This window comes from Cryptomeria japonica, chromosome 3 (genome assembly GCF_030272615.1).
Source record: "Cryptomeria japonica chromosome 3, Sugi_1.0, whole genome shotgun sequence".
NCBI classification, from domain to species: Eukaryota; Viridiplantae; Streptophyta; class Pinopsida; order Cupressales; family Cupressaceae; genus Cryptomeria; species Cryptomeria japonica.
Window position 1 is genome coordinate 700,050,565 of NC_081407.1, and position 72,089 is coordinate 700,122,653.

At 38.0% G+C, this 72,089-nt stretch overlaps 1 protein-coding gene across 1 annotated transcript; it reads right to left on the reverse strand.

Moving 5' to 3' along the window:
• Window positions 1–6,974: 6,974 nt before the first annotated feature.
• LOC131066995 (uncharacterized) lies at window positions 6,975–51,752 on the reverse strand. The gene is made up of 3 exons (XM_058001905.2): window positions 51,382–51,752; window positions 50,853–51,151; window positions 6,975–7,541 (listed from the first exon to the last, which is right to left on the reverse strand). Exons 1-3 carry the CDS (start codon window positions 51,590–51,592, stop codon window positions 7,359–7,361), a joined length of 693 nt encoding a protein of 230 aa, XP_057857888.1. The 5' UTR covers window positions 51,593–51,752; the 3' UTR covers window positions 6,975–7,358.
• Between the last annotated feature and the right edge of the window lie 20,337 nt (window positions 51,753–72,089).

Below are 72,089 nucleotides of genomic sequence, written 5' to 3' on the forward strand. Positions count from 1 at the left end.
CTCCAAAAATGGAGAGTGGGTGATTATCCACTAAGTCCCTAATCCTTCCCTAAAAAGGCCTCCGTGAGAGTTCTCATTGGTTTTTTTTTTCTTCCCAACCACTCATAGGTTACTAAAATTGAAAAAGGAAAAAGTAAGAGAAAGTGGGGAAAAGAGTCTCACATCAAAAAGGAAGGTTATCTAACCTAGATGGAACCTTCTAAATTGAATTTTCGCTCACCTTAGGAATACCACTTTTTGAGGTGACTAAATAGTCACATGGGAGTAGTCACATGCCTAAAAATACTCCTAACCCATAGGTATACCTTATGGACCTTAAGAAAAACCTTTAAACTACCCCTAGGAGTCCATTTGACCCCTTAGAAACCTATATGAAGTTAACCTTCGGGTCAAACCTAAGTTGACCACTCCAAAGACTCTCTACCCAAGGAAAATTTGGGAACACACTCAAATGTTTAAAAAGGGCTTTGGTTGAAACAAACTCCCTCCAAGAGACAAGTCAAAATCAAGACACTAATCAGCACATGTGTCAAGTGACACAATAAAATACATTACAAAATTACACATGGAATTTGTCTCTTTTTGGATTTACACAAATTAATAAATTCAATTTAACACACATGCAACATTTACTTTCACAAATAAAATACGATACATACGGGGTGTTGTCTCTCCAAATAGACAACCCCTGGGTTTACGAATGTACACAGGTCTAGGTTTGGTTCTCCATAGTATTTCCATGGTCACATGGATAATTTTCCTGCGCAACTCAATTACACATTAGTAATTCGAAATAACCTCCTAAAATATTAAACACATGAATAAGAATACACATCAAACACTCTGCATACAATTGACATTAAACAAATCAATATATCTTATATCCAAATAAATCCACATAAGTAATTATCATAATCCTCATAATTTTGATCCATACATAAGACATACATTCTATTTCTATCATCATAGTAAAGTCCTGCAAATCCAATAATCACATACATCATCTCAAAGTTATCCTATTCTAGAATCATATAGAGTTCTATATCTATAATGCATAGAAATGAAGCATCAATATACATCAATGTTATCCAAATCATGGAATCATATAAGTTATAAATCCATAATGCATAAAAATAAAGCATCCATAATAGTCTCAACATAAAAATAAAACATCCATAATAGAATTGATTATTTGTTGCATTGATGTTTTGTCATTGATGTCAACACTAGCTGTTTTGGTTGCTTTACTGGTATCCTTTTGGTCCCGGTAAGCTGTTTGGTTTTTGGTTGGATTAGATCATGATGATCCGGTATGCTCCTATATGTTTGGGTTATGGAATTGGCTTATTCATACTACTCAGATTCATGTTCAGTCAATTGGTTTTGATTTGGTGATTGGATGCTATCATGTATGCTAGCAAGCTTGGTTTGTTGTTCCGGCGAGGGTTTCACGACAGAGCGTTATTGAAGATCCTTGATGATATGCATAAGTGGTGTTGGTGTGGCTTCTAGTAGAGATTCAGGATGCTGATGGTGATCATGTTCGAGACTTGGTTGATTGGGATCATTTTTTTAGCGCGTGTGGACCGGTTTATCTAGGTTATGGACCGACATAATGTAACATGCGGATTGGACTTCTTGATGTGTTTTTGGGATCTCTTATGGGTTGGATATTATTTGTTTGGTCTCAAGATGACATGTTTTATAATTATGTAATTATTTTATTGTCTGCTGGCCAACCTTATTGTTTGTGGTCGAGGGTTTGTATATATATGATGTAAGATCTCATTGTAGATCATGTATGAGGGATATGTGTAAGAAATATGGATATGTAAGGAGTGAATAATGTAATAGTCATCCAGGCAGAGGATTTGGTCGATCATAGGTGATTGAGTTGGGTTTATGTAAGAGGATTTAGTCCTCTGGTATTGAGCTTAACCGGAACTGTACTCGGGCATAGAAGATGCTATCATTGCAATTCATTCTTTCTTCCGGATTGTAGTCTAGATTTCTATGTAGTCAGTGAGACTCCTTTTATGATGAGTAGTGTGTTCTAGGTTGTTGGCCTTCCTGCAAGTGCAGGCCCCTCATTTGTAATCACATACTTACTACAAAAGTATTATCTGACTGTGGGTAGGCTTCCCATCGTGGTTTTTCCCTTTACCGGGTTTTCCACGTACAAATCTTGGTGTCATGTGGATGGTATTTATTCTCTAATTGTTGCTTGTACTTAATTAATATATCTGCTATCTCGGTAATTGGTTTATGCATTCCGGTATTGATCTTTTGGGTTCCGGTATTTTAGTTTTAATTGCTTAAGGTTCCGGTAATCTGGTGACAACTGATTCACCCCCCTTCTCAGTTGTCTTCCGATTATTTGAATTGTCTAACAATTACAAGATCTTTTACTCGGGGAGAGAGGAGAAAGTGAGATAGAGAGAGGTAGAGAGCAAGGAGAAAGAGAGAGATAGGAAAATAGATAGGTCTAGAGCTTGGGGGAGACAAAGAGCGTGAGATAGAGAGATAGAAAGAGAATGATGATAGAAGCCCACTGATTACTAAAATTCGGCAGTCTAAAATTTTATAAGATCTCCTAAAATCTAGAATCTGCATTATGACTCCTAGAGATCTAACCATTCTCAAACATCTTGCCAATATATACATAAAATATAACTTAACTTGTATCTTTGTTATACTTAAATGTTATGATTTATGTATATATCCTGATGAAAAAAACTAAGAGAAGGCCAAATGAATTAGCATCTAAGGACATGTTCCTTTTCTTGCTTAATGTTAGCAAAATGCGTATGTGTTTTGCTTGTTTACCATAACCCATACGCATTATAACGCGTGCGTGTTTTTTTCTCATAAAAGCTCATGCGTGTTTTTATTTTAAATAATGCGTACACATTTTTAATTCAAAGAACATGCAATTGTTTTGGATCAGGTTTTCTAAGCCTTAACACGTACATGGTTTTTGAGTTTATCAAAATCACGAACATGTTTCGTCTGTTTTAGGCATTTTTTTGCCAGTGGCCATTTTTTCGTTTACCATCTTCATGCACATGCCCTTTTGTCTCAGTCAGTAGTGATGTTTCAAGATACATGTCGTTATATTTTATGAGGCATAAATTTGAAGTTTTCACTAAGTTTAAATAATTCAAGGCATTAGTCGAAAAGAAAATAGATTGCAAAGTTAAGGTTTTGAGAATCGATAATGGAGAGGAATATTGTTCTAAGGAATTTGATGAGTTTTGTAAACATGCAAGAATTGTTAGACATAAAACTACTTTGTATACTCCTCAACAGAATGGAGTGGCAAAAAGGATGAAATGAACAATAACGGAAAGAGCCAAAAGTATGCTAGTTCACAATTCGATAGATGCTTTTAGCTATAACTACTTTTTACTTGTTCAATAGATGTCTTTGTAAGACTCTTGAAACAACACCTTATGAAGTATGGACAAGTAAGAAACCTTTTATTTCAAATTTAAGGGTATTTGATTGTGAGTCTTATGTGCGTGTTCCTAAATAAAAACAAACTAAGTTGGATCCAAAAAAATAAAAAGTGATTTTTCATTAGATATGATGATAATGTAAAGGGTTATAATCTAACCAAGAAAATGATCTTTTCTAGAGATGTTTTTTAAGGGAACAATATTATTTCTAATCTTGAATAGCCAAAATAAAAAAAGATAAGGAGAAGAGAGTGCATTTTAAAATTAAGCAAGAAACTATACCTTGGGAAGAATAGAGAGAGAGAGAGAGAGAGAGAGAGAGAGAGAGAGAGAGAGAGAGAGAGAGAGAGAGAGAGAGACATGATGATGAGGAATAAGAAGATTAGGGTCTAGATGAAGTTACCAATCAAACTAATGAACATGAAAATCAGGCGGAGATTGAGAAATATCAAGAACAACAAGAACCCTATACTGAATTCTTAGAAGGTACAAAAGACAATAGAATCCAATTGATAGGTATAGCCCACCATATTTTCATTGTATATTTGTTTTCTTAAGTATTGATGATGAAACTAGATCCTATAGGGGAGTTATTCTTTCATATGATAGTGATTCTTGGAAACAAGCCATGTTGGAGAGATGATGGCTTTAGAATTGTGTGACACAAGGGATCTTGTTCATTTTCCCTATGGAAGAAAATCCATTGGTTGTAAGTGGGTCTACAAAAAGAAATTTGGAGTAGATGGTTCGTTGGAGAAGTACAAACCTATATTCCTAGCTAAGGGTTACTCCCAAAGAGAGGGAGTTGATTTTGGTGATGTTTTATTTCTTGTTACTAAATTTCCCTCTATTATCTATTTATTGTATCCATTGTTGCAGTTGATGACTGTGAGATTGAAAAAATGGATATTAAAACTGTATTTTTTCATGGAGACGTGGAAGAGGAAATATACGTGCAACAACCTAAAATATTTGAGGTAAAAGGGAAGGATCACTTGGTTTGCAAATTGAAACCGTATGTTTATAGTTTAAAATAGTCCCCTCAGATGTGGAATCAAAAATTTGATTCATTTTTCGTGAAATTGGGTTTTGTTAGAAGTATGGAAGATCATTATGTATACATTAAATATATTGATGATCATCATGTATACATTAAATATATTGATGATCATATCATCTCTCTCTCTCTCTCTCTCTCTCTCTCTCTCTCTCTCTCTCTCTCTCTCTCTCTCTCTCTCTCTCTCTCTCTCTCTCTCTCTCTCCAATCCTTTATATCTATATCTCTTTGCCTCTCTATCTATCCATGTTTATTCTTTCATATCTATGGCTCTCTATCTGTATCTCGTTATCTCTCCATCTCTCTCTACCTCTTTTCCATCTCTATTTATCCCTTTCTCCTCTCTTTATCTCTCACTCCTTTCCAAACCCATCTCCTTCTCCATCTTCATCTATGTCTATCTCTATTGCCTTACCCCTCTCTCTCTCACTCTTCCCCATCTATCTCTCCCACTTTCTATGCCTATTTCTCCATCTCTCTCTATTGCAACCATAACATGAGCATGTTAGTAATGGAGATTAATTATCTTCTTGATTTAGAGGTTATGTTTCACTCATGTTTGGATCTCTATAAGCACATGTATAGTTTATTTGAAGCTCTTACTCCTCCATTAAGATTATTGCACTAACAACATCATTACTAAATGGCCTACCAATTGACCTCATATACTACACAAATATATGCAAAAAAAAATAGACCAACATTTTCCCTAATTGGCCTTCCACTGCTCTTTGGCATACCCATTGCACACCAGTTTAAAACATCTATAAAAATTAAAAATATAAATAAAATAAAATAATTATCAATTAAAAATTAAAATTTATTTGTGTTATATTATGTAATAAATCAAATATTTTTTTAAGTAATAAGCAAGTTAAATTTTGGTAGGGTTTTTAGGAGCAATCAAAGCGTCTTTGGGTCTAGTTGTATTATGAGAGACCATAAAGAGCATGTAATTGGTGTACCTTTTGATGGGTATTAGATAGGGAAAAAATACCAAAGTAGAAGCCATGACACTCCTTTTAGCCTACAAAGTTGTTCATACCTAAGCATAAAGAAAGTGCAAATAGAAGGTGACTCTCATAATATTATAAATGTAATAAATAAAAGGGGACTGAAAATTAGAAAATCAACAAAATTGAAAATCAATTTTGACCCTAACTTAACAAACTAAAGGCTTTTACAATCAAACAATGTTTATAGAGAAAGGAATTATCATCCACACACTAGCAACTTTAGTATTGATCATGGCACATGACTTTTAGATAACTTAAGACTTTGGATGTTGCAATCCCCATCTTTATTTCATAATGATTCATAACCACTAATAAAGCTAATAAATCTCTACAATGACACAAAATGATTATATTGCAAGAGAATATTATCTCAATCCTTTCAAGGACATGGGGCTAGAGATTATGAATTTGTGGTGTCCATTGAATCAACTTCTGTATGGCTGGTTTTCAAGAGGAGATTTCATTGTAATGTAATTAAGCCGATCTTGTTTTGTGGGCTGTATAAACGGTAACTATCAACGTATATTACCTAAACTACCAATATCTAGATGTATGACTGAAGCTTGCAAACATGGAAATCATCTAAGCTTGCAAACATGGAAATCATCTGTCAATCATTTCACTATTTCTCAGTTTGATTTAAAAAAATAAAAAAAAAACTATCCGCATTTTGATGCGCATGCAACTGCCAGTTTATTTTGTTTTTGTGGTGGTTAAGCATTTTTATCTCTAGTAGGGAGCTCTCAATTATAACATAAATATCGTTGAGAGTAGGCCTTAATATTTTTCCGTTCGTGAAAAGTGAGTTATGTTTGAATACCAGGTTCATTTTAGTTTGATGTCTTGAGAGTTGAAATGCAAGCTTTTTCATTAAGGAGTGATTTCACGCTGAGCTCGTTAAATTACAAATCAATTCTTTAATTATTTACTTCTTTTGGTGGATGTAACCTAGTTTTGTTTATATCGAATGTTACTGAGATAGTCATATTCTACAAGGTTATGACATAATTATATTGCATCCTCTGAAGCAATCAATTGGGTGGTGTTCAAAACATGTTTGTTTCCAGCTGTGGCCTGGCTATTGAAAATTAGTTTTTAATGGATTGCTGCTTTGAGTTTCTAAATAACTATTTGTATTTGCAATTTTATATATTTGATCATTGAATTATAAGAATTGTATTTAACAACAAAGAGTTACATTACCTCCACCATTTAAATATTATAGGATTGATTTGTTTGTGGCTGCGATCTGATGCATAAACAAATATACCAAATGGCACTATTTTTCATTTTTGAAAATAATCGTGTGTTGAAATTAAAAACATTTCTGCAGATGATAGGGAGGAGACATATATAGATGTGTACAGGCATTATAATCAACTAAACGTGGACCCATCTTAGCAACATTTGAGAGCCATTTTACTTAACATCTAGACAAGTCAATTCAGTAAACGACTCAAAATGAGAGTCATCTTCTCTTTGCATAATTCTTCTGCAGTTGATGGAGAAGAAACATTTTAAGATGTAATCGTTATAATCATCTAAACATTGATTCGTCTTAGCAGTATAAGTCATTTTACTTGACATCTAGACACAAAATGGGGGAGTCATGTTTTCTTTGCATAATCATTTTTGTGCACTAGCAACAGTTAAGCAGTTGAAAGTAACTCAAGTTGCCAACTGCCAAGAATTGCCTCTGCCAGAAGCAAACTATATAAACAGTATTTAAATGATATTTCCTTCATCACAGACAATAATCCCCTGATCGAACAAATAAACTTTTCCACGGTGCTAATTTTTCTGAAGTACAACATGAGAGTAGGAAAACTAAAGCTCTGCATGAGAAGATTCTCGTTCTGCTGAAGAAGGTGCCAAAAACCTGGATATCATGTCCTTAGCGATCTGTAATAGACCCTTGACATCAGCTGCTCCAAGTTGTAATAGGTCTCCTATCAAGTCTCCTTCGATAATTTCTTTCTGAATGGCTAGGATACTTTCTCGAAGAGGACCCTGTCAATTCATACAAGGAATTATGCATGAAAAAACAAAATAATATAATGAAATGATAAGGAAATCACTGCATTCTAACTTAGCACATTGCTACAGAAACTCAAACACAAAAATAAGGCTTGAATACAACGAAGATCTTCTGTCTCATTTCTTTTGCCAGTAGACTCTAGATCTATCAACATAAAGCTGCGTAATGTCAACTTTCATACAAAGTTTGTACGTTTAAAGGCTGGGAAGTCTCCAGGATTAAGTGAGGTCACGCAATTATAATATTTGTCTTACAGAACCAATTTGTTACATTTTATATTTCACATCTACAAGATTCAAAATAGCTTAAATGTAGTTCGATGTGTTTCCCACTACTGCTCTTAATGCACTTTTACATGAACTCTGCATATTGTCCGACCAAACTTAGGCAACTAATATAAGCTATATTAGTATTTTGCTAAGTATATAGTTTAATTAACCCATCATACATCAACCTTCCATATTGATTTCTTCTTTCTGTGCAGTTTGTACTTCATGTATCATCAGGATTATATACTGAATGGAAAGTTGTGTGCAAGTCCTATATCAGTGTATCACTAATTTTATAAGATTAATTTGCTTTTCAGTTTATATTTTTATAGTAGCATTAGGTTCCTTTCATCCCAAGATAACATTTTATATGACCCGTATTATTTTTATAGCTTTGTCAAATTTTGTAAAAGTGAACATATACGCAGAGCATTAATTAGTGTCATTTTGAAGGGCTAGAACCTTCCCAAGTTCCAAATTCCTGAATCTGTTAGTTTCCAAGATTGTAAATGGCAGGTATATTTCGGTTGTGCAGTTTGTCATGCTTGTTAATAACTTTTATGAGGTTATTATGCATAAGAAGCAAATCTCAGTCTGTTCCAAAATCAGGCATATCAAGCATATCATACTCATCCAATTATCCATGGAGTTACCTACCTATTTAATACACTCTTCTAACGCTCTTCGTAACAAATTATCACCAGTTCCTTGTTCTAGCATATAGAATCAATGACAGCACGACTTTCAATTTTAATGTACTGCCAAACTTGAAACAGAGTGCTTTCTATGTCAAAAATTCTTTTTAAGTATACAGTCATGCAGCCCTGACCTAATTTTAAGGCTTAAATATGCTGCTTTATCGGAAATGCTGTCCTCTTTTTTAAAATGAGATACATCATGTTGGTGTAAATAAATATTCATTATGGATATTATTACACTTCACTTAAGTTAACTTAGAATAATGCATTTCTTCGTAGTTTGGATTTGAGACACTTAGGGAAGTGTGCACATAGGGATAGAGCTTGTAGGAGAAATTCCACCTTTTGTGGTTTTGTTTTGTTGTTACACTCCACATTCAGTGGGTCAACCACCTCTTGTGGAATATAATATTATTTCTCCTACCTACCCCTAATATTTCTTACCTACCCTTATTTCTCATTGAGCCACATGCCATGATTGTGTGCTCATACATCCATATGGCCTTGCCTATACAAGCAAGCCTATATTCATTGTATTAGTAAATCCAGTTGATCATTTTCATATTGATGAGAATACAGTTTGTTCTTGTCATTCTTTTGTCTCTATTTTAATACTTTTCATTGTGCCCTTGATCTTGGCAAAATCTCACATGGTATCAGAGCTATTGGAGCTTCATTGATTGGTTTTTGGAGACATCGTGGAAGGCTTCTATTTTCAGATCTGAGGAACTGCGTTTTTTGGAGGCATCTTAGAGCGTTTTCAACCTCACCATTGTGTCCGGGAGGCCGTATCCATAAAAATTGAGTATAAATTCGACCTATTTTGGTGAAAATCGATTTTTGGGTGTGGAGGAAATTTTCTGCCCAATTCGGGCGGTACGGTACGGAATTTTCGGATTTTTTTCAAAAGAAAATTTGAAAATTATTTTTGGGATCCATACCTTCTGCCCAGTCAGTAGCGCCCAGTCAACATTTTCTTTGGAAATTTTTAGACCCCTCTCCGTTGAGCAGTTTGGATTTTTGGGTCAACTTTGGAGGCCCATAACTTGCTCAATTTTGCTCCTTTTTGGGTGCAATTTTTTTTTGATTTGGGCTAATTTTTCGTGCTCTTCGTAGTGGTGTGGTTATTTTTTAGTTTTGGTGCACAGAGTTTTCAGAATTTTCAGATTCTCTCAGTTGTACCTGTCCAATCCTCAATTCTGCAACTTCAAAGGCCTCGTTTGAGCTCACACGACCTCCTTTTCAAGTGCCGTTTTTTTTTAAAGTGCATGTTTTTTCATCTACTTTCATAATCTATGATCATATTTCAAAAATTTTAAGTAGAAATTGTACTTTCAGATATTGGTCTTATTTGGCCTATTTGGTACTTGTAAATTGCTTGGATCTTAGTTTAGATCTCTTGCATTATTAGTTTGAGTCTCTTTTGGCCTTATTGAGGCAGTTGTAAAATTGAAATTAGAAGTCCACTTTGCCATTTTTTGCAAGTGGCCCATTGTACATGCACTAAGTATAAAGTGCCAAAACATCATTTTTGGGGGGGTTCTTTGATTGAGTGAATTTGGGGGGGTGTCTTGTGTGATTGTGCCTCTCTTTCCTTGTGCTCTTTCATTTTTGTTGCAATGAGTCCTCATAAATTTCCACCTTTAACTCCACATAATTATGCATCATGGAAAATTAAAGTATGGAGCAAATTAATGGAAAAAGGTCTCACGCATTATGTAGATGGAACAATAGTAGCACCACTTGATCCTAAGGCTGATCCTAATGCTCAATTAGAATGGCTCACTAAGAATTGCATGGCTCTTGGAACTTTGCGCAAGTATGTATCAGATGACCTCATCTTTCATATTGAAAAGTGTACTACAATCAAAGATGCTTGGGATATGTTTTAGAAATTGTATGGTCAAGTTGATGAAATCAGAGGTTATAAGATTGACAATGAGCTCACCAACTTGGATCCCAAGAGTTTTGATACAATCCAAGATTATGTCACCAAAGCAAATGAGCTAAGAGCAAAGCTCAAGGATTGTGGAATTGACAAAAAGGATGCTCAGTTGATATTCAACTTGTTGGACAAGCTTGCACCAGAATATGCAGCATTTGTGTCTAGCTTCCAAACTCATCATCTGACAGTGGGGAGTTCCTATGTTATGCCTTCATTTGATGCTTTCACAGAAATGTTGATATTGGAACAATCTAAGTTGTTGAACATGGGGCTTCTCAAGTCTTCAAAGTCCCAGGCTTTGGTGGCTAATCAAGGGAATCAAAGAAGTCAAGGCAAAGATTCCAACAAGAACAAGAAGCACTCCAAGTCTAAGCCACAACAGGAAAAAGGACAATCATCCTCTCCATCACAAGGCGATTTTTCATCCTCTTCCAAGAAGGGGACACCACCTAAGAAGGATAAGCCAACTTGTGCATATTGCAAGAAGTATGGTCATGATGAGCATCGATGCCACACAAAGCAAGTTGATGAGTTAACTAATCTTCTTAAGAAAAACAACATCAACTTGCCATCTGCCTACACAAAGAAGGATTCATCTCCTTCCTCTTCCTCACAATCTAAGGGAAAAGGACAAGCATTTGTGGCTACAACAGGTTCTTCACATCAATGGATACTTGACTCAGGTGCCTCATATCACATGGGTTCTACAAAAGAGCAGTTTTCTTCATTGGAGCCATCTAAGGTACCTCACATTTACATAAATGATGATACACAAGTAGAGGTTAAAGGGAAAGGTTCAGTTGACATGGATGATGGAACATTTGAGAATGTTCCCTATGTTCCTAACTTGTCTACCAACCTTCTCTCTATCTACCAAATCACTCACTATGGGAATGGGAAAAAGGTTGAGTTTACACCAGATTCAGTTGTGGTAAAGGAACTTGATGATGATGCCTTGGTAGCAGTGGGACAAGTCAATGACAACTCAAGGCTTTATTCATTCTCCCACTTTGTGCCAAGTTCACCTTCTAGGGCCTTGCTTACTCATTCAAATTCAGAAAGCAAGCTATGGCATGAGCGGTTTGGTCACCTCAACTACCACTATCTTCAGCAACTCAGGACTAAAGACATGGTCACGGGTCTACCTTGAATCAGTTTTTCAGAGGGTGTATGTTCAGGTTGTTCCATGGGCAAGCATCCTGAGGAAAAGTTTGATAAAGGGAAAGCTTGGAGAGCTTTGGAAATTCTTCAACTTGTTCACAACGATGTAGCAGGTCCATTTCCAGCACCTTCATTTAGTAAGGCCCGCTATGTCCTCACCTTCATTGATGACTACTCCCACTTCACTTGGGTCTACTTTCTTATTCATAAGAGTGAAGTATTTGATAGATTTCAAGACTTCAAGACTCATGTGGAGAAGCAATCCAGGAAAGTGGTGAAGATTCTTCGCACAGATAATGGAAGGGAATATGTGAACAAAAGACTTGAGGATTTTTGTACATTTGAGGGGATTTATCTTCAGTATTCTGTCGCATACACTCCACAGCAGAACGGAGTTGCAGAACGCAAGAATAGAACTCTCAAAGAAATGGCTAGCTATATGATTCATGCACGTTCTCTTGATCCTGCTTTTTGGGCAGAGGCTATCAGTTGTGCCACACACATCCAGAATCGGGTTCCTCACAAAGCTTTGCAAGGTATTACTCCTTTTGAGGCTTGGGTTGGTAGGAAACTAATTGTGAGACATTTCAGAGTCTTTGGGTGTCCAGCATGGGCTCGCATACCTCCACAGAAACGCAAGGCATTGGAACCTCAAAGTCGGCCTTGCATATTTGTTGGATATCCTGAGGGTGTTAAGGCATATAGATTGATAGATCCTGAGACACATGAGGTGTTCATTGAGAGGAGTGTTCACTTTGAGGAAAGCTCTCCTAGCTTAGCCTCTCTACCTCCTCCACCTTCCTCCATTGTGGATAGTGATGCTAGTGATTCAGACAATGAGACTCCTTCAACTCCGACTCGCAGGGTTACACCTCCGCAGGGTCCACTTGCAGTTGAGGAGCCTTGTTCTCCACCTCCACCTAGACCTTGTTGGGCTCGACAGACACTTGAGTCCGCAGGTTCTCTTGTTTGGGATCCTTCAGATATATGGAGAACTCGATCACAACATCACGATCTTCCACATGCATTCATTGCTACTGCTTCCGATCCACAGACATTTCGGGAAGCATCAGGGGTTCCTAAGTGAGACCAAGCTATGGAGGAAGAGTATAGTTCCTTGATGAGGAACAACACATGGGATTTAGTCCATCTCCCTAAGGGGAGAAAGATGGTTCGACGTAAGTGGATCTATCGAACCAAGTATGCTGCGGATGGTAGTGTGGATAAGTATAAGGCTCGGATTGTTGCGAAAGGTTTCTTTCAGGTAGCAGGTGTTGACTATACTGAGAACTTTGCGCCCGTAGCTAAGATGAACTCCATTCATTTGACACTTGCTATTGCTGCAGCTCATGGTTGGGTTGTACATCAGATGGATGTGAAGATTGCTTTTCTCCATGGTGACCTTGATGAGGAGATTTATATGGAGCAGCTGTAGGGTTTCATCCAGGATACTTCCTTGGTTTGCAGACTAAGGAAATCTCTCTATGGCCTTAAGCAGGCCCCCAGGGCTTGGTATGCCAAGATGGATTCCTTTCTTCTCTCAGCAGGGTTCACCAGATGTCATTCTGATCCGAATGTCTATATTTTGCGACAGGATGACTCTCACTTGATACTTGTGCTCTATGTTGATGATTTGATCATTACAGGGAGTACCGCATCCATCATTAGCAGGGTCAAATCTGCTTTGCATGACAGATTTGCTATGACTGACTTGGGTCTTTTGCACTACTTTCTCGGGATAGAGAATTCACAGTCACCTTCTGGGATTACACTATCGCAGCCCAAGTATGCTCTTGATCTACTTGCACGCTTTCATATGGCTGATTGTAAGCCTACATCGACTCCCTTTCTTTCCGGAGTCAAGCTTGAGGCTCGGTGTTCTTCTCCACCAGTTGATGCCACTTTGTATCTTCAGCTTGTGGGTAGTCTCATCTACTTGACCCATACACGCCCTGATATTTCATTTGCAGTTGGCATGGTTTCCCACTTCATGCAGGAACCACATGAGCTTCATTGGAAAGCTGACAAACGCATCCTTCATTACATCCAGGGTACACATCACTATGGGATTCACTATGCAGCAGGCACAGGACTTCGCCTAGTTGGTTACACAGACTCCGATTGGGCTGGCAATCTTGATGATCGTAAGTCTACTTCCGGTTACAGTTTTCACCTTGGTTCAGGCCCCATTTGTTGGCAGAGCAAGAAGCAGCATGCTATTGCTCTTTCTTCGACTGAGGTTGAGTATCGAGGCACTATTAATGCAGCGACTGAGACCATTTGGCTTCAACGGATTCTCACAGAGTTTGGGTTCACCACTCCACGACCGATAGTTCTACATTGCGACAATCAGAGTGCTATTGCTATCTCGAAGAACCCGGTCCAGCATCAACGGACCAAACACATCGAGATCCATATGCACTATATCCGAGAGTTGATTCAGGAGCAGGTCATTGATTTGCAATATTGTCCTACAGCAGAGCAGGTTGCAGAAATATTCACCAAACCTTTCACCGAGAGTAAGTTCCAGCAGTTGCGAGCTCTCTTGGGGGTGCGGGATGTGTCATTAGGGGGGGTTAGCTAACTTCTCCTTCCTCTCTTATGGGGGGGACTTTTTCCTCTTTGAGGTTTTGTCCTTCTTCTTTGAGAGTCTTTTCGGGGGGAGTTTTTTCCCACTGGGTTTTCTCCTTTTCTCCGTTTGTGAGAGATTGCATTGCATGGTTTTGCTTGCATTTGCATATTGTACATGGGTACCTATCATTGCCTAGTAGTCGGGACCCATCTTGCATTGTTGACTTGAGTCTTCATTCCCCTAAGTTGCACTTAAGGGGGGGTGTTGGTGTAAATAAATATTCATTATGGATATTATTACACTTAAGTTAACTTAGGATAATGCATTTCTTCGTAGTTTGGATTTGAGACACTTAGGGATGTAAAGTTATTTCAATTTTAATTAAAGAACAAGTTATGAACTATGAATGCTATATATGGATATGAGGAATTATGTCAATGTCTAATAATTCTGATTTTTATCTGCAGGTCTGAAGGAGAGAGATCATTTAATATTTTCTATGTCTTCTCCAAATGAATTCAATTGGCATATATATCATTTAGGCAACCGGTCAATTGGTGTATTGACCGGTCATGCCTTTTCGGCATGACCGATCAATGCACCCATTGATCGGTGCCTTTACAATTATACCATTAACACAATGCTGATTATCGGTTCAAAAACCCCCGATAGCATATTGTAATATCATAATATAATGATTGATCAATTTAATGAATCGGTTCATATAAACACCGATGATTCAAAGTGCACGATGAATATAATCCAACCGGTGCATTTGTTAACCAATGTTAATGCCAAATGAAGCGGTGTATTCATTAAACCTGATAACAAATATGCTCGATATAATTAAGCCCGATAATCATATGCAATATAAATCAGATATGAAGCATGTAGATAAATAACAGAACAAGGAAGGTTAGGAAGATCTTATCTTGCATAAGCTACCATGCATTAACAAGGGAAGTGTGCACATAGGGATAGAGCTTGTAGGAGAAATTCCACCTTTTGTGGTCTTGTTTTGTTGTTACACTCCAAATTCGGTGGGTCATCCACCTCTGGTGGAATATAATATTATTTCTCCTACCTACCCCTAATATTTCTTACCTACCCTTATTTATCATTGAGCCACATGTCATGATTGTGTGCTCGTACATCCATATGGCTTTGCCTATATAAGCGGGCCTATATTCATTGTATTATTAAATCCAGTTGATCATTTTCATATTGATGAGAATACAGTTTGTTCTTGTCATTCTTTTGTCTCTATTTTAATACTTTTCATTGTGCCCTTGATCTTGGCAAAATCTCACACGTCTATAAAATATTGGCTGTAAATGTTCACATACATTCGCCCACATGCACAAAAGGTCCAAGTCAAATTGGGGTATAAAACGTTCCTCTCAACACAAGTTTAATTATTTAAGTCTTTGCATAAATGAAGATTTAACTTTGGAACAGTTAAAATACTTGTCAAATTCATGAAATTCAATTTATATTCCTTATAGCAGAGTTACAAATACATATAAACTTTTTAAAGGTGCTAGTTCACTCAGATTGTATTCTTGATCTTGGGTATTTTGTATATATATTTTAGATGCCTAAAGTTTTGGAGAGTTAGACCATTCACTATATTTTATATTCCAGGTCATCCAAATGAGACCAGAAAGGCTATAAATAGCAAAATCATAGGTTGACAGGCACCAGATATGTTCCTTGAATCTTGATAAGTGTGTTGGGCAAGATAGTTGCAGGTTTAACCATTGTGGAACAAATCACACAAATTTAATCTGCTAATGTCACTCCAGCTACAACTGAGGGAATTAAGGTTTGACAGACCTATGGCTACTGCCTTTATAAGCTTACCACGTTGAGCTTTGAATGAAGAAATTTGTTTACCCAGGTGTGAAAGAACTTATAAGTAATCGGTTCATTAAATGTTCAAAGTTCAAACCCATTTCTAGAGGTCTTCTACATATTATTAATGGTATTGCCTTTGGCATATAATAATAACAGCCACAAGAAACATCATCTCGTAAGTATTAGCAATGCATTATAATATAAAATGCTGAACACTCATTTGAAAAATTATAAGTGCCAGGTCACAGCAGTAAAAAGAATCTAACAGCCTGTTTTGGGGAAACGAAGATTCATTCTTGGATTTAACGATCAATAAGGTTGGATTCTAACGTACTGATGCTAAAACAAATTCTGCAAAGGATCAGATGTTGTGAGCAAGAAAGTGAGTAGATGAAGATAGAATATTTGGCATTTGCAGATCTCAATAGATCATAGCCTGTGGCTGGATAATTTGACTGCATAAAGGGCAATTAACTGCATGGAGATTTATGAGACCTACCAGTTTTGAATGAATTGCAGAATTATTCAGGTAAAATAGGATAGATAAGTTACAAAGAAAATCAATGGTTGATAGAAAATGGTGGATAGGAGTTCAACGAAAATCATTCATAAAATGATGTTCTCCAGCTTCTTGGTCGAGATTTAGGTAGGGCAAGGTGGATAGGTCAATGGTATTCAAAGGTACAGCCAGCAACAGTAGTAGAAAAGAAAAAAGTACCTAAAGCATCTTCCACGGTAGCAAAACTAAGAAAATTGAAATAATTTGCTTACCAAGAATATGCAGACCCAAAAGCCCTAGAAAATTACAAAAGTTCATGGAATATGTATTATCCCTATATAATGAAACAAAGTGAAAGCTGTTGTACACCATCCACAGGAGCTGGAGGGCATGCAGTGCTATAGGCACCATAAAGACTTATACAGAATCTAATAGCATCCTGAGGAAAGCAGCCAGGGACAAGACGAACCTAACAATAAAATCCTTAGAGGTAATAGAGTACAATGATTCTCCTAACATTCAGAGTTGATGATATGGGACGGGCAACAAAATCTAGATGAATTCAGGGAGGGTCACCTGTCACCATATGCTGATCACAAGAAGGAGCACATTGCAAAATGGATAGGAAAATTCACATGCAACAGACTTGCAAGTACTAATTACTAAATTAGCAACCAGATCCTGCAGGACTACAAAATGGAAGAAAACAACCTGCCAAAAATCAGATAGATATGAAAGGACTAAATTTGCTACAAGTCTTGGATATATTCAATGTGAATATAAATGCACTTAAGGACATTTCTACATTTCTTAACAGTACAGTATATCTCCACTGCACCACATAAAAAGGCCAACGAGGCAAAAGCATCTTCCATTTATGCAAATGAAAAGAGCAAAGAGTGTCAAGCCGAAGACCCAAGAGGAACATCCAAAGGATGGAAAGAAGTTAATGAAGAGGCAAGCCTGTTATCAAAGATTGAAAATAAGAAGATAATTTAAAACAATATATAACATGAGAGCCAGAATCTAAACAAGGAATCAGTTTCAAAACAGAAGGCAAATGGCTCCACCAGAAAGGCAAAGCCATCAACAAGTCCAAAAGAATTTGCGTAAGGTACCATCTAAAGCTCATAATCAAATTCTGACACAGGTCTTACACGTTTCTCCTACTCATGATTGCAAACAAAAGGAATATGCATAGAGTTCATAAAATCTTGCGGATGAAATGTATTTACCCCCAAGTCCCATAAGCTGCAAACAAAATGGAAAAAGCAAGTCCATAAAATTTTCTGGAAGAAAGTAGCAGATATGAACAAGAAAAGCCACAGTTACAATATTACACTCGGCAAATATAAGCTGACAAGGGAAAAACAGATGAAGCAATGGATTTAGAACCCCAATCATGGCAGAGCATCACCGATAAGTAAAAGTCATTTGTGTGAAGGAACATAAAAGTAGGTGTAAGGAGATATTTGATCAGATGGAGATGAGAATAAATGAGATTCACAATGTACATACACATCAATAGCGCTCTGTTAAGGGTAAGATGATACATTGCAGAAGAAAGTAACTATCAAAAAATGGAAGGTTGGTGGACATCGCAAGTGATGTAGCACATCTACACAGGGTTAAGCAGTCAACATAATAAATAGATCAAACCCAGGACCTGGAAAACATATTGTGAATAGCATGGAGATCTTCTAAGCCAAACAATTTTGAGCAAAGGCAGGAAGTTTTTATGAGCAGAGTAATAAAGAATAATATCAATTGGACAATGGATACATATGATATTATCAGGATAGCATGAAATGAAAGTAACCTATAATGCACTGGGATTGAGCCTATAAATATTCCCAAGGATGCAGACAGCCAGATAAGCCTCGACCAAGAAACTGGAGAACATTGTGTGAATAGCATGGAGATCTGCTAAGCCAAACAATTTTGAGCAAAGGCCAGAAGTGTTTATGAGCTAAGTAAAATATAACATGTCAATTAGACAATGAGTAAAATATAATATAACGAGGACAGCATGTTATTAAAGTAAATTAAAGTAAACTATAATGCATTGTGATTGAACCTATAATATTCCCAAGAATGCAGACAGCCAGATAAAGGAGGAGCATGAAATAATTGATGAAACTCTAGGTGCCGATTGAGGAGCAATTAAGTTAACTTCGAGCAAAGCACAGATGATGCAATCAGATGATGTGGTTGGGAATCTGTTGTAAGTTTGTAGTTTGACTTTTAAATTTTGTACAATGATATATGGACCATTCCACAGCAAACCAAACTTGCTATTACATCCTGGTTTTTCTTTGTCCTCGTCATTTTTTTAGATAACCTCCAACTTCAAATGATTGTACTCTTGCCCACTTATTAAACCATCATTTGACAATCTTTTGCTGCTCATTCAATTTTGCACCATTTCTCTTTGTTCCTTGAATTGCAACAACTCAACTAATATAGCCATCATTGCGCCATTTTCATCAATATATCACTGGTGGGTGATCTCAAGCACTAGTAGATAACTAATCTATCTACCATAGAGCTTTTTTCAAGTGCAAATGTCATTGCATTTTGAATTTTAAGCTAACTAATTTGATAATTCTTAACAAGTTTTTGTTCATTGACTTTGTATGTCCATTTTGTTGTAAGTAGCCTTTAAATATGTCATGTATTTCAAGGAAAATTTGATAATTCTTGCTCCAACAAACGCATTGGCATTGTCAATAGTAATTGCCTTAGTTGATTCCTTCAATGCTATAGCTTCAATCCACATGATGAAGTAATCAGCCATTAGTATGAATCTATGACTAGCACTTAGGTGGGTTGAGCTCTACTGAGCAAAGGGCTTATCTACAGAGATGGGCTTCATAGGGAGCAGCACTTTCTTCTTCCTACTAGTATAAAAATTGATGATCTTAGCAGGCTTTGGTCCACTTGTGGGCATCCAGGAATATTTGGGATCAATAATATCCAAACCTCGTAATCTTGGTTGTGGTTTGAGCTGAATAATGTCCACTTGAAAGAACTTGGTGGAACTCTTTGAGAAGTAATCGATTTTTTTCTTCTTCTACACATCTTAGCTGCACTCCATCAAAGTTTCTTCTAAAAAGGATGTCATAAGTAACTTAAGCGGTGTTGCTTGCAATCTATATGCCCTTTTAAAACCAAGTTTAGATTAACACGGTACTACCCTAATTCTAAAAATTTGATTCTATCATCTATCCAGCTTGTTCCGTGCTCATACTCATTCATTAAACAATTTCTTTCTTCCTTTTGTTGCATCTCCTCCAATTCTTTTCGAATAAAGATATAATCTGCCAAGTGCTACCATAGTGTCATTCCTTTCACTATCTTTGTAGGCTTTACATCAATGTCATATTCAAGGATCTTGGTTTATCCAACTGGTGTTTTCTTCATCAAAAATCTCACCACTTAGGATATACTCTTATTCTTAAATGGATAGCTTTGTAAGTGTTTTACATCAATGTCACATTTAAGGATCTTGATTTATCCAATCAGCTCTTTTTTCAGTATCTCACCACTTAGGATATACTCTTATGATTGGATGGACAACATGGCGATGATCCTATTTGAAGTGACTAAATGCCCGAATTTCTCCATCCTTTTACTAAGGAATATGTTTATTTTTTCCACAAAATTATACTCTGTCTTTTACAATCTGACTAAACAATGCAATAAATTGTTCATTTGTGCTAATTTCTCCTTCCTTTTGAGTGAGCACTACAGCTATCCTATTTTTCCCACCATACATGTACATGAGAAAATTCTTAAAAAATAGGATTTAAAAACATTGGGGCCTTAGAAATAGCCTATTAGAACATAATGTTATTAGGGACAATACCCTTATAAAATTTATATTGTCCTAATATAGGGTTATAAAACCTTGTGCATATTATATGCTTTATAAAGCACATACTATATAAATAATTAAGAAACTAATAAACTAATAGATAGTTAATTATTTATAAATGGTAGTTTTGAATAGGTGTGACTAATACCTCTTTAGATGTTTTGCCACCCCTTCTACTATATTCAAGGTAATGTTATAAGACTCACTAAGACTCACCTAGAATTGACAAGTCCCAAGATGAGCAAGTTGATGGAAAAAATGAAACAAACTTGGATAAGGGATGGCTTCTCCATTATCATGGATAGGTGGACCGATATCAAACATCGACCACTCATCAATATCATTACACGTGTTCAAATAGATCTTATTTACATAGAACTCTTAATTGTTTAGGGAAGAGAAAGGGTGCAAACTTCCAATTTAAGATTTTCAGGAATGCCACAGAAGAGGTTGGAACCTCTTATGTTGTACAAGTGATGGCCAATGTAGCCTATGTATGTAAGTTAGTTGGCTTAATGGTGAAGGGCGCTTACAAGCACATTTTTTGGACCCCATGTTTTCATGCATTTAACAACCCATTGAAGGACATTGAAAAGATAGATTGGCTAAAGGCAGTTGGAGATACAAATATTCATTTGCAACCATCACAATTCACTTGCTTTGTTCAAAACTTTTTTAATAAATGAATTCCTAAAGTCTATGGATACTAGATATGCCAACTTCTTCATTTTGTTGGAGAGAATGGTTGAGGTGTAGGAGCCTGTACAATCAATGGTGTTTAATTCAGAGTGGGGTAGATGGCTAGAGGCAAGCACACCTGAAGGAAGAAATCTGAAACAAGAGATCCTTGATGATGATTGGTGGTCCAAATGAGGCAAGAAATCACTGGTTTTATTATTAAATTTTTAAAAAGTAAATTTATATATGTTTCTAACTCAGATTATTTTCATTCTTTGTAATAGCAATCACTCTGTCATTTGAATCTTAAATTCTTAATCCTTTTTGAAATTTTAGTATTGTAACTTGTTTGCACTTACAAATATGTTTGCTCCTTCATCGAACTTTTTGTGAAAGTCACAAGATATGTTGATACAGACTCTACTAGCCTTTGACATATTTTTGAGACATTTGATAGTATGCTTGAATAGATGAAGCAAGCCATTCATAATAGAGAACCTACTTTGGGATTTTATGAGGAGCATATTGGGCCCTAGAACACTATGAACGCACTACTTCATATGGCAGTATGTAGCTAGGCCTAGATGGGTGTCTCCATCTCATGATGAAGAGGAGAAAGAAGGGCTCATATAGGCCCTTTGAAAAATGTATACTGATGAAGAGTCTTCTTTAGTTCACACATAGTCACTAGCTTTCGTCAATCTCTGTGGTCCAACCTTCAACAAACCAAAGGCAAGAACAAATCAAGCTACGTTGGTTCAAACAAATCGAACGACATTAAAATATTGTGTTCTATTATTTTTTGCAATAACTGAAGACTCCACTATGAAACTTAGTCAAGGTGAGAGAATGTAGGCATGCTAGAATTGTTGATGGCCTTTATATCTGTTCACAATGAATGCACCATGCAGGGCCATCATGCATGGGAAGCCTCACAAATGTGGGGCATATTTGTGATTCGATCTCCAGAATTGACAAGGAAGTTGCTATCTATCCTCACTTAACCTTAATAGTTAATTGCTAGGGAGAAAAGGGAATAAGATGTAGGAAGAAAATAACATTAAAAAGGAAAAGGTTCACACTAAATAGATTTCCTCTTATAACCAAACTAGTGCTTTGCAACTCACAATGCAATAGAGAGCATAAAAGATAGTAACGTAACATAATATGCATTAGACAAATTCATACACATGACCAAAAGTCAGAACCTCACAAATAACAACCTATTATACCAATGCTTTTGACTGTATTGCATAGCCACATATGATGTAATATCACTAACTCTAGAAACATGCATAGAGTTTCCTCTTACTTGATTTTAAAAGAAGTAAGAAAATGTATTGCATATAAGGCTCAAAAGCTCATCTACATAAAATAGAATCTGAATTTTATAGAAAGGCACACACCCTCTATCTATAGAAAATATCCAACCCGGAATAGAGATCTCCCGATGTTTGAAAAGTTGAAATCTAGAACTAGTGGGAGGACAAACCTAGTTGTAGGCCACATGGCAAGAGAGGACAGAATTGAGCATGATCTTAGACTTGAATGCCCTTTTTAGTGCCTAGATTACCCGGGAAATTACTGGAGGGTACTTGGCTCGATGAATTCTAATACTCACTCTGTACACACCAACCTTGGGTAGGTGAATGGTCATGTTTTGGATGGTACAGAGAAAGAGTTTGTTGGTGGTGAATGTTGCACGATACCCATAGTTTGAAATTAAAAATGAATGAGCCTGAAATCCTACTCGAGGTGTACTCGACAAGTGGAACTACTTTGAAATATTCAAGAGAGGTCACAAACATCAAAATTTAGCTACCACACTATTGATGAAAATTGCCGAGGAATAGCCTCACTACTCATGGACCATCAAATGAGATATATTGTGGCAAGATCAAATGGCTGCTCCCAAGAAAACATATTCTGCCTTTTCCTCTTAACTCCAAGGAACATGCCACATAGCACCTATCAAAGAGCCCCATAAATGAAAAAAAAAGGAACAACATTGGGCCCCAGTGCTAATAAAAGATGCTTAGCACAAAAGAGGAAATGTGAAACACCAAAACACGGATGGACCAATGGCAAGGCTTGGAGTTAACTAATTTATATGGTGCATGCCACATCCCTGTGCATCGTCGGATGGGGGATGACATGGTGCAATCAGATTACACACGCTCACAAAACCTTGAAAAACATATGAAACTGCCCTACACACACCACAAAACTACACAATTACAAAGGGAACACAATCTGCTGAAGCTGCAAGCCATCTGAAGCAAGAATTTGGATAAGGCAAAAGAAATCTCTCCCCTGTAGTGAAGAATTCACTACACCTACCATTTCCATAGTTAGTACACATACATATTTGCCACAGAATATCAATGTTCTGATTGACTCCATGAAATGTGTACTCTGTTGTATTGTAGATGATCATACACATGACAAAGATCATTAACATATCTTTCCCATAATTTGAGATTAAACCCACTCTAACTGTACCCTTGGTATGACTTCAATTTACCCCTCTTTGGACATCATCTGCATTGTACATGTATAAAGTGTTGTTGAAGAAGGGCTTTGGCCCAAAAATGGTTCTAGAAACTAAAAACTGCAAAAAAGTGCACTATGGTCCTAATGTAACTGAAAATTCCCTTGACTGACCTTTCTCTGCATCAATTTTTGCTGCAATTCATGATTTTCTGATTTGGGCTATTTTGTTCTGCCTCTTTCAGACTTGTCAGAAAGTGGGGTTGTGGTGTTATGTGGGGGCTGTAGTTTTCTTCTTTATATAAAAAGATAAGGCTTTGTTTTTAAGCGAGGGAGAGGCATGAAGGGCCTGTGAGAAAGAGACGAGTAGCTTCACCATGATTTTTGTAGTCAGTTTTTATTTTCTGTTAAGTGAAATGCAGTGCAGAATTTTGTAATTTGTTTGTATGTTTTCTCAGACAACATGGGAGCATTTTCTTCATTATTTGTCTCTATATATATAAAATTAGCTCTTTAGTTCTTTGTTAGAGTTGACTTGCAGGCGCAGAGGTGTTTATCTGCATCAGGTCCCTAACTGGCTCTGGGTTCAGCATACTTAGCTCTTGTGAAAAGCTAGTGTAAATTTGCAAACACGTATAAAACTGTAATTTTATACCCTAGGTATGTTAATCAGATTTATATAATTGATTATGCCCTAGATTGTAATCAGATTTGCAGTATTTTAATAAGCCAACATTCAGTAAAATCAGAAATAAAAACAGTAGACAAACAAGCATACCCTGGGAAAACCTCCAAGGAGGAAAAACCCAGCATGAAAGACCCACAGGTCAGATTATATATTCTCCTCTAAATCATAAGTACAATACTTAGCTTGAATCTGATCTTCACATATCAGATCTGTCCCTTTGCATGCTTCAAAACTGCATCAAAATACACTATGTCCTCTTGGACAATTTCGCACAAGTCTGGATAAGTTCGCACCCTTCCTTGAAAATTCGCACCTTAGCAGCAGAGCTAAATTCACTTTTGCTTGAGATTGAATTGATGATTTTGACTTGAGAAATGTCCTTTATTTATATGCGCTTTTAACCTTTATTTCAAGTCGGCCTCCTTTAGATTTTGGCGCCAAATTTATTATGGCACGAGTGTTTTAGGATAGCGTGAGAGATAGGGTTGGGCCTAGACTTGGGGTCATGTTACCCTTTAGGGCCCAGACCTAAAAGGGTTCGGAACCGAACCCTATAAAGCCCTAGTTATAAACAACACTCCCTCTTAACTAGGGAAGAGGAGAATACATAATCTGAACCTTTAGAGTTCCATCTAGCACACAAGCATAGCATGGATCTAGCACACAAGCATAGAATTACATCTTCCACCTAGCACACAAGCATAGGATGGTTCTAGCACACAAGCATAGAAAGTGTAGTACACAAGTGGGTCTTTACATAATTACAATCATCCATCTAGCACACAAGCATAGATTGGACATAATTCATTCTTGCACACAAGCAAAGGATGATTCATAGTGCTGCAGATAGAGTCACTGAGATTGCAGCTCCCTCTCAATCAGGGTCCCGTTTTCCACAACACCAAGCCTGTCTCTGAAGTATTTGAACTTCACTCTGGATAAAGGTTTGGTAAGGATGTCTACAATCTTTTCATCTGTGCTAATGTACTTTAGATGAATGGCACCTCTTTGCACCATGTCCCGAATAAAATGATAGTGTGTTTCCACATGTTTGGACCGATCATGGAATACAAGATTTACTGACATCTTTATACAGCTTTGATTATCACAATGAATGGTGGTAGGATTACTAGCTTGACCAAATAATCCAACAAGGAGCTTACGAAGCCACACTGCTTCTCTAGATGCAACAGATGCGGCAATGTACTCAGCTTCTGCAGTGCTTAATGCTACCAAAGATTGCTTTCTACATGCCCAAGAGATCATTGCAGAGCCCAAGTTGAAGCAGATACCTGAAGTACTTTTCCTGTCCTTGACACTTCCTGCCCAATTTGAATCTGAGTAGCCTTCCAAGAGGATTGAGGTATTAAGTGAATACTTCAGCCCATAACCAATTGTGCCATGCAGGTATCTTAGAATATGCTTGGCAGCAACCAGGTGAACAAGTTTAGGTAAGCTCATGAACTGACTGAGAGCATGGAGCCAATCAACTGCCTGTACTCAGAAGGATTTGAAAAATCAGAGTTAGCTACAGAAACACTTAACTTCTTTAAGTTAGATTCCATAGGGGTATGCATAGGTTTACAATCTAACATTCTAAATCTTTTCAAAATATCAATAGTATATTTTCCTTGACTTAGAAAAATTTCATTAACTCTTTGCCATACTTCTAACCCTAGGAAGTAATGCATTAGACCTAAGTCCTTCATTTCAAATTCTGAGGCTAATTCCTTTTTACATCTTATGATTAATTTACTTTCACCAGTGAGAAATAAATCACCCACATACAAAACTAAAATAAGCATCTCATCATTATAAACTTTCAAGTAAATGTTAGCATCAACATCATTCTTGGAAAATCCTAAACTTAGTACGTACCTATGATACCGGTTCTTGCCAAAAATGGCTGGGTCCTGGTCCTGGTCCGTGCTCGGTCCTGGTCCCAGCCTGTGTTCGACCTGGGTCCCACCCGGGTCCTACCCAGGCGGCTGGGTGCCATAGGGAACCCAGCCGCCTGGGCAGGACCCGGGTGGGACCCAGGTCGAACACAGGAGGACCCGGGTGAACCCAAGCCCGTGGGTTCCCAAAAACGGGGCCCATAGGTTAGAAAGCAATTAAAAACAATTAAAAAACAATTTTTTTCATCTTATTTTTACATCTAAATTTTAATCCGCCCCTCTATGATGCATTTCATGCATCAAAACATGCATTCAACCTATTCTACTTGCATTTTTGAAGATTTTTTCTCTACAATCAGGCTTCTTAGTTTTTGTATTTTTCTTCGAAGGTGACGACTACAAAGGTGTGAGACACGCATCAAAGGCATAGGAATCACTGGAGAAGAAAGATTTAGCCATTAAAGGTAAATGAATCTGAATTTTTTTGAAGTTTTCAAGAATTTTTCCAAGTTTTTTTCAAATTTTTAAATTTTTTTTAAAAGTTTTTTTAATTTTTTTTAAAGAAGTCTTGTATATTTTTTTACACTTTGTATGCATAGTATGGTGTTATAATACTGAAATTTTAATAATTTTTTTCAATAATGTTGTGCGTTCTCTTTTCATTTTAGGTGCATTATTCATATAATCATACATAATGGCTAGAACTGGAAGTGCAAGTGCAAGCTCTAGTTCAGTTGCAAATGTCCGAACTGAAAATACCCCCTTTAAAATTGATCAAGATTCACCACTTTGGCATTATACAACAATGATCAAGCCAGTGTCTGGTGGTGGGGGTTTTGTTTGGCAATGCAACCATTGTGGCACTGAGTATACCAACTCATACTTTCGAGTGGAAGGCCACCTTTGTTTCATCCCTGGGCGTGGAATAAAATTTTGTAAGGGATCAGATGGCAAGGGGCTATCAAAAGCTCTAGTTTTGGGATATATTAGAGAACAAGAGGAAGCTGATAGGAGAAGTAGCAAAGCAAAGACTGATCATCCTCTTGTCCATCCAAGCTATATGTCTAAGAGGCCTTCTAGTAGCATTGGCTCCACAAGACCAGTTGGTTCACATCCTTTCATGCAAAACCCACCAGTTGATGCAGTAGAGAATCAGAATGTTGTGGCTTCACGGAAAAGAGGCCCATTGGATTTTGCCTTCAAAAATGAACTGAGAGAGATTGCAGATTCCAAAATTGGACGTTGCCTTTATTGCAATGGGCTTCCTTTCAACCTTGTTAGATCACCTTACTTTCGGGACATGGTGCATACTCTTTGCAATACACCTTCTGATTATGTTTGTCCAGGGTATGAAAAGGTGAGAACCACCTTATTGGCAAAGGAGAAAGCATCCGTAGATTCACAGTTGAAGGTCATCAAAGATACATGGCAGGAAACAGGTGTGACCAATGTTTATGATGGATGGAAAGATTGTAAAAATAGGCCATTGATCAATGTTATAGTAGTGTGTCCTAAAGGGGCAATGTTTTTTAAAGCAGTGGATTGTGAGGGGCAAGTGAAAGATGCAAGTTTCATTGCCAATATTTTGATAGAATGCATTGACATGGTGGGGCCTCAAAATGTTGTCCAAGTTGTAACTGACAATGCTAAAAATTGTAGGGCAGCAGGGACTATAGTGGAGGCTACATATGGTCACATCTTTTGGACACCATGCGCAGTACGCTCACTCAATTTAATCATGCAAAGGCTTGGCACACAAATTGATTGGGTGAAAAAACTGTATGCGGAGAGCGAGGAGATTCAAATGTTTGTGACTAATCATCATATGTCACAAGCCATTTTCAGGACCTTCTCCAAGTTGGAGTTGTTGAAGGTAATTTATAATTACTAATTTTAAATTTTATTTTTTAATTTTTTAGTTTTAAATTTGTATTTTTTATAGACTTGCATTTGATATATGTTGCGTATTTTGTTATGTCATGTTAGGTTGCTGAAACACGATTTGCATCTCACACGCTCGTCGTAAGACGATTTCTGAAGGTGCGAGACGCCTTGAGTTCTATGGTCATCAATAGCTTGTGGAGTGTATGGAAGCAGTCCCACACAGAAAGAGCTCTAAAAGTAAGAGCATTGATCCTTAGTGAGAAATGGTGGGATGATGTGGAATATGTTTTGAATTTCACTGAGCCCATCATGAGCATGATCAAGTATGCTGATACTGATCGCCCATGTTTGGGCGAGATTTATGATGGCATGGATTGCATGGTGGAAAAAATAAAAGAAGTAATAAATAGAAAAGAAAATGACCCAACGGAAACATTTTTCAAAGTTGTGCAGAAAATTGTTGTTGACCGTTGGAACAAGATGACCACCCCCTTACATCTCTTAGCATTTGCTTTGACGCCAAAATTTTATAGTGCAGAGATGCTTGCAACACCAAGGAGGGTGCCACCATATAGAGATGCAGAGGTTGCTTCTGGCTACAGGGCTGCCTTTAAAAAGATATATCAAGATGAGGAGACAAGAAATATTGTCATGAGGGAGTTTGGCCAATTTGTATCTGCAAAAAATCATGATGTTGTAGCTCTTAATGCTAGATATGGGATGGATGCTGATGAGTAGTGGTATGTACATGGTCAAGGCTCCGTTTACTTGCAGCCTCTTGCAATTAAACTTAACTCCCAAGTATGTATCTTTTTATTTTTTATTTTTATAGTTTTCCAATTCCATTTGATGCTATCATATTTTTATTTTATAATTTTAATTTATAAATTTCTAATTATGTTTTAACTTTTAACAGGTTGCAAGTTCTTCTTCAGCTGAGCGGAATTGGAGTACATACTCCTTCATCCATTCAATCAAACGTAATCGTTTGGGTGCAAAGAAAGCTGAGGATTTGGTCTACGTACACTCCAACCTTCGTTTGTTGTCACATAAGGACCCTAAATATAGTGAGGGTGTAACAAGGAATTGGGATCTAGCCCCTGAGTGTGCTGATTTAGATGCTACAGTTGCACAACTTTGCCAAGTCTCTATAGACGAGGCGGTTATGGAATTTGAGAGAGACATAGCTAGTGGGAGTGGCATTCCATTTGATATTGGTTCAATTGATGCTGAATTTGAACCACTTGATGACTGTGGGCTTGGGTTGGATGCTTCAGATGAAGATGAATATGGAATTTGAATCCCATAGATGGCTTGTAATTTGAATGTTTAACTTTATACTTTATTGTGTCATGACATTTTCACATTTTGAAACTTGAAACTTGAATATTATCTTTTTTGCAAATTATGAATATGATATTACATTTATGATTTATGATATATATATCAATATCAAAATATTTATTGGCATTGGCAATTATGGATTTATGATTTATGATTTATCTATTATCATTTATGTATCATTGTATGGGAAAGTTACATTGTATGTTTCATATTTGTATGTTTGAACTGTGAACATATATAATCTGGTAACTTAGGTAAGTACTTATCAATTCTTTCATACCAAGCATGAGGAGCTTGTTTGAACACATATATATATATATAAAAAATTTAAAAATATATATATATATGTATGGACGAACCCGTAACCATACCCAAAAAAAAAAAAAAAATTTGTCGAATCCACGAATCCGTACCCGAATCCGAACCTGAATCCGAACCGGAACCGGTAACTTAGGTAAGTACTTATCAATTCTTTCATACCAAGCATGAGGAGCTTGTTTGAGCCCATATAAGGCTTTCTTCAACCTGCAAACATGAGAATCTCTTTTATGGATTACATAACCTTCTAGTTGCTCAATATAGACTTCCTCCTCAATGACACCATTAAGGAAGGCTGTCTTAACGTCCATTTGATGCAGCTCCCAACCTTTGGCTGCAGCAATAGCTATTATAGACCTAATAGAAGTATATCTAGCAACAGGGGCAAAGATTTCTTCATAATCTATTCCTTCCTTTTGAGAAAAACCACGTGCTACAAACCTAGCTTTATATTTTTCAATACTACCATCAGCATTTTGTTTAATTTTAAACAACCATTTAAAGGAAACAACAGACTTACCTTTGGGTCTGGGTACAATGTCCCAGACATCATTCTTGATGATAGACCCATTCTCTTCATCCATGGCTAATTTCCAAGCATGATGGGACATAGATTCTTCGATATTGTGAGGTTTAGACTCAATTATATTGCACATCACATAAATGTAGTTGGCGTGATTTTGGAAACTCTTGCTATTTCCAAAGGTTCCTCTGGGAGCAGCAAACCCTTCAGCATCTTGAATCGTGTTTCTAACCCAAAGTGGTCTCTTCTTGCAGACCACAATATCCTGAGGTATATCGGTAGAGTGCATGGGTTCTGATGGGTCATTCTGAACTTCCTGATCTGGAAGGTCAGTAGACTCCTCCTGTAACTCAGGGTTAGCATCAACTATTGAATCTTGATTTTCAATCACCATATCATTATCGTTGGTTAATGAACCTTTAGATCTTTTGAAAGCAATATCTTCTTCAAAAGTTACAACTCTACTTACCTCAACATACCTTTGACCTGGAATGTAGATCCTGAAGGCTTTGGAAGATTCGTTGTATCCTACTAGGATGCCTTTCTTTCCAAATGGATCCAACTTGGTTCGTTTTTCTTTAGGCACATGAACATACACAGGGCTTCCGAATATCCTTAGGTGACTGATGTTAGGTTTGATTCCTGAAAAGGCTTCTTCAGGTGTCACATCCTTTAGGACGCGATGAGGACATCTATTCTGAATATAAACTGCGGTTTTGGATGCTTCTGCCCATAGAAAAGGTTGCAAGTCTTGATCATGGATCATGGCTCTTGCAGCTTCAACAATGGTCCTATTCTTTCTTTCAGCAACTCCATTTTGCTGAGGATTGTAGGGAACACAGAACTCCCTCTTAATTCCTGCGTTAACACAAAAGTCATAGAAACTACCTGAGGTGTATTCACCTCCATTGTCAGACCTCAAACATTTAATTCGATTTCCTGTAGTATTTTCAACTAAGGCTTTGAATTCTTTAAATCTGTTTAGGACTTCTTCAGACTCTTTAGATTTAAGAAAATAGATCCATGTTTTCCTAGAGAAATCATCTATGAAGATAACATAATATAGAAAACCGCTAGGAGATGCTACAGACATAGGACCACTGTTGCCCGGAATAATCATTATGTTATGTTGTTATATTATGTTTATGTTGTCGTCGGTAATAATGAGTTATAGCGGTCAGTTAGTTAGCCGACGGGTAGGTAGTTGGAGTCGCGACGGTTGTGTCGCACCCCTTCGAGTATTATATATTGTGTACCTTTTCTTCGAAGTAGGATCATGATAGTCGTGTCAAATGTAATGTTATAAGCACTTGATGTACATGGACTGTTGAATTAATATAGAGACTGGTTATTTAATGTATTTCCATTATGTTCTGTGCATTTAATTTCTGCATTTAACCGTTTACCCGAGAGGGCAAACATTTGGCGCCGTTGCCTAGACGAACTCGGGACCGGAAGACACGGATGGCGCACAAACACAATGGGCCTACCCGTTGGTGAAGTAAACCCGGAGGCCGACGACGCGTGGACAGAACTTTACACAGGAGAAGACACGGCAACGCGAGAATTTTCAATTTTGCTCCAGGTAGCCATTCAGACATACGTTCGACGAGAAGCGGCGGAGGCAGAAATCCCACCAAGTGCCGTGTGGACAGCGCTAGAGGTTAGCCCAGCAATAAACCGGTTAATGAACCACCTCCCCCGACTGCTTGCACAAGCATTGTTGGCACAACAGGCCCACCTAGAGGAGATTGCCCAGGAAGAGCGACGACAACAAATCCTGCAACGCTACGAAGAGAACAACTGACGGGAAACGGAACGAGATGGCGCCAGCCCAGAAGGAAATTGAACCTTGTAATAATCCCGACAGACTATTGATATAAATTGTGGCCGAAAGGCAAAATAAAAATAAAAATAATAAAAGTTTTTTTGTGTACATGGCGTGTGTTTGTTGTGTATGGAAGTGACTTATGCCCAATAGACTAAATAAGGACAAAAATAAAAAGATACAGAGTGATGAATGGGAAGTGGCACAAACCGCGTTGAATCTCAGACAACAGATAGAACGAAGGCGTAGGCTAAGGCAGCTTGCCGAGGAACGACCGGCCGAGGGGTTGCCCAAAGGGAACCCAGGAGGTGTCACAGAGGTTGCAGAGGCAAAGATAGACGGAGAGAACTACACTGTCTACACTGTTGTAGGGCTGCCAGAAGGAGTCACGGAGGGTGCCGAAGGAGAACTCTACAGTTCGCCAGAATACCACCGTAGGGTAAGAAGCCACGAAGAGTTGGTGGAACAAACAAGGCGAAGTCTAAACCTGATCGACGCTACCAGAGACTTGCTAAAGAATTTGTCCATTTCAGAGGACAACCGGAGGGAGACAACGGAAGGTGACGGTACGACCAAAGGTGCTGAGGGAGCACAAGGGTACCGTACGGGAGGCAATTTGTTTGGTTCGGTGTCAGCAACTTTTTCCGAAGGACCCACGAGTGGAGGTTCAGTTGCAGGAGGCGGAGGATCGCCAGGTACAAGCACACAAGGTATTAGAGGAGCGAGACCCAGCGGTGGGATGGCGAGTAAACAAAAATTGCCAAAGTTCACAGGGGAGGGCAAGGAAGACCCCTTACGGCACTGCCGTACATGTGAAACCATTTGGTCCGCCAACGGAGTAACAGACCAGGATGACTGGGTATAGCAGTTCCCAGCCACGTTACGAGGAGTTGCCATAGATTGGTACTTCGATGTGGACAAGCAAAAAGTGGCCACGTGGGCCAATCTACAGAAGGAATTCACGGGGGAGTTTTGGTTGCTCCGTGATGACAATGAAATTGTAACAGAGATATACAGTACCAAACAAGGTACCAGGGAGACAGTACGGGCATACAGTCGGAGGCTGAAAGAACTCTTGGGTAAAATGGAAAGCCAACCCGCAGATGGATTGAAGAAACGATGGTTCATTGAAGGGTTGAAATCCTCCCTACGGAGGAAGATGAAAATTGTACCCCCGACGTCATATGACGACGCTTATAATAGAGCGATGGACCTGGAGAGCGAACACAAAACATCAAAGAAGAAGAAAAGTAATAAATCCTCATCCGAGGATGATGACTCTTCATAGGCAAGCAGCAGCGATGACGAGGCTGGCAAACGGGTGCAAGCGCTCCAGAAAGACATGGAGCGAATGAGAAAAGAATTCAAAATAATGAGAAGCACTGGTCAGAACGAAGGGGACATATGGTGCACTGAGTGCAAAGAGGAAGGGCACACAAAGGGTACTTGCCAAAAGAAGGCATTCTGCGAGATTTGCCAAGTGATGGGACACTCCACCAAGGAGTGCCCATACAACATGAAAACCCGAAGTACGCAAATGAACCAAGTGCTGTTCACGGAGCAGGCCACAACATCCACACCAACGGGTACCGGCCAACATACTAACACAACGGCATCATCTGGAGGATACCGGGAAAACAGACGCGGCGGCGGAAGGAATAGCAACAATAACAATAACAGAAGCCGTATCCAGTATGACGCCAAGGGCCGGCCAATTATCCAATGTAGGGCCTGTAATCAGTGGGGGCACTTCGCCCGTGATTGCACGAAGGAAGCCACCCCTCAGCACCTCTGTTGTTGGTGTGGGCCAGGCGACCATGAGGATGCAAATTGCCCGCAGGCAGGGGTTAATCTCCTCAACATTGAGAAGGCTGAGAAGACTAGTGAGAAAGAAGTACTAGCGATCACCCGTGCCCAGACGAAAAAGCCACTTATCCCAACCCCCATACGGAGAAGGAGAGATTACGGGAGGCAAAGACCAATATTGAACGTGAGATGACGACTGAACGACGGGACAACGAGGTGGCGAGTACATCATCCCGTATGGAAGCGGAAAATAACATCATTGGGCAAATCTTGCAGATGGAGGTGTCGATAAAGGTAAAAGACCTTCTAGACTCTATGCCACAATTGAGGACTGCCATCCTCACCAATGTGCAAAGCACCGCAGCGTCGAGTGCACCATAGGTACGGGTTCCCGCCACCGCATCGTCGAGTGCACCACAAGTACGGGTTCCCGCCATCGCATCGTCGAGTGCACCACAGGTAGGGGTTCCCGCCACCGCTTCGAAGAGTGCACCACAGGTGGAGGTTTCCGTTAGCCCTTCGACTAACCCGATGTTACTAGCCTTGAGTAGTGGTAGACACCCAGCTGTGGTAGAAATGGGTATCCGTGGGACCATTCTGAAGGACACCATTGTGGACGGGGGATCTGGGGTGAATGTACTACCAAAAGAAACATGGAAGCGGCTGGGGAAGCCCACCCTGTGGCCACCCACATTCAACCTGGTGGGAGCGGACCAACACGGCATTAAGCCACTCGACCTGTTGATGGCCCAGCAAGTGACAATTGGTACGCAACCATTCTTGTTAGATTTCGTGGTTATTCCCTCGAAGAAGAAAGGCTATGATGCCATCCTGAGGAGAGCGTGGTTGATCAATGCGAGGGTAAACCACAACTGGAAGAAAAATACACTTTCCATGGAGAAGGGAGGGCGGAAATATACCATTGACCTACACACCCAAGATGTTGGCGAAGAGCTCGCCTCTTCCGACTTGGACTCAGAGGGCTCTAATAAAGGGGAAGGGGGTCCCGATGAAAGCAAGGGCAAGAACGCAATGGAGCCAAACAGTGAAGGGGTGCTCGAATTGGAGGGATGTTTTGAAGATGAGGTATGCTCACTTAACGGGCTCTTCCACTAGCAAATGGAGGATTATGAAATGTTCCAAAGCTACAGGCTCGAAGTAGAGGAACCAGAGCAACCAACAGAGGTGTACTTGCCGGAATACAAAGAATATTGGAAGGGAGACGCCCCAAACCCTGGCGACGTAGATAATCCGAAGAGTGTTGGCAACGATTGGAACCCTGTGTGGAAGACCGCAGTCTTCAAAATCTTTATTCTTCTTCTTCTTCTTATGTATGGGAAGGAGGTCGTGGTCCCTGTAGAATTTGTGGTTCCAGGTCTTCCGATGGCCATTGAAAATAGATTGGCCACCAACGGGTACAAATTGAAACCCTACCACGTGAAGCGCGAAGGGGACTCTAGAGGCCGGACAGACACCCGAGAGCCTGGAGGGGGACCCGAGAGGATGGAGGGGGACTCGAGAGGCCAGGCAGGCGACTCGAGAGGCATAGGACCACAGCAGGCGACTCTCGAGCGAGGAAAACCGAGAAGGATGAAGGGCAATCCCAAAGACAGGGGACCCGATCGTATGACAGGCGGCCGTACGGTCAAAATATAAAAACGAAAAAACCGTATGTTCGTACGACAGCGACCGTACGGACAAAAATTTTTTAAAAAAAAAATTAAAAAAAAAGGGAATGGACCACCATGTGGTGGTAACACCGACGGCAACCACCGTGCGGTGGGCCACCGGCGGTGGTAACACCGACGGCGACCACCGTGCGGTGGGCCACCGGCGATGGTAACACCGTACGGTGGACACCAGCGGTGGTAACCACCGTCGTGCGGTGGCACCTGCAACTACAAAGCCCGCACAACCTCACACAGCGCCGAAAACGCACGCAAAGATTAAGACGCACAACCACGCAGCCGCTCCGTCGTCAGTGGTCCGCCGTACAGTGGAGGGATGTTGACGGCACGGGAAGGTGGCCGCACGATCGAAGGTGACAGTGTTGTTGTTGACCGTACAGGGAGGTTGTATGGCTGGGGTGCCATCGAGGACATTATAGTGCCAAAAAAAAAAAAAAAAACGACGACGACCAGATTTAAAATGATTTGCTGGAGTTTGAAGCCAAGACACTGGAAATTCAGAGTGGAAAAGAAGGGTTTTTGGCATCTTAAAATATCACAGAAATGCAGTGCGCCATGGACTTTCGTATGGTTCTGAGGGTTGTAAATTGGTGTTGGCGGCGGGGACGTTGCCCCAGGACCCCGCGAGGGGCGCTGCCCCTCGACCCCGCTAGGGGCGTTGCCTCCAAACCCCCAGTTTATTTTGAGCTACAGAAAACCATGAGAAGTGTTGTGGTTTTCCGTATTGTGAGAAAGAAGCCTGCAACTGAGCATTGGCGGGGAAGCCATAAGCCGTAGAGGGAGACGGATTTGGAGGTTGGGAACAAACAGAGTTTGAGAGAATGCATTGCAGGTCCGCGCAGTTGTATGACACCAGGGAGTTATTCAGTTTAGTTTTTGGCCTTTGGGGAGTGTGATGGAGGATTTGAGGTGTCTCCTAGCATTTGTGCCAACGGATTGTGGCCACCTCCAGGCATGACGGGTACGCTTTGAGGAACTCGGAGTATGTCTCGGCTAGACGTGAGGTTGCCTTGGTGGATGCACAGAGGGCTCAGGAGGAGCTGACCACCAGGTTGGAGGCAATACTCGCGTGAGACTTAGTTCAGCGTACCCAGGAGTTGGATGTCGGGAGAGCAGCACGGGTGGCTATTGAGGACAAATTGGCTAGGGAGACGGTATCATTTGAGTAGCAGTTGGTGGAAGTTGAGACTGCAAAACGTGTTTTGCAGCCAAGTTTGGGTTAGGCACAGGAGGACTGTGATGGCAAAGGAAGCAATATTGGTGAAATCCGCACTTGAGCATCGGATGGTAGCAAAAAAGGGTTTTCAGGCGAGGACGCAGCAAGTGTATAAGATCCGGGCCCGACTGGCGTCAGTAGTTCCTGCCGTTCATCTCTATTTTGTATTAAGTCATCGGAGTCAACTTCTTTTCTTGGGGGGGATGATGTTGTGGGGAATAATCATAATGTTATGTTGTTATATTATGTTTATGTTGTTGTCGGTAATAATGAGTTACAGTGGTCAGTTAGTTAGCTGACGGGTAGGTAGTTGGAGTCGCGACGGTTGTGTCGCACCCCTTCGGGTATTATATATTGTGTACCTTTTCTTCGAAGTAGGATCATGATAGTCGTGTCAAATGTAATGTTATAAGCACTTGATGTACATGGACTGTTGAATTAATATAGAGACTGGTTATTTAATGTATTTCCATTATGTTCTATGCATTTACTTTCTGCATTTAACCGTTTACCCGAGAGGGCAAACAACCACATAAATCTAAATGAATAAGCTCTAACCTTTCTTTAGCCCTACTATCGCTTTTATTGTTGTTTGTAATTAGGGCTGGCAGATTCCAATTGCCTTGGGCAACATTGGAATCCGCCTCCATCATATAGGGCCAGGCCCAATACACCTCGGCTCCCACCTAAAAAGGCTCCCACGCTACACTTAAACACATCACGCCTCCTTGATAGGGCCGACCCTATCCAATTCAATTAAAAGGAATTAATATAATTAATATAATTAATAATGTTTAAATACAAGAAGGCCGACATGTTAAAAGGAAATAAGTCTCCTATAAATGTGACATTTGCTTCTCATTATTATCACTCAACCCAAGCAGATGAAAATTATATTCAGTGAAAAGCGAACTCTATATTAAGGCATCTGGCAAACAGCGAACTACTCTAGATAGCAGCAGTAGACAGCGAACTCCATTAGTTAGCAGCAGATCCTCAATAGGAGACAGCGAACTCCATCAGACATCTGCAGATCCCTAATTAAAGGCAGCGAACTTCAGATCCTCAATAGGAGACAGCGAACTCCATCAGACATCTGCAAATCCCAAATTAAAGGCAGCAAACTTCATAAGAAGCAGGAGACCATACAGCGAACTTCATAAGAGGCTGTAGACCATATGTAATGTTCAGTTGAATTCAAAATCATAATCAGATCTGAGGATCCTTTGGCTGGGTTTTTCCTCCTAGGAGGTTTTCCCAGGGTAACTGTGTTTAGTCTTTTGCATTTCATTTCCTTTATTATGCTTAAGTCTGGAAAACAATAAGTTAATTAACCTTATTCTAACTTTCTGAGTTTTATTCAATCTGAAAGTACTAAAAAAAACATTTATAAAAAGGATTCTTTACATTCTTACCCATTGCACAACCTTTACAAGCATCATCATGAGATAAACTGAGTTTAGGCATACCTTTGACCATTTTACCGAGAGTGGGAAGAGCTTGAAAGTGAAGATGACCCAATCTTCTATGCCATAGCTCGCATGATTCAGGGGTCTCATGAATGAGAGCTTGAATTGGATTAGCTGCAAGCTTATATAAACTATCACATCTATTTCCAATAATACGAGCAGATTTGAAATTAGATTTCTTAGGCCAAGCGAGTGCTTTCCCTTCAGAAAATGTTATTTGCAAACCCTTATCTTCTAAGGCAGAAATGGAAATAAGATTTCTTTTAATACCAGGTACAAAGAGAATATCACAGAGTTGCAAGGAAATACCAGAATCTAGTTTTAAAGAGGTAGTGCCAGAACCTTTTACCGAGTATCAAGCATCATCACCGATTACTACATGAAGATTGGTGTCTTTTTCAATCAGATCTAAGAGATGCTCACGAAATCCTGAGATGTGTCTGGAGGCACCACTGTCAAGTATCCACGTATTGCTGTCTGTAGGAACATTGCTAGATAGAGCAGAGATAAGAAGGTAATCTTCACTTTGTTCGGCAACTTCATTTAAATTGGCTTCCCTTTCCTTTGTGTCATTCTGACAATCTCTGGCATAGTGACCATACTTATCACATCTGAAGCAACGAATGTGAGAGGAATCTCTTGACTTTTTCCTTGGATCATAGGAGGAGGATCTGAAATCTTTGCTTCTCTTCTCTTTCTTCCAATGACCACCTTTCCTAGATTTAGTTAAGAGAACATGATTATCTTTGAGAGAGTTCTTGAGTTTTCCTCTTACCTCAATTCAAGATTCCTCTTCGATGCAATCAGATTGAAGACGCTCAAAGTTGGGACGATCGGCTCTTCCACCAATGCTACGAATGAATGGTTCCCATTCATCAGGTAGACAATTTAATGCAATCATAACAAGATCTTTATCTGAGATTTGGCAATCAAGAGTGCTTAGCTTGTCCTATAGTTCATTGATCTTCATGAAGTAGGCTATGATTGAGTCTTCTTCTTTCATTTTCATGTGAAGAAGTTGTTGTCTTAGAGCAAGGGCCCTGCCGAGATTGTTGACTTCATACATCCCTTCCAAGTGTTTGATCATTTCTCTGGCAGATACAAACTTTGATATGACAGTGACAAGATGATTCTTGACGGACTCAATTATGATCCTTCTAGCCTTGAGGGAATCTTTCTTGAACAGTTTCAGCTCTTCAGCATCTTCTGGAGGAGATAGCCTTTCTTCTTCTACAAATTTCAGTAGATCATTCTCTTCAAGGATCAATAGAATACGAACTTTCCAAGCAGCAAAATCAATGGCTCCCTCAAGTCTATCTTCAGCCTTCAAACCTAACATTTTTTAATCTGAAAACAAACAACAGCTATATGCAACAATTGATTTGCTAAAATCTGAAGTTAGTGACACCTTAGCTCTGATACCATGTAATTTTATACCCTAGGTATCTGTTGTGACCATTTCACACATCGCCCCATTGCAAATAGGGACCCCTGCTTTTTTTTGCTTTCTAGGGTTTGTTTTTAGGTCTTTTAGGGTTTTGTCTGTTAGCCTTTGCACTTTCGAGTGTTGCCAAGGGGATCACCTGGATAGCAGGTTCTGCTTGAGTTAGGTCGAGTTGGTAAGTGATGAAGTTTGAAAGTCCTGATCCTGAAATTTGGCTAAGTCTGGAATGTCCTAATCCTGAAATTTGACTAAGTCTGGAAAACTGAAAAATCCTCCAAAAACTAGATTTTGCAATATAGCTCCTGGAGGTCCGAAACCACTCTCAAACATCCTAAAAGTATATATGGAATACTTAAATGTTATATTCCATAAAATGGTCCTGACGGAGAGTTCAAAAAATCAAATTTTGCTCCTGACCCTTCCAGAGGGTCCAGGACGAAAATCAATCTAGGACTCATTTCTTGCCTTATTTGACCAAATTTTGACTTGCAAAGCATTTTGAAGGGAAAGTTGGAAATGTTTGAAAACCTTAAAAAAATGATGGATTTTGGCCAAGATTAGGAATTTCACTCCTGACCCTTGCTGAGGGTCCAGAGCGAAAATTTTGTATGAGCCTATTTTTCACTAATTTTGGCTAACTTGTTTTGTGCAGGGTCTCCCAGAAGGAAGATTGGACGTCACTTGATGCAATTGAGGGTTTGAAAGCATGAAAAATGGTGAATTTTGGGCAACTAAGGAACGAACCAAGCTTGGATGGAGTGGAAGAAGAAGACCTTTGCCTAGCCTTGAAGGGTGGATTCAAGAAAAGTTGATGAAGGAGTAAGCACAAATTTGAAAAATCGCACAAATTTGAAAAATCACTCCTGACCCTTGTTGAGGGTCCAGGGCGAAAAAATCCTAAATGCACTTTTCTTCCAAAATTCAAGTGAAATCAAGCCCGAACTCCAGTAAAAGATGCCATTTGGAGTGCCTTGGTGATATTTTGGATTTGCAAAAATTGGATATTCAAGGCCTAATTTGGAAAATCGCTCCTGACCCTTGCTGAGGGTCCAGGGCGAAATTATTGTCAATCTTCATTGTGGCCTTAATCAAACTTTGATATTCCTCAAATCCCCCAAAATTGCTAACTTCGAAGCATTTGAAAAGATTAAATTCGCATTAAATTAAAGGCATTGGCAATTTAATAAATTAATTTTTGACCTTGAAATAATCAAAAGGGACATCTTGGAGGCATCTAAAATTAATTTTTTGAATTAAAATTTGTTAGTGAGCTCAAAGGCATTATTTTGCCTTTATAGGCAAGTTGGCCACCTTTTTAAAGAGTTTTTATTTATTTTTTTATCCCTTTTGCCAAGTCGGCCTTGGAGGAAAGAAGGTGAGCGCTCTATGTAATAGGGGGGCATTGTTTCAAGTTCAAATCATTCATTCATCTCTTCTAAAGTGCGAAATTGAGGAGCAATTTGAGGAGCGAAATCCAGAAGATTGAAGGCGAAATTTTGCTAAGTGTGGAGACTAAGGAGGGTGAAATTCATTTTGAAGACTAATGGAGGCGTAATTCATCTAAGGGAAGACTACAATCTAAACCTTGTCTAGCAAAATCCAGTCTTCTTTCATCATTTTCGAAGGTCTTAGAGTTAAGTACTCAAGAGAAGGTATGGAAATCATTTTGATATTCTTCGTCAAGGCTTGTTTTAATTTCATAGCAATTTTTGAAAAGAAGTCTAAGACTTGAGAGTTTGATTTTGTTGATTAATTAATTAGGAAATGAAGAATTCTAGATTTATCTTGAAATTTCCTAATCAATATCTTGAATTTTCCCTTTGGAGAGTCTTGATTTCTACACTTTAAGATATAGAGACTAATTTTTAAAATTGTGTGTAGGTATCAAGTGGCGACCCCTAAAGCCGGAGGATCAACTACTTGGCGGACCCTCATCAAAGAAGATCACGTCAAGAAAAGGACGACTTCCTCTAGTCTAGCATCGACAAGGACGGCCTTCTTCGGTCAAACATCATCAAGAATAACCTCTTCCAATCTAGCAGTCCAAAGCGAGGTACATCATCATCCTGCACATCAAAGACAAAAGAAGTTAGAGCAAGGGTTCGTTGAAGAAGCAGACAGTTTCAGATGAATTAATTAAAGCTAGCTTCTCGGCATCACCGAATTGGATATCTACCATTGCAAGTATCAGACAAGGTGTCATCCCAGTTATCACTTCTCCAGTCGGATTGGTCCACCTCAACATGTCCAGATTCAATGTACCTTACTCATTAAGGGTGGCACAAACTTCGATGTACCTACCCCAGCTATCCATTGGTCGAATTTTCCAGAGAAAACATGTGTCCAATTAATACAATTATTTCATTGGTCAGAATTGAGTTTGTTGTAACAAACCCTAATTAGGGTTTTCATTGTAGAATCTTGGCCATTGATCTCAGATTGATCTTAGCCATTGAATTGTATTAAGGGCACTATATAAGCCCCGACTCTTCATTTGTAAAGGATAATAGAAAGTAGGGAGTGAATAGTTAGAATAGTGGATAGTCAGTTGAAAGAATAGCAATTAGAGTAGAATAGAGAGACAAGGCAAAGATTGTTACCAAGATGTTGTTGTAAAAGACTTGTAAATTTCATTGAAGAAATGGTGAAATTTATGGGTCGATTCAACAATTTGCATGGTCTCTATACTTCTCATATTTGATTTCATGTTATTAGATGAGTGGAAGAAATGTGTTTGATTGATGATGAAATTCGTATATCCACACTACTAGCAGTTTGTTGATTGCAGACTTGCCTTGTGTAGTCAACTGGAATCATTCAGCTCGAGCTTAACTTCAATTGTTGCTTCTTCATTGACATGCATCAGCCTGATGGTGTCTATGCCTGTAGTAATGATTTGAACATCATAAAGTTTTCCTCCGAAGATCGCACTAACCTTGTGGAGATGGTCCTAGGATGTCAAAACAAGACTTAGTTAGAATTTCATCAAAGATCAATTATTGCTCCTACATTCCTTAGTATCAGAATTAGATCCTTTCCTTGCCGTCATCCTTTTTTTTCTTTTTTCAAAATCTAAGCCAGTAAAATCTTGTGTTCCAGCAATATTCAAAGCAAATCAGACGTTTAGGTCGACAAGTGTAAGTCCCCTTGTGATTCTAGCAAATCACATCATACCACAGAGAGCTTATCCACACGTAGAGATCCTACAGCAAAGAACCTTGAAGTCATCCCGATTGATCTTTTTCGCGACATCTTCAGCATTCAGAGACTTTATTCAAGAGAGGATAAGGTACCTTTAGGTATTTTATTCTATGTTTGCATGTGCATAAAAAACACATCAACAGTATGTTAATCAAATTTATATAATTGATTATGCCCTAGATTGTAATCAGATTTGCAGTATTTTAATAAGCCAACATTCAATAAAATCAGAAATAAAAACAGTAGACAAACAAGCATACCCTGGGAAAACCTCCAAGGAGGAAAAACCCAGCATGAGAAAGACCCAGAGGTCGGATCATAGATGACACACTCGCCGAAAACTTGGCAAGTGACAAAAACTCGCCGAGCTTTTGGGCCTGGCGAGTAGTAACGACTTCTACTCGCCAGGAAAACTCGCCGAGTTTTTGGCGAGTTTTTGCCAAAAACTCGCCGAGTTTTTGGCGAGTTTTTGCCAAAAACTCGCCCGCGTTTCCTTATCAGCCGAAAACGGCTTAAAAATGCTTTTATTTTTTGTTTTCCAATATTGTTTTGGGCTGAGAAGGGGGAAACTCATTTGGAAGGCTTGGAAGGTGATTTGGGGTGGTTATTGAGTGATTCCAAGTGGATTTGAAGGGAAAATCAGATTCCAGGTAAGTTTTTTAATTTTTTTTCTATGTTTTTTTAAAACAATTTGTTTATTTTTTGTTGCATTTAGATTGATTACAAATGATTCCTAGGTAGTCTAAATCATTTCCAAGTTATTTACACAAGATTTAACACAAGTTTTGTTGAATTTTCACAATTTTTTTGAAGAATCTAATCTTCAAAAAAAAATTCAAACCCTACTTTTTTTTAAAAAAAACTTTGAATGATGTCTAAATTTATTTAAACTAATGTAGATAGTTTGCTTAGTGCTAAATTGTTTAACTAAAATGTTAATTTTTTTTTCACTTTGTATGTGTAGGTTAAGTAAGCATTAATCATGGCAAGGGAGCAATGGCCATTAGATCCATGCCCATCTGGATTTATAGGCACCCGTCCTAGAGGTGCTAGAGATGGGGCATGGAGGTATGCCTATGAGGGACCCGATCCTGGGTCAATTATATGCATAAAGTGTGAGAGAATACTTCATGGAGGCATCAACCGCCTCAAATACCACCTTGCAGGAATAGATAGGCATGATGCTAGAGCATGCCTTGGGACCAGTAAAGTAATAAAAAGACAAATGAATGCCCTACTTGCAGCTGGGGAAGAGAAGAAATTGCAAAGGGAGAGGGCAAAGCTAGCCATGAGATCAGCCATTGCTGAATCTCAAGGTGTTTCTATTGACCTTGAAGAGGAAGAAGAAGCACTTGAGGGCATAGTGGGCTCTCGGCGTGGCCCATGTATCCGCAAACCCACCATCAACTCACCCATTGCTTCTGCTTCCTCTAGTAGAGTACCTAGCCCTGTTCCACTTCCATCACAACAATCAGGGTTGATAGGTGATTATTTTGTGCCCAGAAACACACCTGGAATTTTTGGTACTTCAACAACATTGCATTCAATGTGGTGGAGAATGCTTATTGGCTGAATTTGGTGACTGCTATGATAGTTTCAGGAAAGGGGTACAAGGCCCCTTCTCGCAGGGATTTGAGTGGGAGGTTAGTAAATTACTACATAGTCCACTTGATTTCATTTTTAATTATTTTTTAGATTTCTTGTTTATTAAATCAAAATTGTGTACTAATACCTAATTTCACTTTGCACTTATAGGTTGCTCACAAATGCAGTTGCTAGGGCAAGAGAAATGGTGGAGGATCAAAAAATTGATTGGGCAAATTATGGCTGCACCATTCTTTCTGATGGGTGGACAGATGGCAAGAACCGCACCATCATCAATTTTTTGGTCGCTTGCAAGGACAATGTAGTGTTCTTGAAATCTGTTGATGCCTCCAACAAGGTGAAAAATGCAAAAACATTGGCTGGAATGTTGGCGCATGTCATCATGGAGGTGGGGGTAGAGAATGTGGTGCAAATCATCACAGATAATGCAGCAGCATATGTGTCAGCAGGTAGAATCCTTTTGAATTATCACCTTTAGGCATTAGCAATATTCTCATTTGTTGTGGGCTTTGTTTTACTTGGTTGCATATTTCTTAAGAATAAATTCTTCTTTTGCAGGAAGAATCCTCCAAGAGAGGCACCCCACTCTTTTTTGGACACCTTGTGCAGCACATGTCCTTGACCTTCTTTTGGAGGACATAGGAAAACTTGAGTGGGTGACTCCAGTTGTGGAAGATGCAAGGAGGATCACCAAATATATCTACAATCACCCTTGGGTCCTAAATTTGATGAGACAACACACGCAAGGGAAAGATTTGGTGAGAGCTGGTGTCACAAGGTTTGCAACGATTTTCTTGACGTTGCAAAGCATTCTTGCTGCATCGACTTCTTTGAAACAAATGTTTGTGAGTGGAGAATGGCTTAACTCACCTTATTCAAAGAAGCCTGAAGGAGAGGCTGTCGCATGCATAGTCTTCAACAACCAATTTGCACAAAGGGCTGCAGAGATTGTGAAGGTTGTTACTTCAAAACTTTAATTTTTAAATTTTAGTTATTCTTGATTCAAGTCTCTCATTACTAATTTGTAACTTCATTATTTAAATTTTGATCTTTTTGTAATTTGTATTTTTCAATTGTAGGTGTCAGTGCCCTTGGTTCGAGTTCTTTGCTTGGTGGATAGGGATAAAACCCCAATGGGATATCTTTATGAGGCCATGGATAGGGCCAAGGAGTCTATCAAAAATTACTACAAGGGGGATAGGCTCAAATTTGATCCCATTTGGGAAATTGTTGATAGGAGGTGGAACAATCAACTCCACCAACCCATTCATGCAGCAGGGTACTTCCTCAACCCTCGTTTTAGGTTCGAGGGTTCTTACTCAGATTTGAATGGAGAAGTCATGGAGGGCCTCAGTACATGCATTGAGAGGATGGTACCTGATGTTGAGGAGAGAGACCTCATTGTGAGTGAGCTCCAAAATTATGAGGGAGGAAGGGGTAAGCTATTCTCTTCGGAGCTGGCTAGGAAGGAAGAACCACTCAAACCCCAGGTATAACATTTGCCATTTGGATTTTGGGATCTAAAGACTAAAATGATTGATAAATTATGTTTTCTCTTTTCTCTTTGCTTTCTAACTTTTCCATTTTATTTATTTTGCAGATGCTTGGTGGCAAAATTGGGGTGGAAACACCCCACATCTCAAAAAAATTGCCCTCAAAGTCTTATGTCAGCCTTGCAGTTCATCCAATTGTGAGCGCAATTGGAGCTTGTTTGAAGCAATCCACACGAAGAAGAGGAGCAAGTTAGCGCAGAAACGGCTCAATGACCTTGTCTACGTGCAATATAATCTTCGATTGAGCGTAAAGAAGGTAGAGGAACTAGAAGGTGGTCCAATTGACTTGGATGATATAGATCCTTACAGTGATTGGACATCACAGGAGCAGCCTCCATTGTTTTCCGACACTGCCATCACTGATTTGGAGAGGCAGGCTATGGAGGAGGGGGGTGGATTTGGTTTCAGGCTGGATGACAATGAGGAGGATGAGGATGAGGATGAGGATGAGGATGAGGATGAGGATCCATTGCCAGTGCTAGAGACAGGTGGAGACATAGCTTCATCCAGGATGCAGGATGAGTCTCAATCAGCCATACCGAGCGAGGAAGCATAGTCACGCCTAGTCCCACAGCAGACTTATACGACTAGACAGTCTAGACCCTCTAGTTCTACCTCTCCCCATGTTTTTGCTAGAGCTGGGAAGAGGAAGTTGTAATTGTAATTTGTAATGATGTATTTACTTTTGTTTTTACAAAAACTATTTAGTAATTTATTATTTTGCTTCAGGCTTCCAGCCATCAGCATTCCTCATGAGGATGCGATTTTGTAGACACTTTGCATTTAAATATATCTAGAATTAGCTTGTTTCTTTTGTGTTATCATTTATTGACTTATTGGATGCATCTTCTCATTAAAAATTGCAAAAAAATGCGTTTTTTACTAGGTTTAAGCGTGTTTTTAAGTTGCCAAGTTTTTCCCGAGTTTTCGCCTAGTTTTTTTCCCAAGGGCTTAGCGAGTCGAGCCGAGTCGCGAGTAGTTCAACTATGGGTCAGATTATATATTCTCCTCTAAATCATAAGTACAATACTTAGCTTGAATCTGATCTTCACATATCAGATCTGTCCCTTTGCATGCTTCAAAACTGCATCAAAATACACTATGTCCTCTTGGACAATTTCGCACAAGTCTGGATAAGTTCGCACCCTTCCTTGAAAATTCGCACCTTAGCAGCAGAGCTAAATTCGCTTTTGCTTGAGATTGAATTGATGATTTTGACTTGAGAAATGTCCTTTATTTATATGCGCTTTTAACCTTTATTTCAAGTCGGCCTCCTTTAGGTTTTGGCGCCAAATTTATTATGGCGTGAGTGTTTTAGGATAGCGTGAGAGATAGGGCTGGGCCTAGACTTGGGGTCACGTTACCCTTTAGGGCCCAGACCTAAAAGGGTTCAGATGTTGCCTTAAGGCAATCCGAACCCTATAAAGCCCTAGTTATAAACAACAAAAACTAGGTCTGATATACACTGATAAGGCAACTTTCAATTTTTGAACCAATGGTCAAGGGTTTTGTGGGGACCTTATATCAGATATGTGTAAAAATACTTAGTACATGAGCTGTGATCTGCATTTTCTACACACATTTTTACTTCTTTGGGCATCATCTGCATTGAAGCTTTACAGTTCATTTTAAGAAAAGATCTGACTCGAAGACTGCCTCATGCTCAAACTACAAACTTTACAAAAAGTTCTCATTGCTGCCACGGTAAGACACGGTGTACAGGTAGTGAGGAATTAAATAGGTCTTGAAATGAATTGAAACCAGATTTCCAGCATTTGCCAAATGAGAATGAAAATCCATAACATGTTACAGATATTAATAAGTTTGGGAAGAAGATAGGTCTATTAGACACAGGCACTTACTTGACTTTTCCACTCTGCCATTCTTACTCACTTTTCTACTTCTTTGGACATTGTTTGTGTTGGGCACATAGCAAATGTCATTTTAAGAAGGGACCTTGACCAGAATGCTGTACCCAGAACCACATATTGGCAAAAAGGAAAAAACGCATTCACTAACAAGAAGCTATGGTCTCGGTGTCTTTCACCCTTGCTAAAAATTAGTGCAAGACTATAAAAACCCAGGTCTGGTAAGTACCAATAGACTACTTCCAAATTTTTACACCAATGTGGTCATGGTCTTTCCTAGGCTCCCCAGTCAGGGAAGTCTGCAACCACTTAATATGAGCGATTGCAATCTATGTTTCTCATGCACAGTTTTACTTTTTGGAAATCATCTACATTAGATATCAATATAGTCCAATAGAAGGGATTTGACCCAAAACTGGAAACTGGAAAAAGCTCTAAAAGCACTCACCAGCCAGTTATGTGTCATGCCCCCACCATGAAAGAAGATTAAAAAGTGTCAATGCTCAGAAAATCATCTTATTTATAAGACTTCATGATTTTCTGTGATCTTGGATGAAAGGAATTAATGTATCAGTTGGTAATCATCTTCATAAAGCAGAGATGGGAAAGCAATGATTATATTACATTGAAGGATACCATTCTAAATCTGCATCGATGCATAAATTCAAATATATAAAGCGATCCATATGCAGTGAATAGATCAAGGATATGTAAAGATTAATGCTTACATTAATGCGTGTTATTAATGATTGATGAGGTGTGATAACAGCAGCAGTTTGTTAGTTAAAAGGCAAACTACAATTTATTAAGAGTCGCCAGTTTTACAAGGGTGGTGTCCGTCAGAAAAGACATAACCCTCTACCACAAATTGAGGGATATACATACAGCATATTGACCACTCAAAAGGGGCATCAAATAGGAGAAAAGATCAGTCTGGTTATAAGAAAATCTGCATTTCAGAATACAGCAATTTGGTGTTCTAACTAGTATTTGTTATGCAATGTGGATAAATGTTATCATACATCTATACTCTTTAATATATCTTTGACCAAGATATTAATAAGCTTTGCCAATCTATTATATTTCTTTAATTAATAAATTTATCTATTCCTTGTCCCCACAAGCAATCATATGTTGAATGGAAGGAAATATGTTAGGGAGAGGCAGTAGACCGGTTCCCTCAAACTAAGTGGATGTTCCTGACATTTGTGGGCCAAGGGGCGAATTGTGTTAGTTGTATGCTCTGTGCTCTTAGGCTTAATTGGGCCGAACAGTCTCTGGGCACCCAAATTCCTCTCCAAATTCTACTATGGTTGGCTGTAGGGAATAAGGTAGGGTGTAGGTTCTAGTAGCAAACTTATTTATCATTTCATATGTTAATTGTTCATTTAACTCTCGAGCTCAATAACTTTTAAATGAGTTAACTTTAGAATGCTATTGGTAAAATGAATTATATTGTTGGAATTGTCAATTTTGGGCAAAAATAGGTCTCTCCCAATTTGGGGAAATTACATTATGGTTTCAGGTTTTCAGTACATGCTGTCCTTGTTACAGCCTAGCACAAACCCTTATAACTCAAATCTTACACCAGTAAGCCCACTTTCCAGTATTTTTGCATTTGTAGTAATGTCATTTGTTGGGCCATTTATGTCCCACCTTTGACAAGGATAACCAGCTATGTTTTCCAGTGTTCCACACAATTTGCCCTTGTTTGCCCCTATGGTTATGGTCTTTGTTGGGTTCTTCAAGCTCCTTTTTGGGCATATGAAGTTGTGATTCATTGCAATCTTTGTTGTTTATTTACAACTTTTCTGCTGTTTATCACATAATGCTTATACTTTATTACAGATATGGTCCACAGAAACCCTCCTTGGACCTGATTCTCATGAATGTTCATGTGCCTGTCTGGCATCTGCACAAATTAAGATGCATACACTAAGAGCACCCTCAGCCAACCTTTAAAACTGTTTCATTTATAAAGAAACCCATCTCCCAAAATAACATTAATGGTGTCCAAACATTAACTCCCTCAAATAGTACTGAAAATAGACACACTTCCCAGCAATTCTATACTTCAGTTTTTGCATTAAAATACAAGAAAATCTCTAAATCCTAAAAAATCGTTTTCAGAAGGCTGGTAATATTTCATTAGGATTCCACTCCAGAAGTTCTCTAAGAGAGATCAGAAACTCCCAAATACCTTTCAACACATTTAGAAAGATTTTGAGCAGTTCCGAATCATTGTTGAGTTGTTCTAAATGTTTTAGGCACTGGAATTCAGTTTCATAGATTTCTTGCATCAGATCTCAACTTTCTAAAAGGTTTTGGAAGTTTCCAATACTGTTTCCAGAAGCATCCAAAAGCTTTCTGAAACCATACCCAGAGCTTTCAAAAGTTTTCCCCAGTAATCACAAAGTTTCTTTCCAATACCCTGTTTCTGCCCATTTTCTTATGACATCTACCAAAAGTTTCTAATGTTTCGTAACCAAATGAATACTGCTTCCAGTAATAACGGTTCTTAAATTGCGTTTCCAGTTACTTCTTCCCACCTGTTTGTGCAACATAAAGGATAGCTAAAACCATCTCTAGAACAAGAAATAAAATTTCTTTATTTTAATCGGTAATTTCTCCCTTTTGTACCAAGGTCAAGAGCTTATCTTTTACATTCAGGTGGGCTGCGTGAAGGGTTTGATGCAATATGTTATGCAATAATAAATATTAGAATGTCATTTACAAATCGAAGAAGTACCTTTGCCATGAAATCCCCACTGATATTCCATTGGGTACTAATGACATTATTTCAGTAAACCAGGGAATCTAAGAAAATAGAGACCAGAGCCCACAGAAGTTCACTCTTAAATTTTTTAACACAGATAGCATAAATAACAGAGAGCTCCAACTTACAGATTGACTGAAAATACCCAAGAGCTTCTTCAAAAGCAACTTGCAGGTTCTCATTACCCTCTGATAATTCTGTGAAATCCACCGCACTTTCTCCACCTCAGACCTCACTTGCATCAGCTCCCCATAGGCTGAAAGAAGTTCGTTGAAAGAAGACATGATTTGTAAGTAATCAGAAGGACGAGATAGAGACTCCTTCCATGCATAATGAGCAATGTAATCCCACCCCATCGACCCTGCTATTCTCCACCATTTTACACTGTTCTCAAATCCCGCTGCAATACTTCTAGCTCTCTGTGCCCCTAACCACATAAACAGTAAATAAATTTATTAGAAAGGCTTCCAGCTATCTTGATTTTTATGGCTCTTGAAGTGATGTCCACAACCACGATAGGGTCTAAGAAGTAGACCCAATTTCTCCTTGATACAATTTGCAACAGAAGACTCTGAAATAAATCTCTTTACAAAAATAGATAGATGAATTAAAAATAAAGCAGAATGCAAAAACGAAAATAAAGTTGGGCTTATTGACCTGTGTAGTCTCCTCGTGAGGTCCTGAGAGAGGCCACTCTGGTCATGAGAGAGTGAAGTAGAGAGGAAACTGTTCGCAAGCTTTTGAATGCTGTAGAGGCTGCTGAGAAGTATGTATATGTGCTTGCCGTTGCTGTTGGAGATGCCATGAGCAGCAAAATCAGGAATATTGCAAGCCTCGTCTGCATTGCAGATTTGTAATGTTGGTTCATAACAAAATTCCACAACGTGGGTGTGAAACAAATTAGCAGTCGGCGGTCCCGACTGGCCGGTTTGTAAATTACTTGCACCGTAAGGAACTTTCGCAAGAATTGCTTTATAGCAGGAGGTGTAATTGGCAAGTAAAGTTCCTCGACTGTTAAACGCAGGCTAAACAAGTAAAATGCAATAACTCATCATATCGTCTAAATGTATAAATGAAATTGTGATAATTTTAGGTAAATTTGGTAGATAATAATGAAAAATAATCTAGAATTATATTCATATTTATTTAAAAGTTTGGTGATAAAAATAAATTATAAAAATACATATTTTTATGGGAGAAAAATATGTAAAACAAGTATTTATAATCTCTAATATAAAAGAATAACAAACATATTATAATGTAATTTAAATATATCTTAAGAAAACATTTTTCACTCGCATGCTCAATGTATTATCGTAAGATTTAAAATTATATAGGCACACGTTTCAATCCATACTTCCAAGTTTCAGATATAGAACTTACAACATATGCACAATCCAACCTTAAGTCAAAGATTACACAAAGTCAACTTCAACAAATACTCATGTGCTTGCTTTTATAAACACAAGCTTGCACAAAACCCCTAAGTGATATTGCACAAATTATGTGTCTCAAAGCCATGAGCTCAATAAACCATGACCCCAGATTAAATATTTAGTATTGAATTTTAACAATATTCGATACTATCCCACATAACCCTTTACTAAATATTTATCTCAATGTCACATACATAGTCTCCATGTATGTCCAACCCATGTGGTATCCACATCTCCAAGATACTTCACATTAAATATTATTTTTATATATTAACATGACTACTATGCAAGGTGTACAACACATATTTTTTAATGTTCTCCTCATTATTGTTCTATTACTAGAAAAACCATGAAGTGAAATGACATTAAATGACCACAAACATAGTGATCACAATAGCTCCATGCAAACCTCAATTCCAATGTCATGTAACACAAACATCCAAGAAGAAATAATATAGAGAGAAAACCTATAAATCAAAACCATATCCTTCCACTAACACCAATTTGTTAAAGTTGTGATAAGTAAAATATCCCTCCCAAAACCCCAAACATAAAAGCATCGAGCAACATTCAACCATTTAACCTTAAGGCCAAACATTTCATATATATCTAGGATGTAAGCTTCTCAATCTAAAGGAAGATTGGAAACATATCTAGTCCCTCAACAAGAAATATACTCAAATCCACCAATCATCTCCTTATCTCTTCAAAACACATTGACCTCAAAAAAACTAAGCATTCGCACATAATGAGATTACAAATCATAACCATGCATAGATACTCCTTATACAAGTCCTTAAAACTAACATTAATAGCTCAAGACTCAAGCACACATGGGAAGACAAGACACAAAGAAAGAATGCATCTAAAATTTAGGTGGGCAATAGTCATCAAACCATTCATCATCAAGAGGACCAAGAATGGGAAATGAGATTGCTCCTCCCAAAATAAATTAAACCACCATGACTCTATCCATGAACAATCTCCTCATTAGGTCTATAGATATCTGAAAAATGTCAGCTTCACTTGCATCACCAATTATCACATGATCATTCACTATATCATTTAATCATCTATTTTATTTGTGTCATCACCTAATCACCTAGGTCATGGTTTCATTTAATCACCATCTAAGTTATTTGTCCATCACCTAGTACACATATGTCACCACCTTGTCACCTAGAACACCTAGAGTCTAATAATTTATTTAAATAATCCTTAAGTTATTTGATTAAATTTGGCTAATTTTATCCATAATGATCCACATATTTATATCCAATTAATTAATTATTCACATATTATCCATTAATAAATTAATTTAATAATAATTTATATCTCATGTGCACTAATAACTAAATTAACTAATTATTAATTGATTAATTCTACCTCATCTAGTTCACTCCTTACTCTAATCAATTCACTCAAAGTCACTCTCAATCCAATCAAATCCACTTCACTCATCCATGTGGTTGGTTAACTATTACATGCAATAGTCAACTCCCCTTAATTTTCTCATGCACTTAGTTAAATCCTTCATGTAGGTAGTTGACTCATCAATCAAATCTGTTAACTCCACAGTCACGTTGAGTTGAGAAATGATAGTTATTTTAATTAAAAATTAAAATAATGTGCAACTCACATGTGCATGCCATGTCTCCTCACTAGTCTCTCAAACCGTAGATCAAATCTTAGGTTCTAGATTCAATCTTGTCTGTTTATCAAAATCTCTTGCAAAACCACAAATCAAAAACATTTTTACATCGTTATCAAACATTAGTAAGCATTCAAATCCATATCAAATCCTTGTCAATGTGTCACTCAAGAAACACTAATATTATGATGACAAATCAAGCACCCACATCACAAAAGAGAAAAACTTTACATTCATTTCAATCAGAGGTTTGCATGTGTTTGATTTGAGTATTGATTTGGTTTTACTTTGATGCTACTTTGTTCATTTCAATTGCATACATTCATTTCAATGAACCTAATGTGAAATTACGTATCTAATGCTTGCACATGTGAGTTTTTGTGTGTCTAAGCTTGCAAGTGGGCACTTTTTATGGGGATATTGGAAGTTAACTTTTTTCAAGACTCCCAAATCATGAAAAATAACCTTATGGTTGCATTGAAAAGGACCAATAGATGACTTTTGACATATAATTTTGCCATATTTTCTTTACTATAAGATTTTTTTAAAATTAGGGGCCCCCATGGTCCTCATACAAAAAACCATATGACTATACGAACTCTAATGTATATACAATATTTAATGAAATGAACATATACTCACAAATCCATAAGAGATATATTCATATATATACGAGGCATGCTCATAAATTGACACCAATACATATTCACATTAAATATACCTTAAGATCTCCAATCAAATTGAATAAGTTAAGAAGTATACGCACTATTTGTAGATATATATAAACATATATCATTAAATTATCATAGATATATGTTTGTATAATCTAAAGTTTCATTGAAAATACATTTATTGTATATACTACAACTTTTTACATCTATAACTATGCACATTATTTTTCTGTGATAATTTAGTGTATATATTGCATGATTTACCCACTATATATGTTGCATGTTATGGCCTATGGATGTGCATGCATGCAACTATATACCCATGCCCATATCATGGTCATGGCATTAAACAAAAAAATTCCTTAACTCTACTTTGATTTTGAAGTTTAAAAAAAGACAAAAGAAAACAAAAGCTATGATCACTTTTTCATTTTGATTTTTAAGACTTTCGTTTCATTTAATTTTTTTAAATTTTTTTTTCTTTTTTTTCTTAGGTCACAACACTAGTCACATGGTGATTAGGCGCCTTGCTAAACTTAGTGTCCAACACCTTCCCGTGAGCCCCTAGTCACGTGGGGCCCAACTTTTGGCACCAAGGAGCTAGAGACCCCTTCTCTTTTCAATCACCTAATAAACTAGTTTTGAGAAAACTAATATTTTTAGGTACTAATCAAATTTATCTTTGTCAAAGGTGTTACAAAGCTAACTTAGAGCACTATGCTATGGATAATTTGATTTTTCCAAGTATGCCATTTTCATCAAATAAATTTCATTAAAAAGTGTTCTTTATTTGCAAACATTAAACACTCATATCTTGTGCATATGAGCTGATTTTTCAAAGAATCATTTTTAAAACATAACAAAAAAATCACAATGAAATAAGGTGCAATTTGTTTTTCATGATTTATTACTATTTTTTATGTTTTTTTTTGGGCTAATCAATTTGAATGCAACATATTTCATTGGGTGAAAACAAACTTGAAAACTACTATTAATTTATGGTTTTATAAGACATTTTGTGAAGATTGATTTAAACCATTTTTATTTTTTCTTTGTTTTGTTTGTTTTCTCACCATTAGCATTGGTTAAATAAACCTTCACATTTTGCTTTAGGCTTAAAATAAGCAAGTGTATTTTAATCTTTAGGATCCACTTACATATGTTCTTCCTTCATGTCTTAGGGTGATCTTGAGAATCATAAATAAGCGTAACTTTATTTAATTTTTTTAGGAGGCCCGCTTGAGGATTTCATCACGACCTCAACCACAATTTTTAGCAAGGCATATAAAAAGAGGAGAGAATTTTTTTTACCTTAAGAGTGATCCATCACTATGTTTGGCAAACCTCCAAGACCCCTAGTCCATTAAGACTTGTGAGGTGAAGAGAGAGACCATCCTAATATACATGCATGTATATGAGCCCTCAATTCATAGATTCCCCTAGTGAGCCTTATAATTAGATTCCTAAGTCATTCAACCATCTTCTAATGTGGTGCAAGGGATGTATATCATACCTTGAAGTTATTCCCCATGTACTATCATTTGTTGAGATAGTGGCTACCCTTGCTTGGGGTCTTATCCTTCTAAAGTAAGGAGTGTATAGGTGGTACATAACTATGCATACCATAGTTATTCATTCACTTGACAACAGTATTATCTTTTCTTGTGGGCCCACATTAGGAGTCACTCCCACCTAAATAGTTTTAGGATTATTGTTAGATTTGATGTGCTTATTATTGTTATATTAGAACCTCATCACTTGAAGCCAAATGGGGAATTTATCCTTTTGAGCCTTAGATTGTTTAGTCTTTTATAATATGTTTAGTTTAGACTTTAAAAGAACTATAAAACCCAAAAAATTAAGACAATTTATAAAACAATTCATTTGTCTTTGTTTTTTTAGATTAATATTATCCTCTTGCTAAGGTTTAGGTGTTCACCATCTCCACAGCATCACCTTGTCTACAAACTAGTTTGATATCTCTTCTAGGTTTAGACTATCATCTTCATCCATAACCATAGCATCATAGCTTGCCATCCAAAGTCAACATCATCTCATACACATCCACTACCTTCAATTTAAACTAGCATTAATAGCCATTTGCCATTTTTCTAAATACATGATCCATAATCTTGTATCACCCTAAATATACATTCATATCCTAGGTTTGATCCCCATCCATATTTTTTCCTCCTTATTTCATACCATAATTGTATATTATTCTTATAGATTAGACTATCACTTACATCAATACAATAGTTTTATCTACATTCATATCCTAACATCCTTTACCATCCTTGTACATATTTTTTCATGTCACCTTTTGCATCCAGACTCCTAGGTTTAGATCAACATTTATATGTGTACATCATACATAATTTTCATAAGAGCAAAGATTGATCTTTGATACCATGCAGAAGTTGATGATTACACCTAGAGGAGCCAAGAATCTTTTGCAAGAAAAACCTATCACACAAAAGAGATCAAGCAAAGATAATATTCTCCATAAGAACCTAAGAATTTTATATTATTGCATAGACATTATGATTATAATGAATGATTGAATCCTTATGAAAGGATTAATGAAACCCTGATGCTAGATTAAATTAGCTAGGGCCAAGTGCCACGATCATAATGGATGAGACAACTTAAGCTATTACTAGCCTAATTAAATAGAAGGAAAAAAGTACCTAAGTTTATCTTAGTGAAAAAATAATTAAATGACCTAATTAATAAATAATTAGATAACACCCCCCATTATTATTAACTTAGGGAGTAACTAAAAAGCTAGTATGAATGCATGCATGAATGGGTCCTGACAACTAATGCCTTATTAGGTCTCACGTACAAACCAATGCAAAGCAATGCAACTCTCACAAATAGAGAAAAGGAGAAAAACCCAGTGGGAGAAAACTCTTCTCTAAAAGAAAATTAAATAATTGTAGTAGAGAAAAAAGGAAAGTAGAACTCAATGTGACCCCCCAAGGAGTGCTTCTTACACAAAGTGCAATGCATGTCCCCCTATAAGAGAGAGAGAAAATGAGGATAGGAATCTCTCCAAAGAAGAAATATCTCCTGTGCCAATGATTAATGCCTGAAGATAGAATACGATCCACTACCTGTAAACAACATTTCTCCCCTTAGGAAGAAACAAATCCACTAGAGATAGGAGAAGTCGCTCCCATAAATTTGAAGTAGGAATCCAAATCCAAATACCATGTGCCTCTATAAATTGCTCAAATATTGTTATTCCATGAAAAATGATGATGCCACAAACTAATCAAGTACACGCCCAATCAATGTAAGAGATGACAAATCAAGACTTTGCAAAAGCTAATGAAGAACAAGCTTTATGGGCAATGAAGATGGGTTGACAACACTAATAAGGCTATCAACAAAGAGGGGATAAATGTCCTCAAAATAATCTTCCAAATCTAAAATATGAGACTTCACAAAGAAGGATTATATGTTTGTGTAATGGTGCAAAAGTGACCCTACAAAGGGAAGAACTATGTTCCCTTGAGAGCTAATTTCACAACATACATTAAGATATCTCCAACTAGTGGAACTGGTGAAAATATCTAATTAGAGAAATTGAAAGAGCAGACATAGAGAGTATTCGGTCTAAGTCTGAGCATCTCAGCCAAGGATGTCAGTGTAGCACGCAGACATCTGTGTAGCACATTGTAGTCTCGTATGGACCGTGAACAAAAAAAGACCCAGAAAACAAGAAAACCTGACTCTGTGTTTTAGATAACCTGCAAAACCCTAAATTTAGAAATGTGACGACGAATACTAGATAATAAATATAAAGATAAATGAATACAAATGAAATAAATAAAACACAAGAAAAGCCTTGTGCATTTGAATTCTTCTAATAAACCTGAACACATGAAGAAGAGGAAAAGTGTTTGGGGTTGTTTGGAGACTTTCCTCAGTAAGTCCTTGTTTTGGTGTTTCCACCTCCACAACAGCTAGATAGATAGATAGATAGATAGATAGATAGATAAAAATGTAAATAGAAAAGATAAATGATTTGATATATAAGGGATGCAATAAATCCTCAAGATGCTCAAAGACAAGATAAGTAGATAGATATTACCGGCAAGGCTTAAGAAAGCCAAGAGAGATGCAAAGAGTATTGTGAGAGCTTGAGAGTGTTGTAGAAAACTAGAGATTGTTGTAGCAAGCAAAAGAGATAGAGAAAGTTGTGAGAGCCAAGAGAATAAGAGAGATTGTATTCAAAATCTAGCACTTGAATGGAGAGAAAAGATGGATTTAAATGAGAGAATAGGAGGGAAAAGAAAGTTGGTGAGCCATTTCGAAAGATTCTAAGTCGTTTCCCCTGACCAAGTTAGGTGACAAGTGTTGAAATATGCAAAACCAACATTTGAACGTTAAGATGTCGCGGGATGAATGTGCAACATGCAGACGTCTACATGACGCGCTAGTGTCCAGACGAATCACGCTAAAAAACAACAGGTGGCAAGAGAAACACATGATTTATGCAAAATTGAAGCTGAAAGATAGCTAGTGAAAAGGTGTCCTGAGCATCCTGAGAGGGAAAAGGATTATGTAAGGGCTAAAATGGGCCTACCTAAATTCTAGGGAAATGAACACTAAAGTGGCTACAAAAGTGTAGGTGGAATTGCAAAGGGGTATACAATTTTCTACTCTACATTTTGCCCCCACTTTAGCGACCTTATGAATCGACACGAATATGCACGCTAAAGGAAATCTACTGAGCAAAAATAACATCATGATACCAAAAGGTTATTGTAGAGGAAGTAGACAAATCTTTGAGCCAAGGAAGCATGTCCCCAAGCTAAAGACCTACAAAATAAATGGATTAGACAAATAAATTTGCATGACAACAAGGTTAGAGAATAAAAACTTCCAATATGATAGGGTTAGATAATGATAAACAAAAAGATATTTAGAAAAGAACATGGATAACACACACACGAAAGCACATAACAAGCAAACTAAAAGTTTTGAGTCAACAAAGTGAAAGAGACCTCGATATAAAAAGTTGTCTCAGTACTATGCATCGTCCCCAAAATACAAGAAAACACACATAAAGGAATTCTAAAAAGGAGAGAAGAAAGCAAGGATCAATTGCTTCAAGGAAGAATGTACACAAAAGTCAAAGAAGCAATCGATGTCAAAGAGATAGTACATGACCCAGACACTAGCTTGCCCTATATGTAGCGATCATGTAGATGGCAATAATTAAAAAGATAGATCACAGTCTAGCAAGTTGTGTTATGCCAGATGATCAAAGATAAGTAGAACCAACCTTGCTATGAGGAAAATCCACTACCAAAAGATAAGTAGAACCAACCTTGCTATGAAGGAGAGCCACTACTGGTCGAAATAAATAGATGCTATATAGGATCCCCTCACTACAAAGGGAGGCCTCTATAGATAAGATCAATTTTGATAAGAGCCATAAAGGGTCAAGATAGACAGTCACCATAGTGGGCAACAAATAGATAGTCACCATAGTGGTCAAGAGATAGACATGCATTGTTGCGGGTGAAAAAGAGACACATCATATGATAAGAATGTACAAAAGAGTAGAATGTGTTTGTGCGAGAAGAAGAAGAAGGTGCATCAATAGATGAAGAGTTAATGTCACTCGATTGATGAAGTTTTTATATCTTATCCCTCAAGGCCTTACATTCACTAGTGGAATGACCAAGTACTTAATGATATGCATAGAAACAATGTTTTTATTTATCATCCTTATGAAACTTATTATGTGTAGCAGGAGGAAGAGTAATCAAGCCAGATTTAAGAAGCCTCAACAAAATAAGCTCTTGATTAGATAAAGGATGACGAGCAGGAAGCAAGTCTTTCTCTTATGGAGAAAAGTTTGACTATTCACAAGAAGAAGAAGACATAGAAACATTAGACAACAGAGGGGATGAAGACAAAGGAGAAGCTTTGTAACCTAAACCCACTATAAAAGAGCATAGTTTTGATTCCAAAGGGACCTTAACTCCTTGACCCATGCGTCCAAGACCATTTCCTTTGTATCCATACTTGGAAGCAATATTGAATCTTGGACCATAACATGATTGCAACTCCTCCAAAGGGGGGAGATCACCTTTAATGGTATAGTCAATGGTGGCCACATGATCTCGTGATATAGAATAATAATCATCTTTGATAGCGCGTGTGAATGATAATTTTGGACAAGAACTTTGCAAACTAATCTGATACCATGTAAGAGAAAAGATTGAGCTCTGATACCATGTAGAAGTTGATGATACAACCACAAGAGCCAAGAATTATCTACAAGTAGAACGTCTGTCACACAAAAGAGATCAAGCAAAGATAATATGCTCTATAACAACCTGACAATTCTATATTATTGCACATAAGATTATGATTACAATGAATGAATGAATCCTTATAAAAGGATGAATAAAACCCTAGATGCAAAACCCTAATGCAAGATTAAATTAGTTAGCACCAAGTGTCACAATCATAATGAATTAGACAACTTAAGTTACTATTATTCTAATTAAATAAAAGGAAAAAGAACCTAAGTTTAGCTTAAGTGAAAAAGTAATGAAAGGACCTAATTAATAAATAATTAGATAAAGTGTCTTAATTACTCCAATAATTTTGTCCAACCCACATCCTAATTCACACCCATTTTCTAGAACCTCGTATACTCATACCCCAAACTGGATCATCCACTTTACTTTTCATATCCACATCATACCATCCCTAGTGGCATCATACTTTTTTCATATCCTAGACACATATGTAACACCCCGCTATGAGGCCCAGAGGACTTAAACAAATAATACAATGAAAATGCGAACATTTTTTTTTTGAAAGGATAAATTATACACATGCGATGAGTTGCATACAAATGCAATCATACATATGCATTGAGTTACATACAACATGATAAGAAACAAATGCACTATAAACAACTAACAATAGTCCTCAAGGTTACTCTAGAAATAACATTAATCCCACTTACAAGAACATAATAATCATCAATAATGATTACAACATCGATAATTACATAGGATCGTGGTACAAAATACAATGTCATGAGGATATACATATGATCAACAATCACATTACATTGCATCCATGAGTACATAATCTCCAAGAGTACAATAATGAAATGAATACATCTATTTGTACCAATATGAAAGTCTTCAATCCTCCCCGAGCCACCAGTGGGTGCGAATAACACTCCACCCAACCATGTGGTACCATAAGGTCCACCCCCCGTGCTAGGAGGTATCAGCTAGATCCATAAGGCGGAAGCAACACATACAGGGGTATCAACATGACTCACAAGAGAATCCACAAGGCTATACTCACAAGAGGATCGACAAGACTGAACGTGCATGAGGCTCACAAGGGAAACAACACAAGGGACTCAAAAGTAAAACACCAACCTCCAGAGGCCCCAAGCAATTCACAAAAGGATAACAAAACATAAGTTAACCAACCACTTCCAGAAGCTCAAAGCAATCCACAGAAGGACAAAAAGACACAAGTTACCACTAGGTAGCAATAGGGAAAGTGTCATCACTAGGTTGTTATGAGTTATCCGGGTAGGTCTTCACTAGATCCTAGCCCCCATCCTGGGTTACCCTGGTGACCTCTCCCAACTGCTGGCCCCCATACAAACACTAGTGGAACACACCAACCTTTTGGAAGGACAAGATTGGTGGAAGCCATTCCAGGCCCTTCTCTACTTACCTTAGCCCTAAACAAGCACCTAAGCGTAAGAGAGGCAAGAAGAATTAATCTTTATTAATGTATCTAGCTACCCACCCAAGTTAGTTATTTAGGTTTTCACTTGATTACAAAACTCTCATTGAGTTACCCAAGCGACCACTTTGGGTCACGACCCCCAATGAAAGCCACTCCCCCTTGACTTGCACCTAAGAAACTAAAATAAATCACAAGACCAAGACACTCCAAAACCTAAGCTAGGAAGGTCCCAACTATAGCAAGGCTAAATACACTTGCTAGAACAAGATCCCAAAATGGAGTAACAACAATAGGTTAGGTATGGCCTTCTAGAACATAACGACAAAAGAACCACTACTCCAATATTGCTAGGAGAAGAAGTACATCAATACTCAAACTAGATTTCAACACCGAAATAATAACAATTAGCACGAAGAAAAACAAAACACAAAAGAGGAACATAACATAACACCCCCTAGGCCTCTGGAGTTAAAATTCCACTAATATGGTAATCTGAGGTTCCTTACTATGTATGACAGTCTCCACAACACAAAAGTCATAATGAGCCAACAATGAAAATTAAAACATAGTTGATTACAAAAGTAATGCGTAGCTATTTACTTCACATTCATGCAGTTTAGTTAACACTATTTCAAATAACTCATAATGCACACCGTAATATCCCACCTAAGTCTATGTCAAAAGGATTTGACTTGCCCTTCAAACTTATTCACATCAAAATCATACATAAAAATGATCATTAAAATACATTAAAGTAATCGTTATTTATAACAATAAAATAATCATTTGAAGGCATACGAGTTCATGCTTGTATATAAAATCTCGAACCAAATATATAACTAGTTAGTTAGCATTATTAATAACATTCAAATAATCCTTGGAGTGAAAATTCCAAACAAATCAAGGTTGCATGATTTACAGCTTTAGCCAATAATATTAGAATGTGTGAAAATCTGCGATGACATTTATTATAATATAAATGAAGATCTACGATAACATACATATATTTAAATATCATTATCAAAAAACAAAATAACCCATATGCTAAGGACGTCGTGACAAGCTTAGACTCGTGCAGGGTCATTGCCATTCGCATGTTGGCCAAACCAGCATTTGAATTTGTTGAGCACCGAGTTCACTTATATATAAATATATAAGAAGGATAATTGAATTGCTATCGAAAAGGTAATAGCGACAGATGTATGGTTTCCAACGAATCTAACATATAAAACAGAGCTAACAGAGCGTTGTCGGGTAGATGCAGAGACAACGCCCAAGAATGCAAGCAGAAGCAAAACAGGGGAATGGGTCGAAGCTCTTGATAAGACGTCGACCAAAAGTCATAGACAAGGTGAATGTCGTGATACAACACTCGAGAGAAAACAGAGCATACCAAATTTAGACAAGGATTAAGAGAGTTTGGCAGATAGAAACGAAAAGAATCGAAAACAAATGAAGAAAGGCAAGGATACCGATTTAATATCGATCTAAGTCAACAGTATCGGGTTGCTGCAGGTTAATAAGGGACACGGTGGAAGGTAGAAAAGACCATGCTATCCTTGCATAAGCTTAAATTAATATATGTTTAAGTAACTGAAAGCCGATATAAAAACGAAAGGCAATAACATACGCATATGATATATATGCCGGTTCTAATGGATTATACAACGCCACTGATCATGGTTTCGTAGGAAACCTAATTCTAAGACAAGGTAAATACAAAAGAATATATACGAACCAAGGGAGGATCCAACACATTTAATTGATTAGGAGGGGACAGCGGTCGAAACCCCCCAGGAACACACTAGCGAAGCCAGGCAAGACAAGTTAAATTCAGCATACGAATGGCTGAACCAAGCAAAATGAGAGCTAAATAAATCATGCAAACGAAAGCTAAGACACCATGTAGAATGTAAAAATTTACAGGTGTAAGTCGAAAGCAACAGATGAAGTCGGATAACCACGAGGGAATTTGCTGACATAAGTCAGGCCTAAGGCAGGATTGAATAAGATGGTGCAAGCCGAATGACCCGCCCAGGAGAACTAAACGGTACCTATGATAAACTTGAAAGAAGACAAGAAGGAGAAAGTGTGTTTCATTACGATAGCGATGTGCGGAGATGGCAGTCTACCGAAACTACTAGGATGCATGGCCAGACCCAGACAGGATCAATGGCATCTACACGGGCCGTCGGTCGGCCAAAACACGCGTGACGTGGAAGGCACAACCGGTAAGAGATTATCGACCGCAACATATCACTGGAATCACCAGTTGATTCAAACAACAGAAAAACGACCCATAGACTTCCATCGGAAAACTTAGAGCACAGAACGCAGGGGACACGATACGAACAGGGGTGTCGAAGATGAAAGAGCAATAACGAAATCTAGCGATGGACTAATTATTTCCGAAAGCAGTGTCCCGTCTATCATGTTCAATGACTGTGTACTGAAGAAAATGATTTATGCACAACAACATATGTCAAAATACCAAGGCTAATGGGGGACTACCACACTAAAGGAAATACTATGCAGAGAAAAGAATGCATGAAACTCTTGCCGTTCAACTGAAAGATGTGCACACTCTAAAAGCTATGCACTAGCAATATTACCCACAAAAAAGTAGATAAGCATAACGGAGTTTCTTACAGGCACACAAAAGGAAGAATCAGAGAGAAACTGAAGTAAACATACCGATAGAGTTGATGCCAAGGCAAGCTGGTCGCAGCCAGAGGGGGGATTAGCTATATCCTGATTCATGCAACGATCGGTTCCAATAACTTTCAAATGGACTCTCGATCTCAAACCTCCGGATGGCTACAACAGCTTCTTCACTTCAAATGTAATGGCTTCGTTCCCCAATGTGACTTGAAAAATATAGAAGCTTTTGACTGAGAGGCAGGGCCCCTTCCGCTTGGGATTGGAGGTCTCCTATTCAACCAATCTTCTTCACAGATGGTGAGGGCTTGTACCTGCCATTCACTTTCATCGATTGTCGCATTTCATCCCCCTTGCAGCTGTCCATTGAGTTGCCTAAAAATTTCCCCCCTTCATCTCCTGCTTTTTCCCGTTTTTGATCCACCCGCTGAAGATATATTGTCCCCTCCCTAATGAATATCTTCCACAAAGAGACTCTGTTCATAACTCCCCACCATGCGGCTAAGAATAGCCATCTCTTTGTAACTCTCCCATAACGCAATCCAATTTAATTATGAAACATAACTCCCATTTTATATTGAAACAGTTAGATATAAATTGAATCCCAAAATAAATGTTTAAATTCCCCTTCAAAAAAAAGACCATTTTTAGAATAGTTAATTAATTTAAATTTTTTAGCTTAACAATTTAATCTAATAATCATTGCAACAATTTTTTTTTTATTAATAACATTAATAAATTAAGTTCATTAATTCATTTATTGTATTAATATTAATTTTCATCTTAACGCGATATTAATTAAACATATAATTAAGCTCAGGAATAACGAACTACAAAACGCGAGGACTGACTGGACAAGGTCAGACAACCACAAGGGGTACCTGACGAGGATCTCGTTCCCATAGGGATGATGGTCACATCAAGGGTCCGACTAATAACTCCATTTTCAACATTGCCATTAGGTCAAAGAGAATGCTCAGACCTGACGATTCAGGTGCAGTCGATGCTCGGTACCTGCAGCTGCATCAAGAAAACATGCATATAATACTCCAACATAAACATGCACACTGATGGAGGAGAGTCGTGACATTCTGTGTCCCTCCAAAGTGGGTAACAGAAGATCATCCTCTCGCACCCCATAGAGACTCAAACCCAAAAATGAACACAAAGTATATTCATAAAGTCGATAAGTCAGTCCAAGGTTAGTACTTAATTATATAATCTAACATCTAAATATCCATAGAGATTAAATGCATAACCAACATCATATCCTAGAATCATGATAAAAGTCACTACATTATAGAGTATCATCTAGTCACTTAAACAACAGAAAAGTCAACCAAAGTCAACTAAGTTAACAGAGTCTGATCGAGGGAGGGACATTACAACATATCATCTTCATATATATCCACATCTTAGATTAGACCATCCACTTTACTTTTCACATCCACATCATACCATCCCTAGTGTCATCATACTTTTGGCATATGCTAAACATATATATATATATATATATATATATATATATATATATATATATATATATATATATATATATATATATATATATATATATATATATATATATAATCCCCTTTTCATATTCTAACCTCATATCATCTTCATAGACACCCATCCATAATTGCATATCATCATTAATAAGCATCCATATCCTAGATTAGATCTACATATGGTGAAATTGGGAATGTTAACTATTATAAAACCAAACAAAGATCCAACCACATAAAACCCTAGTTCTACAATCAAAATCCACCATACACCAATGAAGAGCCTAAAACATGAAAGATTATACAATTCACATGCTTGGCAGGGTTTGATCTCCATTGTTTCCTATCTACATTGATCTTGCTTTGATATTATTGCTCTCAGATTTTGTATTGTGCACAAGAGCTCAACAAAGAACGAATTGTGGCTGTGTAGTCACTTGAGTAATGATCGCTATGAAAGGTTGCATGAAAATTGATTCACTTGTTAAGAGTTGACAAGGATGAAAGGATCCTCTTATATAGAGAAAGCCTTAGAAATGGAGGGATAGGATTAAGAGGTGAAAGGATAAATAGTTGGCTAGGATTGAAGGCTAGGTATAGAAAAAAGGAAAATATTAGAAAGGTGGTTAAAGATAAATTAAGAGATGAATGACAAGTGTCATGGAGGGAAAAAGCTAATGAATTAATTAAATAAATAAAGATCTATTTAATTAATAGAAGAAGTGGTGCCAATTAAATAAATAAAATATTTATTTAATTTAGGGGAAAGGATAATTTAAATAAATAAAAATCTATTTATTTAAATAGGGAAAGGCTAGAAGAGGAATAATGAATTAAGTAAATAAATAAAAAATTATTTAATTAATAGAAGGCTTAGAATAAAATAATTAAATAAATAAAATATTTATTTAACTAGGTTAGGACAATTTTAGGTGTCTACACGATAATCAATTACATCCATACTATGTCTTCATTTACATTCAAATCATAACATCTGTTGTCATTTAAATTAGCACATTCGTCCATTATCATAGGTATTGATCCTCATACACCATCCTTTATGTCTATAACCTAGGTTGGCATATACATATATACATAAACATCTACATCTTTCCTTTATATTCATATCATACCATACAACCATCTTGATTCATAACTTAATATTATTTATCATCTTATAACCCCACCACATTGTTGTGTACATCTAACATCAAATAATTACACCATCATCTGCATTCAAGTTCAACCATCATCCTAGCTTATAACTATTGCAATGATTAAGAACCCATAATGAAGTTGTGCACACTTCAAAGGATCAACCAAGAAACATGTCTTCTAGAAGAGAATATTCGAACATGAACTTGCATGAACAATGAGATTGAATTACTCAATGAGATATGAAAATGATTGAATTGATATGATATAATGTAAAAAAATGGGCCTTCCTTCTATAGGTAAGAGCATGAGGTAGGAGTACACAAGATGTGGACATCTGTCTTAATCATATGTGATGTGACAACTACCTTGATACAAACATTAAATGCATGATGCATAATAATAAATGCCTAAAGAAAATATTAAATAATGATACTTGACTCATATCTTCTAGAATGCCACTAAGGATAACTAGCATGATCCTATGAACGCTATTAAATGACAAGTTGCATAAAGTAACTTTATGACAGCTAACTTAAAAGCAAGCTAGTTTCTAAGTAGAATTAACATGTGAATAGCTCATTGGGGCATAGTGCTACAGTTAAGTCACTTTGTTGGTGTAGCGACCACCAAGGTTCAAACCCCTGTTGGGCCATTGTGCTTGCAAGCTTTATGCCTTTACTAATTTGTTGTGCTTGCGGTTTTGAACTAGTGACCTCTCGCAACTTCGATTAAGCATTACCAGGCAAAAATAAATAAAAAACTAACATGTGAATACATTTTAACTATGAACCAGTTAGGATATAGCCTTGTTCACGCTAACACCCCCCTAAGTGCAACTTAAGCAAAAAACTTATTATATAAATGATGGAAGACTAATATGATAAAAACAATATGGAACTTGGAAACTAGGTCATGTTAGGTACCCATGCACAACTAATCACTCAACTCCTCTCCAAAAAAGAGATAATGCAAATCATACGCAAGTGAAAGATGAAGTGATGTATGGAGGTCTCAACATCAATACCCCCCAAGAACTACATCCATCACAAGAATCCAATTGATAAAGCACCCATAGGAGGGAAAGAGAGAGACTATGTAGCTCCTCGTAATGAATAATCACCTGCAAGAATAGTAAGTGTTTGAAGGAAAAACAAGATCCAATACTTACAAACCTCTTGCCTTCCCTTATGAAGAAACAAAACCATGTATAGATGTAGGTATGCTTCCCATTCAAGATACGCTATGAAAGATGGAAGAATGAAGAATGATGATGGTGTCTCTGCTTAGGTTTATCCTTGTACACATGATCTAATGATGCCACAATCCAATCAGGTACATGCCCAAACAAACAAGAAGGTGAAAAACTGGAATCATGTAGAAATTAAGGTAGAACAAACTCCAAAGAGAAATATGATGTGACAACAAGAATGTAATGGCTGTAATCAAGGAAGAGAGATAAAACCCTCAAATGCATCCTCCAAATTTGAAGTAGAATAATGAGAAAACAAGTCTTATATATCGGATAGGAATCCATCATGTAGCCACAAATTTGAAATAATTAATATGTAAGGACCCGCTTGTCCTAACCCTAGTTTAACCATCCTTTAACTCTATGATGTCCCGATGGGAAATCCCTACCGTACGGTAACCTCACATACCCAACCTGTACGACGTAAATGTTCTCACCGTACGATCCAAATCTACTCACCATACATAATAGAATGGAAACCGAATCCGTACGATCACTAGGTGACTTCGTACGACCTGACCTAACCGTACGGTCTTCTCGCACACCTGTAGGGTGATGTTTTCCACCTGATGACAATGTGGGTGATGTGCTCGACCACACACTCGGTACCCTTCGATACGCTGGCACACATGACACCCTTCGGCACACTCCACACCCTTCGGCATGTTCACCCCCCCTTCAGTACGCTTGGATGTGATAGACATCACAGTGCAATGGTTTGATCTTTGGTAGAGTATCGCAGTAGCACAAAATAGTATAGCTAGTAATATTATGTGGAACGATGGATTAACACAAGAATAAATGAGTTGTGGCCACCAGAGTATTTCTTATTAATAATTATTTGATTTCATCAATCTGACAATGAAGTACAAAGTGAAATATCAAAAATGATATCTCCAATGGTAGACTAGGGTGGCTGCTAACCACCGAAACTACAAATACCAAGTAGGGAGGATCTTTCACCTTAGAAATGGCATACAATTGAACTCCAACTGGAATTCGCACATATAAGAAAAATATCAAATTCGCATACCCACAACAAAGACTAACTCGGCCATATATAGGGGCTCGAGGAAACTTCCCGAAGGGTTACAAATAGGTTGATACAGCAAACGTAACTTAACTAATAAAATAAAAAGGGGGCCCGAAATATTTTATTATTAAATTTAGGGTCATACAATAATTAATATTATTTAATTATATCAGGGACATTACAAATCCTCGTCGCCCAAAGATTGCTTGCCCTCAAGCAATCCATCATCAAACGGTTTGCCCACTGTAGAGATCCAGGGTCCCAAACCAAGCGCGAACACCGATAGCCATATCTGAAATCTCCATGCCGCAACATGACCATGTGCCCACACATAGAAGTAAGCGAGAAGAGTAAACCTCCCTCCAGATTCCACTACTCCACTCTGATATAAACGTTGCCATGCCTGGAGTCGTTAGGATTCCACTAAAATCAATCATCAAACACATCGATGCCCGAATCCCAAGCCATCATGCCAATCAATCATTTTCCAATGATGGTTTGGAATCTCAAAACTCGTCTACAACAGGTTCTTCTTATGTAGATGTCACTCTTCCTGAAAAGCAACGCTCATGTCTATCGCATGTTCTTCATACCACTATGATGTTCAAGAATCCTTGTCACTCACTGTGTTCAGTGGAAGACCATGCAAGCAGAATACCTCACGAAAGAACCACTCAGCCACTTGAGCTGCCTGGTATCCGGTGGAGATGGAAAAGAAATGGGCATACTTGGTCAAACGATCTACCACGATGAAGATGCAATCCTTTCTTTGCACTTTGGGAATCCTGGTAATGAAATCCATCGAGATGCTATCCCACTTCCGGTTGGGATTGGCAATGGTTGAAGCAGTCTAACAAGTAAGGTGTGCTCGTATTTGTTCTGCAGGTAGGTGGAGCATTCCTGCATGTACTACAGAATGTCATTCTTAAGGCCCTTCCAAGAAAACCTGTCTCGGATTTGTCTGTATATCTTTGGGTATCTCAGGTGGCTAGCCAAGGGTGAGTCGTGCATTTCTTTTAGAATTCTTTTCTTCATCTTGGACTCAGGCACCAAATAGATTTTGTCCTTGTAGTAAATGATGTCGTCAACCACCTTGTATCTGTCATCTTGCACTTGACCATCCATCAGCTTGCACACGAATGTATTCTTGGAGTATTCAACCAACAAATGTTCCTTCCAATCCACCAAAATCTGGGATAGAGAGCATATGGTAGGCCTTCTCACGGGGGTCTGGGAGAGCTTCTACTCACCACTTCTTAACTCCCTCAACGCATCTATTAATCCATCACTCGGTGCCATGATTATCCCAACAGGCTGGTAGAATTATCAACTCTGATACCACTATGATGTTCCGACGACAAGTCCCTACCGTATGGTAACCTCAGATGTCCAACCCATACGACGTAAATGTTCTCAATGTATGATCCAAAGCTACTCACCATATGGAATAGAATGGAAAATGAATATGTATGGTCACCAAGTGACTCTGTACGACCTGACCTAACCGTACGATCTTCTAGCACACTCATACGGTGATGTTTTCCACCCGACAGCAACGCAGGTGATGTGCTCGATGACACACTCAGCACCCTTCGGTCTGCTGGCACACACGGCACCCTTCAGTACACTTCGTTCCCTTTGACACGTTTGGCCCCCCTTCAGTATGCTTGGATGTGACAGACTTCGCAGTGCGGCGGTTTGATCTTTGGTAGAGTATCGCAATAGTACAAAATAGTATAGCCAATAATATTATGTGGAACAATGGATTAACACAGGAATAAATGAGTTGTGGCCACCAAAGTATTTTTATTTAATAATATCTTTAATTTCATCAATCTAACAATGAAGTACAAAGTGAAATATCAGAAATCATATCTCCAATGACAGACTAGGGTGGCTGCTAACCACCGAAACTGCAAATACCAAGTAGGGAGGATCTTGTTGGCATTATGTGAACCGACATGAAGACATAATGATATTGTATGTTGTCATTGATGTCAATATGTGACATGGTGTGAACCGGCACATGTGATAGGTGAAAAGAGAGAGGAATCGGCATATGTATAAACCGGTTTATATGCCAAAGTAAAGCGGCATATTTGTTCAAGATGAACCGACATGCAGTTATGGGAACCGACACATGGAAGCATGGTGTTACTACTAGTTGGTAGGTAGTTTCCACTTCAGGATTTCCGGTTGGAGTATCTCAAGCTTGTGTGACTCAATCGGTGATCTTTGTGTGATGA

Excerpts from the sequence above, each read along its gene's own strand:
- LOC131066995 (XM_058001905.2), bottom strand. The coding sequence starts at position 51,592 with ATGAACCAACATTACAAATCTGCAATGCAGACGAGGCTTGCAATATTC. Across the intron at positions 51,152-51,381 it reads CTCACGAGGAGACTACACAG|GGGCACAGAGAGCTAGAAGT; the intron begins GTCAATAAGCCC and ends TTATGTGGTTAG. Across the intron at positions 7,542-50,852 it reads TGGGTATTTTCAGTCAATCT|GGTCCTCTTCGAGAAAGTAT; the intron begins GTAAGTTGGAGC and ends ATGAATTGACAG.